This window comes from Oncorhynchus mykiss, chromosome 19 (genome assembly GCF_057628025.1).
Source record: "Oncorhynchus mykiss isolate SJ-2025 chromosome 19, ASM5762802v1, whole genome shotgun sequence".
Taxonomy (NCBI): Eukaryota; Metazoa; Chordata; class Actinopteri; order Salmoniformes; family Salmonidae; genus Oncorhynchus; species Oncorhynchus mykiss.
The window spans coordinates 3,637,501-3,702,500 of NC_143040.1; the positions used below are offsets into that span (position 1 = coordinate 3,637,501).

The 65,000-nt window shown below is 41.2% G+C and overlaps 1 protein-coding gene and 1 long non-coding RNA gene across 2 annotated transcripts; both read left to right on the forward strand.

Annotated features, from left to right (window-relative positions):
* Positions 1 to 11,957: 11,957 nt before the first annotated feature.
* Positions 11,958 to 16,850, forward strand: LOC118936938 (uncharacterized). The gene is made up of 3 exons (XR_016488665.1): positions 11,958 to 12,083; positions 15,663 to 15,772; positions 16,250 to 16,850. It is a non-coding gene; the product is annotated as an uncharacterized LOC118936938 (long non-coding RNA).
* A 12,105-nt stretch (positions 16,851 to 28,955) lies between these two features.
* Positions 28,956 to 32,145, forward strand: LOC118966667 (C-type lectin domain family 4 member E-like). The gene is made up of 3 exons (XM_090209526.1): positions 28,956 to 29,137; positions 31,253 to 31,342; positions 31,586 to 32,145. Exons 1-3 carry the CDS (start codon positions 29,056 to 29,058, stop codon positions 32,119 to 32,121), a joined length of 708 nt encoding a protein of 235 aa, XP_090065652.1. The 5' UTR covers positions 28,956 to 29,055; the 3' UTR covers positions 32,122 to 32,145.
* Positions 32,146 to 65,000: the final 32,855 nt, after the last annotated feature.

Consider the following 65,000-nt stretch of genomic DNA (forward strand, 5'->3'; position numbering starts at 1 on the left):
CGACCACAGAGGGCAAGACTCGGTCCTGGCAACCCCAAGAGGTGCACGTTTTAGTTTTTGACACAACACTACAAAGATAATGATTAAGTCATCCTCAAGCTTTGATTACTAGAATCTGGTCTGTGATGTGTGAATTCACAGGGTCCCATTTTACTCCATGTGAATATATTGTCACTTCAATGCTTTAATCACATGTTAAAATGTATAAACACTGTTGTAAACTAAACTAATATAAACTAAATATACAAACTAATCTATACTGTAGTAAACTAAACTAATATAAACTAAATATACAAACTATTCTATACTGTAGTAAACTAAACTAATATAAACTAAATATACAAACTAATCTATACTGTAGTAAACTAAACTAATATAAACTAAATATACAAACTAATCTATACTGTAGTAAACTAAACTAATATAAACTAAATATACAAACTATTCTATACTGTAGTAAACTAAACTAATATAAACTAAATATACAAACTATTCTATACTGTTGTAAACTAAACTAATATAAACTAAATATACAAACTAATCTATACTGTAGTAAACTAAACTAATATAAACTAAATATACAAACTATTCTATACTGTAGTAAACTAAACTAATATAAACTAAATATACAAACTAATCTATACTGTAGTAAACTAAACTAATATAAACTAAATATACAAACTAATCTATACTGTAGTAAACTAAACTAATATAAACTAAATATACAAACTATTCTATACTGTAGTAAACTAAACTAATATAAACTAAATATACAAACTATTCTATACTGTTGTAAACTAAACTAATATAAACTAAATATACAAACTATTCTATACTGTAGTAAACTAAACTAATATAAACTAAATATACAAACTATTCTATACTGTAGTAAACTAAACTAATATAAACTAAATATACAAACTAATCTATACTGTTGTAAACTAAACTAATATAAACTAAATATACAAACTAATCTACACTGTTGTAAACTAAACTAATATAAACTAAATATACAAACTAATCTACACTGTAGTAAACTAAACTAATATACAACTAAATATACAACTAATCTACACTGTAGTAAACTAAACTAATATAAACTAAATATACAAACTAATCTATACTGTAGTAAACTAAACTAATATAAACTAAATATACAAACTAATCTACACTGTGGTAAACAAACATGGTTCTCAGAAAATAAGTCTGTGGTCACATGGTGATGGTTAGTGTCGTACTATTGGTTAGAAGGTTTCCCCTTTAATGAGGTTGACTGTTAAAACTGTCTCTGACATTAGACTGAGTCACACAGAGACTCCAGCTGTGCAGCGAACAGACACAAACCTACAACAGAGATAACAGCAGACTTTACAACAGTAGAAGATACAACAGTAGAAGATACAACAGTAGAAGATACAACAGTAGAAGTTACAACAGTAGAAGATACAACAGTAGAAGATACAACAGTAGAAGATCAACAGTTTAATCATGCCCTGCAAGGATGGAGTTGGTGATCAACATTCAGGTAACAGTTTAACCTGGTGTAGTGCTAGACACTGACACACACACACACACACACACACACACACACACACACACACACACACACACACACACACACACACACACAGACACACAGACACACAGACATGTCTCATTTACATAAATATTCACACCCAAGTCAATACGTGTTAGAATCTCCTTTGGCAGCGATTACAGCTGTGAATCTCTGGGTAAGTCTCTAAGAGCTTTGTACACCTGGATTGTACAATATTTGCCCGTTATTCTTTTCAAAATTCTTCAAGCTCTGTCAAATTGGTTGTTGATCATTGTTTGGCAACCATTTTGAAGTCTTACCATAGGTTTGCAAGAAGATTTCAATCACAACTGTAACTTTGCAAACTCCAGTGTAGATGTGGCCTTGTGTTGTAGGTTGTCTGGTGGAAAGCAGACTGAAACAGGTTTTCTTCTAGGATATTGCCTGTGCTTAGCTCAATTCTATGATTTTATTTTATCCTGAAAAACTCCCCAGTCCTTTAAAATTACAAGCATACTGATAACATGATGCAGCCGCCACTATGATTGAAAATATTGAGAGAAGTACTCAGTAATGTGTTGGATTGCCGACCTGTATTCAGTACAAAAAGTGAATTGCCTTGACAATTTTATTTTTGCAGTATTACTTTAGTGCCTTGTTGCTAACAGTTTTGGAATCTCTTTTTTTCTGTGCAAGCCTGTACCTTTTCAGTCTGTCAGGTAGGTTAGTATTGTGGAGTAACTACAATGTTGATCCATCCTCAGATATCACCCTTCCGTATCTGTGGAGAAATTTGGCAGAGCTAGAGGGGTGTTTTTCATACCATGAGACATCCTGAAAATAGGTCTTCTCACAAAATCTTACGTAGCGTCCGAATGGTTTGACCTATAAACTATTATGACCTATAAACTATTATGACCTACAAACTATTATAGACTATAAACTATTTTGACCTACAAACTATTATGACCTACAAACTATTTTGACCTATAAACTATTATGACCTACAAACTATTTTGACCTATAAACTATAATGACCTATAAACTATTATGACCTATAAACTATTATGACCTATAAACTATAATGACCTATAAACTATTATGACCTATAAACTATAATGACCTATAAACTATTATGACCTATAAACTATAATGACCTATAAACTATAATGACCTATAAACTATTATGACCTATAAACTATTATGAGCTATAAACTATAATGACCTATAAACTATAATGACCTATAAACTATAATGACCTATAAACTATTATAGACTATAAACTATTATGACCTATAAACTATTATGAGCTATAAACTATAATGACCTATAAACTATAATGACCTATAAACTATTATAACCTATAAACTATTATGAGCTATAAACTATAATGACCTATAAACTATTATAACCTATAAACTATTATAACCTATAAACTATTATAACCTATAAACTATTATAACCTATAAACTATTATAACCTATAAACTATTATAACCTATAAACTATTATAACCTATAAACTATTATAACCTATATATTATTATAACCTACAAACTATAATGACCTATAAACTATTATGACCTATAAACTATTATGAGCTATAAACTATTATAACCTATAAACTATTATAACCTATATATTATTATAACCTACAAACTATAATGACCTATAAACTATTATGACCTATAAACTATTATGAGCTATAAACTATTATAACCTATAAACTATTATAACCTATAAACTATTATAACCTATAAACTATTATAACCTATAAACTATTATAACCTATATATTATTATAACCTACAAACTATAATGACCTATAAACTATTATAGACTATAAACTATTATAACCTATAAACTATTATAACCTATATATTATTATAACCTATAAACTATAATGACCTATAAACTATTATAGACTATAAACTATAATGACCTACAAACTATAATGACCTATAAACTATTCTGACCTTAAACTATTATGACCTATAAACTATTATAACCTATATATTATTATGGCCTATAAACTATTATAACCTATAAACTATTATAACCTATAAACTATTATAACCTATAAACTATTATAACCTATATATTATTATAACCTATAAACTATAATGACCTATAAACTATTATGACCTATTAACTATTATGACCTACAAACTATTATAGACTATAAACTATTAGGACCTATAAACTATTATGACCTATAAACTATTATAAACTTTAAACTATAATGACCTATAAACTATTATAACCAACAAACTATTATAGACTATAAACTATTATTTACTATAAACTATTATGGCCTATAAACTATTATGGCCTACAAACTATTATAACCTACAAACTCTTATAACCTATAAACTATTATAACCTATAAACTATAATGACCTATAAACTATAATGACCTATAAACTATTATGACCTATAAACTATTATAACCAACAAACTATTATAGACTATAAACTATTATAACCTATAAACTATTATAACCTATAAACTATTATGACCTACAAACTATTATAGACTATAAACTATTATGACCTATAAACTATTATGACCTATAAACTATAATGACCTATAAACTATTATGACCTACAAACTATTATGGCCTATAAACTATTATAACCTATATATTATTATAACCTATAAACTATTATAACCTATAAACTATTATAACCTATAAACTATAATGACCTATAAACTATTATGACCTATAAACTATTATAACCTATAAACTATTATGACCTATAAACTATTATGACCTATAAACTATTATAACCTATAAACTATTATGGCCTATAAACTATTATGACCTATAAACTATTATAACCTATAAACTATTATGACCTATAAACTATTATGACCTATAAACTATTATAACCTATAAACTATTATGGCCTATAAACTATTATAACCTATATATTATTATAACCTATAAACTATTATAACCTATAAACTATTATAACCTATAATTTATTATGACCTATAAACTATTATGACCTACAAACTAATATAACCTATAAACTATTATGACCTATAAACTATTATGACCTACAAACTATTATGACCTATAAACTATTATGACCTATAAACTATTATAACCTATAAACTATTATAACCTATATATTATTATAACCTATAAACTATTATAACCTATAAACTATTATGACCTATAAACTATTATAACCTATAAACTATTATGACCTATAAACTATTATGACCTATAAACTATTATAACCTATAAACTATTATGGCCTATAAACTATTATAACCTATATATTATTATAACCTATAAACTATTATAACCTATAAACTATTATAACCTATATATTATTATAACCTATAAACTATTATAACCTATAAACTATTATAACCTATAAACTATAATGACCTATAAACTATTATGACCTATAAACTATTATAACCTATAAACTATTATGGCCTACAAACTGTTATAACCTACAAACTTTTATAACCTATAAACTATAATGACCTATAAACTATTACAGACTACAAACTAATATAACCTATAAACTATTATGACCTATAAACTATTATGACCTACAAACTATTATAACCTATAATTTATTATGACCTATAAACTATTATGACCTACAAACTAATATAACCTATAAACTATTATGACCTATAAACTATTATAACCTACAAACTATTATATCCTACAAACTATTATAACCTAATAGTTTATAGACTACAAACTGTTATGACCTATAAACTATTGTGTTGTTCAATGTGTTTCTATTGGCTAATAGCAGTAATGACTACCTGTTATTCAATGTGTTTCTATTGGCTAATAGCGGAAATGCCAAATTCAATGCATCATGCAATCATTTTTTTCAATAATTTTTTTATACTTAAAATTATAAATCAAAAAGCTAAATAATCCTTGGTATCTTAAAACAATTCCATATGTCGGCTCAGACCCTCCCCCACCACCCCCGGCTTAGACTCTAGAGGGTTAATCACTATAATTGCACACAAAGGGATTCATTGCAACTTATTATGTGACATGTTAAGCAAATGATTCATGAGCTTATTTAGGTTGAAGTGGTTGAAGACTTATTGAATAAAGACATTTCAGATTTTCATTTTATATATATAGCAGAAATGCCAAATGCTAAATATATATAGATATATATACAGTTGAAGTCAGAAGTTTACATACACCATAGCCAAATACATTTAAACTCAGTTTTTCACAATTCCTGACATTTAATCCTTGTAAAAATTCCATGTTTTTGGTCAGTAACAGATCACCACTTTATTTTAAGAATGTGAAATGTCAGAATAATAGTAGAGAGAAGGATTTATTTCAGCTTTTATTTCTTTCATCACGTTCCCATTGGGTCAGAAGTTTACATACAGTCAATTAGTATTTGGTTGCATTGCATTTACGTTGTTTAATTTGGGTCAAACGTTTCGGGTAGCCTACAAGTTTCTCACAATAAGTTGGGTAAATTTTGGCCCATTCCTCCTGACAGATCTGGGGTAATTGAGCCAGGTTTGTAGGCCTCCTTGCTCGCACACGCTTTTTCAGTTCTGCCCACAACTTTTCTATGTTATTGAGTTCAGGGCTTTGTGATGGCCACTCCAATATCTTGACTTTGTTGTCCTTAAGCCGTTTTGCAACATTTTTGGATGTATGTTTGGGATCATTGTCCATTTGGAAGACCCATTTGTGACCAAGCTTTAACAAGACTGATGTCTTGAGATGTTGCTTCAATATATCCACATAATTTATTTTCCTCATGATGCCATCTATTTTGTGAAGTGCACCAGTTCCTCCTGCAGCAAAGCACCCCCACAACATGATGCTGCCACCCCGGTGCTTCACAGTTGGGATGGTCTTCTTTGGCTTGCAAGCTTCCCCTTTTTCTCGCCAAACAGTTCTATTTTTGTTTAATCGGACCAGAGGACATTTCTCCAAAAAGTACAATCTTTGTCACCATGTGCAGTTGCAAAACGTAGTCTGGCTTTTTATGGTGGTTTTGGAGCAGTTTCTTACTGAGCAGCCTTTCAGGTTATGTCGATATAGGACTCGTTTTACTGTGGACATAGATACTCTTGTACCTGTTTCCTCCAGCATCTACACATGGTCCTTTGCTGTTGTTCTGGGATTGATTTGCACTTTTCATACCAAAGTACGTTCATCTCTAGGAGACAGAACGTGTCTCCTTCCTGAGGGGTATGACCGCTGTGTGGTCCCATGGTGTTTATAGTTGCGTACTATTGTTTGTACAGATGAACGTGGTACCTTCAGTCGTTTGGAAATTGATTTCTTGGCTGATTTGTTTTGATTTTCCTATGATGTCAAGCAAAGAGGCACTGAGTTTGAAGGTAGGCCATGAAATACATCCACAGGTACACCTCCAATGGACTCAAATGATGTCAATTAGCCTATCAGAAGCTTCTAAAGCCATTGCATAATTTTCAGGATTTTTTTCTGGAATTTTCCAAGCTGTTTAAAGGCACAGTCAATTTAGTGTATGTGAACTTCTGGCCCACTGGAATTGTGATACAGTGAATTATAAGTGAAATAAACAATTGTAAGAAATTGTTGGAAAAATTACTTGTGTCATGCACCACATAGATGTCCTAACCGACTTGCCAAAACTATAGTTTGTTAACAAGACATTTGTGGAGTTGTTGAGAGTTTTAATGACTCCAGTTTTAAAAGAGTTTTAATGACTCCAACCTATGTGTATGTAAACTTCTGACTTCAACTGTATATATATATATATATATTAAACATAAATCCTCTTTGACATAATGAGGTATTGTGTGCAGGTCAGTGACAAAACATAATTTTTACACAGTGCATTCAGAAAGTATTCATACCCCTAGACTTTTTCCACATTTTGTTACGTTACAGCCTTACTCTCAAAATGTATTAAATCCACAAACAAAATCAATCCACACACAAAACCACAATTGACAAAGCAATAACAGGTTTTTAGACATTTTTGCAATGTATTGCAAAAACAAACACAGAAATACATTATTTACATAAGTAAACAGAACCTTTACTATGAGACTCAAAATTGAGCTCCGGTGCATCTTGTTTCCATTGATCATCCTTGAGATGTTTCTACAACTTCCCTGGAGTCCACCTGTGGTAAATTCAATTGATTCAACATGATTTAAAAAGGCACACACCTGTCTATATAAAAGTCCCACAGTTGACAGAGCAAAAACCAAATCATGCGATCGAAGGAATTGTGTTGAGGCACAGATCATTTTTTCAGCATTGGAGGTCCCAAAGAACACAGTGGGCTCCATTATTCTGAAATGGAAGAAGTTTGGAACCACCAAGACTATACCTAGAGCCACCAGGCCAAACTGAGCATCGGGGAAGAAGGGCCTTGGTCAGGGAGGTGACAAAGATCCCGATGGTCACTCTGATAGATCTCTATGAGTTCTCTATGGGGAGATGGGAGAACCTTCCAGAAGGACAACCATCTCTGCTGCATTCCACCAATCATGATTTTATGGTAGAGTGGCCAGACGGAAGCCACTTCTCAGTAAAAGGCACATGACAGCTCGCTTGGAGTTTGCCAAAAGGCACCTAAAGACTCTCAGACCATGAGAAAGAAGATTTCTCTGGTCTGAAGAAACCAAGATTGAGCTCAGTGACAAAGTCCAGAGCTATGTGTGACCAGAGGCGATGGGGTATAGGAAGAGGTTGAAGAAGACCATAAGTGGGTTTAGTGGAGGTTTTGTTCCGGGCACAGACCGAGCAGGTTGAGACAAACTCCCGGGCATCTCTCTCTATGAGAAAGCACTGACGCAGAAAGGCGAACCAGTGTTGTCGGCGGTGAACTGGCGGGAGAGGGCGCCAGGCTTGGTATTCCTAGAACCGGGGCGATAAAGTGTGAAATTGAATCAACCGAAGAAGAACGCCCAGCTGGCTTGTCGGGAGTTTATACGTTTGTCTGTCTGGATGTAGGACAGATTTTTATGGTCAGTCCACACGATGAAGGGTGTGGGGGGGGGGGGGTAACAGAGCCCTCCAGCCAGTGACACTAAACATCAAGAGGCAGCTTAACTGCCAGCAGTTCCCAATTACCGACGTCAAAATTCCTCTCTGCAGGTGAGAGCTTACGGGAAAAGAATGCACATGGGTGGACCTTCTGATCAGAGTGGGAACGTTGAGACAGAACAGTACCTCCCCCAGTGTCGGAGGCGTCCACCTCCATGATGAACTATAGTTCGGGGTCTGGCTGAGTGAGGAGTGGAGGGGGAGGTAAGAGTGGTGAGAGGTGCTGCCAGACGGCTGTAGTTGAGGATGAAACGTCTGTAAAAATTGGCAAACCCCAGGAAATGCTATATCTGCTTCGGGTTAGAGGGCGTAGGCAACTCTGTGACTGTCATGTCTTGGTGGGGTCCATACGTAACTCCCCCTGTGCAATAATACAACACAGGAAAGACACAGAGGAAGCATGGAACTCACATTTCTCAGCTTTGACAAAAAGCCGTTGGAGACCTTGGCGAAAGTGTTGCTGGTGAGACTCAGGGTCCTTAGAAAACAATCGGAACGTCATCCACAAAGACAAAAACGAAGCGTCCAATCACGTCCCTCAGCACATCATTGACCAGGTTCTGGAAAACAGCAGGGGCATTAGTAAGACCTAAAGGCATGTCCAAATACTCAGTGGCCAAGTGGTGTGTTAAAAGCAGTTACCACTCGTCCCCCTCTCCGATGCGCACAAGGTGGTAGCCATTCCGGAGGTCCAGTTTGGTGAACACAGTGGCACTATGGAAGGGAAAAGCAGAAGTGATGAGTGTGCAAGGATACTTGTTCTTCACTGTGATGTTATTCAGCCCACGGAAGTCTATGCACGGCCTCAGTGACCCATCCTTCTTCACAAAGAAAAACTCAGCACCCACCGGGGAGGAAAAAGGCCTGATAAGTCCTGCAACCAGGGAGTCCTGGATGTACCTCTCCATGGCCTCCTGCTCAGGGCGAGAGAGGTAATACAACTGGCTACAGGGGAGAGGAGCTCCAGGCTGGAGGTCGATGGTGCAGTTGTACGGCCGATGAGGCGGCAGCGACAGGGCGTGGTGCTTGCTGAACACAGGAGCTAGATCGTGATACTCTGAAGGAACTGATGACAGTTCAGGAGGTTCTGGAATGGCGGCACAGACAAGGCAGGGGCAAGGGCAGAATGTAGACAATTCTAGTGACAAAATTAATTCCAAGTGGTTACCCTTCCAGCGGTCCAGTCGATCTGAGGGTTGTGCATCTTTAACCATGGATGGCCAAGAACCAGGGGAGAGTGAGGACAGTTGATTATGTGGAAAGTGATCATTTCCTGGTGGTTTCCAGAGAGATGCAGGATGACAGGGACGGTCCTCTCCCAGACACGGGCGAGGACCTGTCCGTTGAGTGTTGGCTTCGAGGGGTGAATCGAGTGGAACAGAGTCCAGGCCCAACTGGGTAACGACACCAGGGTCCAGGAAACTCTCGTCGGCGCCTGAGTCGATAATAGCAGGCATGGGAAAAGGCCTGACTCTGCCACACGAGGGGCGCCATCAAGCAGGGGTCTGGGGAGTCTGGGGGAGAGATGGGCAGGCGATTTGGCTCAACGGTAGGTTCCCCACTACTGCCGAGCCACCACTTTTGCTGGACGCAGGGAACAAGTGGAGACAAAGTGACCAACCTGGCCACAGTATAGGCAGCTTCTATGGACACAAAAGTAGACACAAATACAACTCTGATAATAATTTGTTCTGCAGTGTTTTGTCAGTGGTGGAAGAGATACTCTGGAGCTGCTGCAGTGTGTCTGGGGCTGCTGTGGGTTCTCCTACTGGCTGGGATCATAAGCAGCTTCTAGTGCTGATTCACCACTGCCTCTCCTCTGGAGAGAGACGAGCTGCACGGAGGCAGACAGTCAGGAAGGAAATCTTGACCCGTTCACTAGCATAAGAGTTGGGCTGTTGCTCGAATACTGGTGAACATTGTACCAAAAAGGCTCTGTATGTAGATTGATGAAGACAATGTTTATGGATGATGAGGGAAAAAACAATTGAATCCATTTTAGAATAAGGCTGTAACGTAACAAAATGTATAGAAAGTCAAGAGGTCTGAAAACTTTCCAAATGCTCTGTAGCCATGTTATTTAGACTTGTTATTCTTCTTCGTTTATTCACTGTGTATTTATTTATTGTGTCACTATTTTAAATGTTGTATATTTAACTCTGCATTGTTGGAAAAGTCTGTTGTTTACGAAGCAAATTACAAATTAAGTATGATTTTGATTGAAATAGGTGCCGGCAATCATTTTGGGTGCCTGAACTCTGCACTATGTTTAAGCCAATATTCTGGAAGTAGTTCTGGAAGTCAAGCAGTAGAATATGTGAGGTTCTGGAACTCAGTTCTGGTGTTCTGTCCCTTGTCAATCTTGTGTATTTCCCTCAGTGATTCAAACAGCAAATGGACACAAAATTAGACACAAATACAGCAAGTTTTTATGGTAATAATTTGTGTTTCAGTGTCTTGTCAGTGGTGGAAGAGATACTCTGGAGCTGTCGCAGGATGTCTGGGGCTGCTGTGTGTTCTCCTACTGGCTGGGATCATAGGCCTGTTTCTCTACCGTGAGTTTGATATGTTCTCACTCAAACATTCTTCATCATCAGTGGTGTAATGATCAGGGATCAATTACATTTACATTCCAGTCAAATCAGAAAGTAAACCAAATTCCACTGTTACCTTGTTCATTGATCTTATTATTTCACAGAGAGAAACCAATTGACATGTTACAACACCCCGACCAAAGAGAGAGACCAGGTACAGACCAGCGGCAACAACCTGACCGAAGACAGAGACCAGCTACAGACCAGTTACAACACCCTGACCAAAGAGAGAGACCAGCTACAGAAAGAGATAGAACGTCTGAAAAATCCTTTAGTTGAGCAAGGTGAGTCAAAATGTCTAATGACTGTTCTGTTTGACTGTCTCTGTATCAGTACACAGGTCACTTACAAACAAGCAGATTAACTTATATTATATTAAAAATGTGAGAAACTAATGTTAGTACCTGTCTTCCTTGAGTGTTTGATTGATACTTAATTAAATGTTGTATTAAAGTGACTAAAGCAGGAAATGCTCAACTTATAGTGTGTCCGGAAGGATGGAAGAAGCTTGGTAGCAGTTGTTACTACGTCTCTACTGAGTACAAATCCTGGGAGGGTAGCAGACAGGACTGCAGAAATAGAGGAGCACACCTGGTGGTCATCAAGAGCCAAGAACAACAGGTGTGTGTGGTACAGAGAAATAAGAGAGGGAGATAGAGAGAGTGACAGAGAAAGAGTGATAGAGAGATTGACAGACAGACAGTGAGATTAACAAACAGTAAATCTCAGTAAAACCATGAATACAAATTCTGTCTAGACACCATTTCCCAAAACAATACTACATCCCTCGGTCTCTACTGAGAAAAAATCCTGGGAGGAGAGCAGACAGGACTGCAGAAATAGAGGAGCACACCTGGTGGTCATCAAGAGCCAAGAACAACAGGTGTGTGTGTGTGGTAGAGAGAGAGAGAGAGAGACAGGGATGCAGCTTAATACCCTCCCTCTTCATATATATCAAAGAATTGGTGAGGGCACTAGAGCAGTCTGCAGCCCCGGTCTTCACCATCCTAGAATCTGAAGTCAAATGTTTGCTGATGATCTGGTGCTTCTGTCACCAACCGAGGAGGGCCTACAGCAGCACCTAGATCTTCTGCACAGATTCTGTCAGACCTGGGCCCTGACAGTAAATGTCAGTAAGACAAAAATAATGGTGTTCCAAAAAAAGGTCCAGTCGCCAGGACAAATACAAATTCCATCTAGACACTGTTGCCCTAGAGCACACAAAAAAACTATACTTACCTCGGTCTAGACATCAGCGCCACAGGTAACTTGCACAAAGCTGTCAACGATCTGAGAGACAAGGTAAGAAGGGCCTTCTATGCCATCAAAAGGAACATAAAATTCACATACCAATTAGGATCTGGCAAAAAAAAAATGAATCAGTTATTCAGTTATTGCACTTTATGAGGTCTGGTTTGTCCTTCATGGTTGTAAGGTCTGTGGTCCGCTCACCAACCAAGAATTCACAAAATTGGACAAACATCAAATTGAGACTCTGCATGCATCATTCTTAAAGAAATATCCTCTGTGTACAACGTAAAACACCAAATAATGCACGCAGAGCAGAATTAGGCCGATACCCAGTAATTATCAAAATCCAGAAAAGAGTCGTTCAATTCTACAGTCACCTCAAAGGAAGTGATTCCCAAACCTTCCATAACAAAGCCATCACCTACAGAGAGATGAACCTTGAGAAGAGTCCCTAAGCAAGCTGGTCCTGTGGCTCTGTTCACAAACACAAACACACCCCACAGAACCCCAGAACCCCAGGACAGCAACACAATTACACCTTACCAAATCATAAGAAAACAAAAAATATGATTACTTGACACATTAGAAAGTAAGTAAATCTAGAATGCTTTTTGGCTCTAAACAGAGAGTACACAGGAGCAGAATACCTGACCACTGTGACTGACCAAAACTTAAGGAAAGACTCAGTGAGCATAGCCTTGCTATTGAGTGTCACGACTTCCGCCGAAGTTGGTGCATCTCCTTGTTCGGGCGTCACCGGCTTTCTAGCCTTCACCGATCTACATTTATTTTTCCATTTGTTTTGTCTGTATTGTACACACCTGTTTCCCATTACGTTTGAATTATTTCCCTATTTAACCCTCTGGAGCCATCATGGTTTTGTGTGTGTTTATTGTTGTCAGTTGACTCGTTTATGTGATTCTGGATTTTCGTTCTCCTTGTTGGAAGATTATTTTTGAGTAAAGTTACTATTATTACTCATCTCTGTGTCCTGCGCCTGACTCCGCCTTACCCACATCACCTAGACTCTGACATTGAGAAAGGCCGCCGTAGGCAGACATGGCTCTCAAGAGAAGACAGGCTATGTGCACACTGCCCACAAAACGAGGTGGAAACTGAGCTGCACTTCCTAACCTCCTGCCCAAATGTATGACCATATTAGAGACACATATTTCCCTCAGATGCACAAAGAATTTGAAAACAAATACATTTTGATAAACTCCCATATCTACTGGGTGAAATGCCAGTGTTCCATCACAGCAGCAAGATGTGTGACCTGTTGCCACGAGAAAAGGGCAACAAGTGAAGAACAAACAACATTATAAAAACAACCAAAAATTAAGTTTATTTCTTTTCCCATTTGTAGTTTACCTACAGTGCCTTGCGAAAGTATTCGGCCCCCTTGAACTTTGCGACATTTTGCCACATTTCAGGCTTCAAACATAAAGATATAAAACTGTATTTTTTTTTGAAGAATCAACAACAAGTGGGACACAATCATGAAGTGGAACGACGTTTATTGGATATTTCAAACTTTTTTAACAAATCAAAAACTGAAAAATTGGGCGTGCAAAAATATTCAGCCCCTTTACTTTCAGTGCAGCAAACTCTCTCCAGAAGTTCAGTGAGGATCTCTGAATGATCCAATGTTGACCTAAATGACTAATGATGATAAATACAATCCACCTGTGTGTAATCAAGTCTCCGTATAAATGCACCTGCACTGTGATAGTCTCAGAGGTCCGTCAAAAGCGCAGAGAGCATCATGAAGAACAAGGAACACACCAGGCAGGTCCGAGATACTGTTGTGAAGAAGTTTAAAGCCGGATTTGGATACAAAAAGATTTCCCAAGCTTTAAACATCCCAAGGAGCACTGCAAGCGATAATATTGAAATGGAAGGAGTATCAGACCACTGCAAATCTACCAAGACCTGGCTGTCCCTCTAAACTTTCAGCTCATACAAGGAGAAGACTGATCAGAGATGCAGCCAAGAGGCCCATGATCACTCTGGATGAACTGCAGAGATCTACAGCTGAGGTGGGAGACTCTGTCCATAGCACAACAATCAGTAGTATATTGCACAAATCTGGCCTTTATGGAAGAGTGGCAAGAAGAAAGCCATTTCTTAAAGATATCCATAAAAACTGTCGTTTAGAGTTTGCCACAAGCCACCTGGGAGACACACCAAACATGTGGAAGAAGGTGCTCTGGTCAGATGAAACCAAAATTGAACGTTTTGGCAACAATGCAAAATGTTATGTTTGGCGTAAAAGCAACACAGCTGAACACACCATCCCCACTGTCAAACATGGTGGTGGCAGCATCATGGTTTGGGCCTGCTTTTCTTCAGCAGGGACAGGGAAGATGGTTAAAATTGATGGGAAGATGGATGGAGCCAAATACAGGACCATTCTGGAAGAAAACCCGATGGAGTCTGCAAAAGACCTGAGACTGGGACGGAGATTTGTCTTCCAACAAGACAATGATCCAAAACATAAAGCAAAATCTACAATGGAATGGTTCAAAAATTAACATATCCAGGTGTTAGAATGGCCAAGTCAAAGTCCAGACCTGAATCCAATCGAGAATGTGTGGAAAGAACTGAAAACTGCTGTTCACAAATGCTCTCCATCCAACCTCACTGAGCTCGAGCTGTTTTGCAAGGAGGAATGGGAAAAAAATTCAGTCTCTCGATGTTCAAAACTGATAGAGACATACCCCAAGCGACTTACAGCTGTAATCGCAGCAAAAGGTGGCGCTACAAAGTATTAACTTAAGGGGGCTGAATAATTTTGCACGCCCAATTTTTCAGTTTTTGATTCGTTAAAAAAGTTTGAAATATCCAATAAATGTCGTTCCACTTCATGATTGTGTCCCACTTGTTGTTGATTCTTCACAAAAAAATACAGTTTTATATCTTTATGTTTGAAGCCTGAAATGTGGCAAAAGGTCGCAAAGTTCAAGGGGGCCGTATACTTTCGCAAGGCACTGTGTGTAACAGAACAATAACCCAAAATCTTAATTGTTTTGGAACTTTTGTAATGTTTAATGTTCCTTTTTTATGTTTGTGTATGATATCAATGTTCACATGCCAACAAAGTCCTTAAATTGATAGAGAGAGAGAGAGAGAGAGAGAGAGAGAGAGAGAGAGATAGAGAGAGAAGTAATGGCTATTTTTTAACAATGTTGTCTCTCTCCCACAACTACAGACATTAGTCAATTGGTTATGTGGAGTATATGACTATGTCTGGATTGGTCTGACTGACTCTGTTTCTGAGGGGACCTGGAAATGGGTGGACGACACACCACTGACCAGAAAGTAAGACATTAATGAATTCTGTGTCACTATGACATCACTGTCTGGAGTAGTATGTTCAGAATGGACAGTCTGATTCTGTGTTGTTTCTTCTACAGGTATTGGAACAGTGGACAGTCTGGTTCTATGTGTTGTTTCTTCTACAGGTATTGGAACAGTGGACAGTCTGGTTCTATGTGGTGTTTCTTCTACAGGTATTGGAACAGTGGACAGCCTGATTCTATGTGGTGTTTTTTCTACAGGTATTGGAACAGTGGACAGTCTGATTCTATGTGTTGTTTCTCCTACAGGTATTGGAGAAGTGGACAGCCTGATTCTGTGTTGTTTCTTCTACAGTTATTGGAACAGTGGAGAGCCTGATTCTATGTGTTGTTTCTTCTACAGTTATTGGAACAGTGGAGAGCCTGATTCTATGTGTTGTTTCTTCTACAGTTATTGGAACAGTGGAGAGCCTGATTCTATGTGTTGTTTCTTCTACAGTTATTGGAACAGTGGAGAGCCTAATGGTGGTGGAGCAGAGAACTGTGTGTATTTCTACTCTTGGTCAGCAGACACAGGAGAATGGTGGGACTATTACTGTTACTATAAATTCAGATGGATCTGTGAGAAATAGGATTCATCCTCGGTACTCTCTGAACTGCTTAATAGGATTATGCTCAGTGCTATATATCGTAATATATTTTCTGCTTATTCAATTTACCTTGTCAAGAACATACAATATATAACAAGACAAATGTATAACACATAATAAAAATATATGCAATAACAATACAATGACTTGATAAGAGAAGGACTGTTCGGTCTGTTGTTGAGGAAATTCACCACGAAGGACTCAAATTCAAAGGAAATTAATCAATCTTTATTATCACAGTCAGAGGTTCACTGACTCAATACAATCCTGATGTTAATGTTTATTATTATTACTTTTTACTTTAGTCTACTTGCTAAATATTTGTCTTAACTCTTCCCGAACTGCACTGTTTGTTAAGGGCTTGTAAATCAGCATGTCACAGTAAAGTCTACACTTGTTGTATTCGTGACATGTGACAAATAAAGTTTGATTTGATTTGAAGTCATTGAAGCACGGTTGGTTCCTGCATGAGACTGACTGATACCACACCAGGCTTCTTACCTTGACACTGAGATACTCCTTTTGGTTCCCAGAGCAATGTTCTGGGTGTACTGGGAAAATGCTTGTACAGTGAGTGTAAGGGATGTCGTCCTCCTCTTCTGAGGAGGAGTAGCGAGAAAGAATGGAGGACCAAAGCGCAGCTTGGTAAGTGTTTCATGATGATTTTAATTAAAGAAAGCACTGAACACTGAATCAAAACAATAAATTATGACGTGAATTTTGAGAACCGATTGAGAACCAAAAACCAACATAGAAAAACAAACAGACTGCCCACCCCAACTCACGCCTCTGACCATACTAAAACAAAGACAAAAACAAAGGAACAAAGGTCATAACGTGACAGTGAGAGTGTTGATTCCTCCCATGTACAGTCAATCAGTTACTCGCATGAATCCAACCAAGTTGGTTATTAGAAAAGCAGCATTATTTTAAACATACGAGTGGATAAACAGAGAGAAAATGTCACACTCTATTATATAATAGTAGATCTAACATGGAGTCTAGAAGGATTGTTCTCTACTGTATAATAGTTGATCTAAAATGGAGTCTAGAAGGACTGTTCTCTACTGTATAATAGTTGATCTAACATGGAGTCTAGAAGGACTGTTCTCTACTGTATAATAGTTGATCTAACATGGAGTCTAGAAGGACTGTTCTCTACTGTATAATAGTTGATCTAAAATGGAGTCTAGAAGGACTGTTCTCTACTGTATAATAGTTGAACCAACATGGAGTCTAGAAGAACTGTTCTCTACTGTATAATAGTTGATCCAACATGGAGTCTAGAAGGACTGTTCTCTACTGTATAATAGTAGATCTAACATGGAGTCTAGAAGGACTGTTCTCTACAATATAATAGTTGATCTAACATGGAGTCTAGAAGAACTGTTCTCTACTGTATAATAGTTGATCCAACATGGAGTCTAGATGGACTGTTCTCTACTGTATAATAGTTGATCTAACATGGAGTCTAGAAGAACTGTTCTCTACTGTATAATAGTTGATCCAACATGGAGTCTAGATGGACTGTTCATCTGTATCATATAATCTCTGACACTTTAAGACTGAAAATGTGAATGTATATCAGGTTTCTGTTAACTCTTTTTAACTCCGGATCTGGGAGAATTGTCATCAACTGACACTAATTAGCATAACGCAACGGACAATGAATATTACTAGAAAATATTCATATTCATGAAATCACAAGTGAAATATATTGAAACACAGCTTAGCCTTTTGTTAATCACGCTGTCATCTCAGATTTTGAAATTATGCAGTCAAAGCAAGACAAGCATTTGTGTAAGTTTATCGATAGCCTAGCATAGCATTATGCCTAGCTAGCAGCAGACAACCTGGTCACGAAAATCAGAAAAGCAATCATATTAAATAATTTACCTTTGATGAGCTTCGAATGTTTTCACTCATGAGACTCCCAGTTAGATAGCAAATGTTCCTTTCTTCCAAATATATTATTTTTGTAGCCGAAATAACTCTGTTAGTTCTTCAATGTAATATCGACAGAAACATGGCAAACATTGTTTATAATCAATCCTCAAGGTGTTTTTCAAATATCTATTCGATAATATATCAACCGGAACAGCTGTATTTTCTGTAAGACCGGGAGGAAAAATAGCTACCTCTGTCTATTACGCAAGAATTGAGAGCCCTCAGCCGTCCACTTACGCAATGTAGTCGTTTTGCCCCCTAGTTTCAAGAGGCTAGACCCATGTGCAGACTGTGTAGAGGTAACAATGTTTATTGTAACAAAAGGGGCAGGCAAACGACAGGTCAAGGCGGGCAGGGGTCGATAATCCAGAGTAGGGGCAAAGGTACAGGACGGCAGGCAGGCTCAGGCAGAGTGGTCAGGCAGGCAGGCTCGGAGTCAGGACAGGCAGGGGTCAAAACCAGGAGGGCGAGAAAAGAGAGACTGGAAAAAGCAGGCGCTGAGACACTAAACGCTGATAGTCTTGAACAAACAAGATGAACTGGCACAGACAGAAAACAGGTATAAATACCCAGGGGATAATTGGGGAAGATGGGCAACACCTGGAGGAGGGTGGAGAAAAGCACAAGGACAAGGTGAAACAGATCAGGGCGTGACACAATATTTGTTTTACAAACACACACACATACAAACATACATACACACACACACACATACACACACTAACAAACACACAAACACACATTAAAAAGCACCAATGCACATAACCCGCCCACCTGAGAATCTGCTTTTCAGCCATCTATTTCCTGTGTTTCAGATTTGCAAAATCCATGTCATGATTTTAGCATGTAAATCTTGGTGGGGAAAACTTAACAACTCACAAGTTCTCATTTGCAACTGCGACCTGTCCAAGATAAAGCATAGCAGTTCGACACATACAACAACACAGAGTTACACATGGAATGAACAAAACATGCAGTCAATAATACAATAGAAAAAAAGAAAACAAAGTCTTTATACAGTGAGTGCAAATTCGGTCAAATAAGGGAGTTAAGACAATAAATAGGCAATGGTGGCGAAGTAATTACAATATGGCAATTAAACACTGGAATGGTAGATGTGCAAAAGATGGATGTGCAAGTAGAGATACTGTGGTGCAAAAGGAGCAAAATAAATACGGTATGGGGATGAGGTATACAGATGGGCTATGAACAGGTGCAGTGATCTGTGAGCTGCTCTGACAGCTGGTTCTTAAAGCTAGTGAGGGAATCTCCCATCTCCTAGTTTGTCCATAAGGCCTATGTTTATTCCCTTTGCAATATATGATCATAGGAAGTCGGCTTCCGAAACCAAAAGTCAGTGAACCATGGCCAAATGGCATAAGAAATGTTCAAATGCCATACATACGTATTGAAAGTACCAAATCAAGATGATATGTCCATTTGCCATATATGATCATAGGAAGTCAGCTTCCGAACCCAAAAGTCAGTAAACCATGTCAAAATGACATAAGAAATGTCCAAATGGCATTTATACTGACCAAATGATATATATCCTTATGTTAAGCCCTGAATCAACCTAGAAGGTCTATTTGTCATGTTTGATCATACGAAGTCATAGGAAGTAAGAATTTGATGCAATGAGAGAGAAGTGGGAAGAAGATTTGTTTTAAATGTCCAAAATGACCAAGGGCACCCTCTATTGGTTGGGCACAGGTGGGGGTAAGAAGCATTTTAAAAATGCTTCTGGTTCAGGTAACCAGGCGCATGGCTGTCCATTAGCAATGTCTTACAATGAATGGGCTTTTACCATCACAAAATTGACATGCAGTAATATACTGCAGAAATTACCAATTGACTGGCCCGTTGAACTCGGGATGGCCAGGCAGTGCTAGTGGGTACCTCTCTCTCTCGCTCGTTGGTGTTGATTTCATCATGTCCATTTCCTGCGTTTAAACTTTTTGCAAATGGACAAAAGTGTCCAACAGTAAATTAGATATCATTCTGACACCAAAGTGATACAAACTGAAACCAAACACACTTTGTCCAACTCGTTTAGAAGCCAACTATCACATTTTTCAGAGCAGGCCCAAAATTCACAGCACCTTCTGTATAAATCATAATGAAAACTTAAAACACGTAGTTACATTCTAGCTGTGGGTCCAGTTCTGACATTATGTGTTTCAATGCACCCAATCGTGTGACTTTGGGACTTCTAAATGTTGTAATTTCGCAAATGTACGAGGCTGTTTCTGTCTGAGAACCTTCCCGAGCCACATAACTCACCACGCACTATAGTCTTGAGCTCTAGAAAAGGTTTTTAAGTTTTAGAGCTCTATGTCTGATGGTTCTTTGATAGTTTGAACGAAGGAAACTCTTTCAGGCTCTGTGTGTCTGTAAGCCCCACACTGTGTCACTCCCCGTTGACTGTGTGGGTGTTTGAGTTCAGAAAATCACAGAAGTCACGTAGAGCTCCAAAACCCACCTTAACAGATTTGTCTGAACACGCTGCAAGTGGATCTATATATTTTTAGAAATAAAAACACATTCCTTTATCCAATTTATCCACATTATCCTTTATCCTTTTTCCAATTTTCGTAAATTACGATAGATAAATGGCTGGTTATTTTTTTCCTTACAGCATAGGTTCATGTACTTTGATGTGAAGTGGTCAGATTAGCTCTATAACTACAATTTTTTTGCTTTAATCCCAGAAAATGGGCCTTAACTCAAAAAGTGTTGAGGCCTCAACGCTATCTTGTTTCTGGGCTAAAAGCCAATTTGGACAAACCTGTGCTCAACGAGTTTTGCCTTCGAAGTCTTTTCCGTTTAGGAGAAATCGCCATGTCCGTTTCGTGATGTTTTGTCCATTTGCAATAAGCAGCAAGTCACCATCTGGTGGACTTTTCCGTAACAGCAGAAGAATTACCAAAAATTAAAACTTTTATAAAGCGGAAACCAAATGACCGAGAGATTTTATTTGATGACTTCCCAGAAGATCTGAACCTGGGGCACAACCTGAGTCTGTCAGCCTACTTTAAAAATACTTGCAGACGTCTAGTAATGGACCGTACATTTGCAATATAAGGAGATCCTCATCAACCATACGGGTAATGCCATCGGCGTCCCTGTAGGGAAGAGACTGTCCCTTTCAACAATGGTTACAAGGAGAGGATACTATAATATAATGTTGTTGGGTCTGTAACTAACAGACACTATATAGTATCCCCTTTTCATGGTTCCAGACCCAACAACATTACATAGTATTCCCTCTTCATGGTTCCAGACCCAACAACATCATATAGTATATCCTCTTCATGGTTACATGTTGTGCTGTGCTCACTTGAACAGGAACGTGGTATGGCAGTCCTTCTTGTGTGATACATTTAGTCATCAAATGTGCTTTCGAGACAACTGGGAACTTGATAAAAAGAAGTTGAATCATGACGTCAGTGATCTTCAGGCCGGAGCTCAAGAAAGAGGCCCGAGTCCCCCGTTTGGAATTCCTAGTTGGAATATTTTCCCAGTCAGAGCAACATTTTTTCCAGAGTTCCCAGTTGTCTTTAGCTGAAGTCTAAGATTTCCCAATTCTGTTACGGTCTCTGACGAGGAGGTGTAGCAAGGATCGGACCAAAATGCAGCGTTGTAATTTTGATACATATTTAATAAACAAATAAACACAAACAATACAAAACGTAACGCGAAAACCGAAACAGCCTATACTGGTGCAAACTAACACAGAGACAGAAACAATCACCCACGAAACACTCAAAGAATATGGCTGCCTAAATATGGTTCCCAGTCAGAGACAACGATAAACACCTGCCTCTGATTGAGAACCACTCCAGACAGCCATAGACTATTCTAGATAACCCTACTATATCACAATCCCAATACCTACAAAAAAACAAGACAAAACACACCACCTAATAAACTCATGTCACACCCTGGCCTGACCAAAATAATAAAGAAAACACAAAATACTAAGACCAGGGCGTGACAAATTCAGAGTATCCCATTCTACAACCACTGTGATTATTATTATTTGACCCTGCTGGTCATCTATGAACGTTTGAACTTCTTGGCCGGGTTCTGTTATAATCTCCACCCGGCACAGCCAGAAGAGGACAGGCCACCCCTCAGAGCCTGATTCCTCTCTAGGTTTCTTCCTAGGTTCCTGCCTTTGCAGGTTTTTTTTCTGTATAGCACTTTGTGACATCGCTGATGTAAAAAGGGCTTTATAAATCCATTTGATGGATTGATTTTGAATGCTGCAGAAGTTATGCTGGATTGACAGCACGGCCAGTGTAGTCAACCTTTTCTTGCCTGTGTTGTTGCAAGTGAATGTTTATCTTTTAAAGCTTGGAAAAGACACCATTTCAGACAGATGGTTTCATTCCTCCTGTTTGTCATTATGGGGTATTGTGATGTCATTATGGGGTATTGTGATGTCATTATGGGGTATTGTGATGTCATTATGGGGTATTGTGATGTCATTATCCCAGAGTTGGACCAAACACTCTCTCCACCGAATCGCAGGAAAAGATAAATATTGACTGTTTTGCAACACTTGCAGTTAGTCTCTGATTGTTGAATTTGCAATTTTCCTGACTTGTTGTGTAATGTTTATGTCCAATGGTGATGAGTATCAATACCTTACATCTATAATCTATTTACATGACAAGGATTTAAAAGGATTTGCCAGTAGATTGTCGCTGTGATTCAAGATGCTTGTTTAGTTGCTAGCTAAGATTTTATAAGCAACATGATCAGTCCAATCCAAGCTACGGTAGATATAATGTGATTTGACGTAATTTTATCTGTGGCCAAAAGACCTTGAGCCTTCTTAGACGGGCAATTGAACTGTGTACTACCTCTCCCTCAAGATTCATGGTGTACCCATCCCTCTAGATTCATAGTGTACCCATCCCTCTAGATTCATAGTGTACCCATGAGTGTCAGAACACTGAGTCAATCACGGCTCAACTAGAGAAGATTCCATTGGATACGCTCTGTACATTCCGCTGGCTGCCCCTCCACCAGAGAAAGCACTGAGCTAGGCTGAAACACCTGCATTATGGAGCTGCCTTACTCAAGAAAGAGACCATGTTTGTGTGCGGCTTTGTTAACTCAATATATATATATATATACATTGTGTGAAAACTATGTGACATCAATTAATGGCAAAATACCATGCAAAACATTTTTATAAATGATTATAAAATTATTATTTTTTTTTGCTAAACTGGTGAGTCCCTGAATAACGAACGGGTCGTCACTATTGATCGATTTCATTTTAGTGCTGAGACTCTTTCATACTCTTGCTTGTGCCTGTCGTGTTTTTTTTCCGTTAACGTTACGACCATGAAAATATTTTGTAATGACCTGTCAAAGGCTACGTTTTAGTCTGGGACTTAACGTCTCGACACGTTCATCATGAGAAAGAGAAGGAAGATACATTTATTTTGATCATTTTTGGGGGAATTGAAAAAAAAAGTTATAATGTAATACGACTGAAGTGGTTACAAACTAGATGAGCTGAAATGAAAGCAACTTCTGGCAATGAACACTCAGATTATAGTCAAATTACATCTCATCTTGAAAACAATGTGTTAGATGGGTGTAATCTAGAGCCAGGCTTGTTGATTTGTAATCTGAGGATATCCTGCTATTGAGGGAGTTCTATTAAAACAATGTACAGTATGTTTAGATAGGTGTAATCTATAGCCAGGCTTGTTGATTTGTAATCTGAGGATATCCTGCTATTGAGGGAGTTCTATTAAAACAATGTACAGTATGTTTAGATAGGTGTAATCTAGAGCCAGGCTTGTTGATTTGTAATCTGAGGATGTCCTGCTATTGAGGGAGTTCTATTAAAACAATGTATAGTATGTTTAGATAGGTGTAATCTAGAGCCAGGCTTGTTGATTTGTAATCTGAGGATGTCCTGCTATTGAGGGAGTTCTATTAAAACAATGTACAGTATGTTTAGATAGGTGTAATCTAGAGCCAGGCTTGTTGATTTGTAATCTGAGGATGTCCTGCTATTGAGGGAGTTCTATTAAAACAATGTACAGTATGTTTAGATAGGTGTAATCTAGAGCCAGGCTTGTTGATTTGTAATCTGAGGATGTCCTGCTATTGAGGGAGTTCTATTAAAACAATGTACAGTATGTTTAGATAGGTGTAATCTAGAGCCAGGCTTGTTGATTTGTAATCTGAGGATATCCTGCTATTGAGGGAGTTCTATTAGAACAATATACAGTATGTTTAGATGGGTGTAATCTAGAGCCAGGCCTGTTGATTTGTAATCTGAGGATATCCTGCTATTGAGGGAGTTCTATTAGAACAATGTACAGTATGTTTAGATAGGTGTAATCTAGAGCCAGGCTTGTTGATTTGTAATCTGAGGATATCCTGCTATTGAGGGAGTTCTATTAAAACAATGTACAGTATGTTTAGATAGGTGTAATCTAGAGCCAGGCCTGTTGATTTGTAATCTGAGGATGTCCTGCTATTGAGGGAGTTCTATTAGAACAATATACAGTATGTTTAGATGGGTGTAATCTAGAGCCAGGCCTGTTGATTTGTAATCTGAGGATGTCCTGCTATTGAGGGAGTTCTATTAGAACAATATACAGTATGTTTAGATGGGTGTAATCTAGAGCCAGGCTTGTTGATTTGTAATCTGAGGATGTCCTGCTATTGAGGGAGTTCTATTAGAACAATATACAGTATGTTTAGATGGGTGTAATCTAGAGCCAGGCTTGTTGATTTGTAATCTGAGGATGTCCTGCTATTGAGGGAGTTCTATTACGCTGACCCGGGTTGAACTGGACAATGGGCCGTCACGTCATCTGGTGACAGCGGAGAGGGAGGAGAGCTTTATCTCAGATCAGACAGTAATCTGGAGGAGCGCTTTATCTCAAATCAGACAGTAATCTGGAGGAGCGCTTTATCTCTCAAATCAAACAGTAATCTGGAGGAGCGCTTTATCTCAAATCAAACTTTTGTTTTGAGTTCGCAGACGGCAAGAGCAGAACACCTGGCTCACGCCCAGGATGGAAACTCCTCCCACCTGGGTACCGTGGTAACCTGGCTCACGCCCAGGATGGAAACTCCTCCCACCGGGGTAACCTGGCTCACGCCTAGGAGGGAAACTCCTGCCACCGTGGTACCGTGGTAACCTGGCTCACACCCAGGATGGAAACTCCTCCCACCGGGGTAACCTGGCTCACGCCCAGGAGGGAAACTCCTCCCACCGTGGTACCGTGGTAACCTGGCTCACACCCAGGATGGAAACTCCTCCCACCGGGGTAACCTGGCTCACGCCCAGGAGGGAAACTCCTCCCACCGTGGTACCGTGGTAACCTGGCTCACACCCAGGATGGAAACTCCTCCCACCGGGGTATCGGGGTAACCCTGGCCAGATAAACAAAACCCCTCACTGACACACTTGTTGAATTAAGCAAGAGAACATGACAACAACGTCCTTAATGAAACAACACAGGTGACTGTAAAGAGGGAAGACAGAGCAAGTGTTTGATGGTTTGAGCCCTGGTCCAAACCTTTATGTTAAAACCTGTTGTGACTAGGGGGCAGTATTTTCATTTTTGAAAAAAAAAACTTTCCCGTAATAAACAGGATATTTTGTCAGGACAAGATGCTAGAATATGCATATAATTGACAGCTTAGGATAGAAAACACTCTAACATTTCCAAAACTGTAAAAATATTGTCTGTGAGTATAACAGAACTGATGTTGCAGGCGAAAGCCTGAGAAAAATCCAATCCGGAAGTGCCCCATGTTTTGAAAGCTCTGCGTTCCAATGACTCCCTATTGAACAGTGAATGGGCTATCAACCAGATTACTCTTTCTCCGTATTCCCGAAGGTGTCTACAGCGCTGTGACGTAGTTTTATGCATTCACGTTGAAGAATACCCGTAAGAAGCTACATTGCGCAACTGGTCACCTGATGCTGCCAGAGAGATTCTCGCGTAAAATACAGAGGTAGCCATTATTCCAATCGGTCCTACTGAAAAACCAATTGTCCCGGTGGATATATTATCGAATAGATATTTGAAAAACACCTTGAGGATTGATTATCAACAACGTTTGCCATGTTTCTGTCGATATTATGGAGCTAATTTGGAATATTTTTCACAGTTTCCGGGCAATTTCTCAGCTAAACGTGAAGAACAAACGGAGCTATTTCGCCTACAAAACTAATATTTTGGGAAAAAAGGAACATTTGCTATCTAACTGGGAGTCTCGTGAGTGAAAACATCCGAAGCTCATCAAAGGTAAACGATTTAATTTGATTGCTTTTCTGATTTCCGTGACCAAGTTACCTGCTGCTAGCTGGACAAAAATGCTATGCTAGGCTATCGATAAACTTACACAAATGCTTGTCTAGCTTTGGCTGTAAAGCATATTTTGAAAATCTGAGATGACAGGGTGATTAACAAAAGGCTAAGCTGTGTCTCAATATATTTCATTTGTGATTTTCATGAATAGGATTTTTTGGGGGGGATATTTATGTCCGTTGCGTTATGCTAATTGGTGTCAGGCGATGATTACGCTTCCGCATGCAGGATGGGGAGTCACTAGAGTATTCATATATGCAAATACACCAGGTGTATTTATGCAAATGAAGTATCTATTTTCTTTATTTAAAATAATACTACATACCTGATACAATAACAAAATGAATATATGAGTGTTATCATTCTTACAATAATTTTGGGGGAAATTGTCCAATAAATGTAAAACCTCAATTCACACCAAAATCTCAACTCCATTAATTATTTGTTTGTTCCAGTAAAATATTGTATGTGCTATAATTCAGTAAATATCTGATGGATTATAAAAATGATAAACGTTTGGAGTATCTTCAGCCACTGTGAGGAGGCCTGCGTCTTGTGACCGTAGAATTACACACAGGACTCCTCAGACACGCCCCTCGAGAAGTGAAGTGCTCTAAACCGAGCCAGGTCTTATGCAAATGATCAACATGTAATTTACAGTAAGTCATTTGCCTTTTTTCCAGTAAGAAGCATGTGACAAGCTGACTCTCACACAGAGCTGTTGTCACACACTTTCACACTTCTGTACTTAGTGACACCATACCATGTCCTCTGATAAACAGAAAGTTGGTAGAACAGTGTGCAATGCAGTTTGTGTCTCTCCACTTGTTTTGATGTAGATAGAGGATGAAGAAGAGGATATGAGAAGATGTGAGTGTAATTGTAGACCATAGGCTCTCTCTGAAAAAAGATAGAGACATCTGAGTAACTATTTTCTCCGGTTGATCATGTCATACAGGAGACAGTAAATTTAGATCTCAGGCCCTCTCTGAGAAAGACAGAGACATCTCTGAATAACCATTCTCTCTGGTGTCCATGTCACAAAGGAGACAACAGTTATTCTTTGTGAGTTCACCGTCTTGCATTGAGCAACTGTTCATCCTGCTGCTGGTGTCAACATCATATCAGAGTCTCAGTTTAAACCACTGCTTAAAGTTTAACAGGAAGTGGACCGACTGAGTTTCAAATGGTGTGAATGACATGACCACTGAAAACCCCTATGAGACAGATGCAGACATTTTGTACATTCTGATACATATCTCTGAGTAACTCTTCTCACTGAGACAGATGCAGACATATTGTACATTCTAATACATATCTCTGAGTAACTCTTCTCACTGAGACAGATGCAGACATATTGTACATTCTAATACATATCTCTGAGTAACTCTTCTCACTGAGACAGATGCAGACATATTGTACATTCTAATACATATCTCTGAGTAACTCTTCTCACTGAGACAGATGCAGACATATTGTACATTCTAATACATATCTCTGAGTAACTCACTGAGACAGATGCAGACATATTGTACATTCTAATACATATCTCTGAGTAACTCTTCTCACAGAGACAGATGCAGACATATTGTACATTCTGATACATATCTCTGAGTAACTCTTCTCACTGAGACAGATGCAGACATATTGTACATTCTAATACATATCTCTGAGTAACTCTTCTCACTGAGACAGATGCAGACATATTGTACATTCTGATACATATCTCTGAGTAACTCACTGAGATAGCAAAGATGAAAATAACTGTTCATGACCATCGATGGTGTGCAAGGTGAAATGTGTTAAACTACTAAGAGTATGAAGCATAAAAACTAAACTAATATAAACTAAATATACAAACTAATCTATACTGTAGTAAACTAAACTAATATAAACTAAATATACAAACTAATCTATACTGTAGTAAACTAAACTAATATAAACTAAATATACAAACTAATCTTCACTGTGATAAACAAACATGGTTCTCAGAAAATAAGTCTGTGGTCACATGGTGATGGTTAGTGTCGTACTATTGGTTAGACAGTTTCCCCTTTAATGAAGTTGACAGTTAAAACTGTCTCTGACATTAGACTGAGTCACACAGAGACTCCAGCTGTGCAGCGAACAGACACAAACCTACGACTGAGATAACAGCAGACTTTACAACAGTAGAAGTTACAACAGTCGAAGTTACAACAGTAGAAGATACAACAGTAGAAGATACAACAGTAGAAGATACAACAGTAGAAGTTACAACAGTAGAAGTTACAATAGTAGAAGTTACAAGAGTAGAAGTTACAAAAATTACGATTCGAAGACGAAGAACCTGATAAATAAATACCATGGATATTGATGATTGTATATATGCCAATCAAAGAACCATCATGTCCTGCAAGAAGGATGGAGTTGGTGATCAACGTTCAGGTAACAGCCGGTATTCATTTTGGGTTTCTGAACTCCACCATATGCTGAAAAAAACAGCGTAGACCAGCATCAATTTCAAGCTGGTCCATGCTGGTCCGATGATCTAGCATGTTATGCTGGCCGTCCAGGCTTCATTGTGTTTTTTTTTGTTGACCAGTCTTTGCTGTGTTTTGGACACTGGAGATCAGTTTCAAGTCGCAAAATTACGTTTTAATTCCTATTCCTAATCCACTCCAGACAGAGTCACAAAATCTATATTCAGAATGACAGCCAGTGTTAGAATTGATGAATGAATGAGACTATCTGAACCAGGCTTCCCCAACTGGTGGCCCATCGGCCGATTTTGGACCGGCGGTGGTTTTACTTGACCACTCAAGTTTTCTGAGCATTTTCATTTTCATGAAATCAGCTCCAAGTGAATTAAATTTTGGAAATCTGTTTATCAAGTATTCCCACGCATGATAGAGACAAGCAATCACATGTTGAATTGATTATGTTTTAGTGAAATATTATATATGTTTGGGCTTCTTGTGGTAAATTTTGAGGAGGGGCAGAGGGGGAGAGAGAGAACGAGAGAGGAGCATCCTGGAGTGCAGAACAGGAGGGAGGATGTAAATGATGAATGCACCATTTACCATGGCAGAGGTAAAAAGGGAAATAGGCTAACTTCACCTGGAAAAAATGAGGTGTGCTATGTTATGTTGGCCCGTCTTAGTAATGAGGCACTGGATAAGGTTTTGTTGTTGAACAACAGAGTGTAGAAGGCGGGGAAACTACCAGGCAGCTGGAAGGAGGCAATAGAGGTACCAATCAGGAAGACAGGCCAACAAGCTATCTGTCACGCCCTGACCTTAGAGATCCTTCATTCTCTATTTTGGGTCTGGGTGTGACTAGGGTGGGCATTCTAGTTTCTTTATTTCTAGGTTGGCCTGGTATGGTTCCCAATCAGAGGCAGCTGTCTATCGTTGTCTTTGATTGGGGATCATATTTAGGCAGCTTTTTCCCACACGTTGGTTGTGGGATCTTGTTTTTGTACTGTTGCCTTTGAGCATGACAAAGCTGCACGTTCGTTTCTTTGTCCTTTATTGTTTTTGTGTCGGTTCTCATAAATAAAGATGATGAACCCAAACTGCATTTTGGTCCGATTCTTCCGTATCGGCTTTAAGGATCCGCCCCTTTTGATACATTTTCACCTGAAATGACATACCGAAATCTAACTGCCTGTAGCTCAGGCCCTGCAGCAACTATATGCATATTCTTGGTACCATTTGAAAGGAAACACTTTGGAAATGTGAAAGGAATGTCATTCAATATAACATAAATATATAAATATAAATATATAAAATATAACACAATAGATCTGGTAAAAGATAATACAAAGAAACAACCAACTGCTCTTTTGTATTTTTTTTTGTGCCATCATCTTTGAAATGAAAAGCCATAATATGTTATTATTATTCCAGCCCAGGTGCAATTTAGATTTTGGCTTTTAGATCAGTGTATGTGCAACGTTTTAGACTGATCCAATGAACCATTGCATTTATGTTCAAAATTTTGTCAAGACTGCCCAAATGTGCCTAATTTGTTTATTATTAACTTTTCATGTTCAAAATTGTGCACTCTCCTCAAACATCAGCATGGTATTGTTTCACAGTAATAGCTAATGTAAATTGGACAGTGCAGTTAGATTAACAAGAATTTAAGCTTTCTGCCAGTATCAGATTTGTCTATGTCCCGGGAAATGTTCTTGTTATTTACAATCTCGTGCTATTTGCATTAGCCTACATTAGCTCAACCGTCCCGTGAAAGGGACACAGATGCCCCAAAAATGTCTTTAACCTCACACAACGAAGGCTGGTCACCTGCAAAAACACAACAAAGGCTGGTCACCAGTGAAAACACAACGAAGGCTGGTCACCTGCCTATGCTGGTCAATGCCGTTTTTTCCACAGGGGCTGCAACTCAAGCAACAGAACATTTGAGGTACCAGAACTCAGTTGTTGTGTTGTGGCCCAAGTCAAGCTTGTCTATTTTACTCAGTGCTTGACAGAGCTACTCTACACAAATAAACGCAAATACATGATACAGTTCTTATGACAATAATTTGTGCTTCAGTGTGGAAGAGACGTTTTCTAGCTGCTGCAGTGTGTCTGGGGCTGCTGTGTGTTCTCCTACTGGCTGGGATCATAGGCCTGTTTCTCTACCGTGAGTTTGATATGTTCTCACTCAAACATTCTTCATCATCAGTGGTGTAATGACCAGGGTTCAATTATATTTCAATACCAGTCAAATCAGAAAGTAAACCAAATTCCAAATGTTCCTCATTGAAAAGCATTGAAGATAATTGGAATTCCAGTGTACTTCCTGAATTGACTGGAATTTAAATTGAATTGACACCAACCATGGTAATGACTGATTAACTTGGTTGTTGATCGTATTATTTCACAGAGAGAAACCTATTGAACAGTTACAACAACCTGACTGCAGAGAGAGACCAGCTACAGACCAGTTACAGTTCCCTGTCTAAAGAGAGAGACCAGCTACAGACCAGCTACAACAACCTGACCAAAGAGAGAGACCAGCTACAGACCTGTAATAAATATGGCACATGTCCCCAAGACTGGATAAGGTCTTGCTGCAGTTGTTACTACATCTCCACTAATGAGAAAACGTGGGACGGGAGCAGAAACGACTGTCAGGCGAGAGGAGCAAACCTGGTGATCATCAACAGCAGAGAGGAACAGGCTTTAATCAAAGCGTTCAACAAAAAATCCTGGTTTGGTCTGACGGAAGTTGAGGGAACCTGGAGATGGGTGGACGGCACACCACTGACCACAAGTTACTGGAACAAAGGGGAGCCAAATGATTACGAAGGAGAAGACTGCGCTTTGGTTGATAACACTCTAAAGGACCCAGTAGTGGCTTGGAATGATGTGTCATGTAACCGCAAGAATGGTTGGATCTGTGAAAGGCAGCTGTGTTAAGTCTATCAATAACATGGAGTTGGGGAGGGTTGGGAAGAGCTTGGGGGAGCTGGGGTTGGGGAGGGTTGGAAAGAGATTGGGGGAAGGGGTTGGGGAGGGCTGGGGTTGGGGAGGGCTGGGGTTGAGGAGGGTTGGGAAGAGCCTGGGGGGGAGCTTGGGTTGGGGAGGGCTGGGGCAGAGAGGGTTGGGAAGAGCTTGGGGGGGGGGCTGGGGTGGGAGGGTTGGGGTTGGGAAGAGCTTGGGTAGGGCTGGAATTGGGGAGGGTTGGGAAGAGCTTGGGGAGGGGTTGGGAAGAGCTTGGGGAGGGGTGGGGTTGAGGAGGGTTGGGGTTGGGAAGAGCTTGGGGAGGGCTGGGGTTGGGAAGTGATTGGGGAGGGGTTGGGAAGAGCTTGGGGAGGGCTGGAATTGGTGAGGGTTGGGGTTGGGAAGAGTTTGGGGAAGGCTGGGGTTGGGGGGTGCTTGGGGAGGGCTAGTGTTGGGAAGAGCTTGGGCTGGGGTTGGGAAGAACTTGGGGAGGGCTGGGTCGGTGGATAAGGGATATAAAGGGACAGTGCAGCAAACCTGACCAACTGATCTAATTGATCAGTTCATTGATTGCTGGAAATCCAAAAAACATGATGTGACTGTGGCACTCCAGGACCAGGAATTCCTACCTCTGGGCTAGGGTGAAGGCTGGGTTGAGATCCATGGGGTTGAGTTGTGATGATGGCTGGGTGGAGGCCAATGGTTATGTGAAGGTTGGAGGGAAGGAGGGATCAATACCAGGGGTGATGGAGGGGTGGATGCTGGGGTTGTTGGGTTTGGTGGAGGCTGTGGTAAGACTGTGGAGGAGTAGGGGTGGATACTAAGCTACATTCAGCTACATTCAGCTACGTTCAGCTACATTCTACAGTAGGTTACTCTCCCATATTGCTAAGTTGATTGTTCAGCTACTGTAGGTTATTCCCCAATATGGCTGAGTTGACTGTTCAACTACTGTAGGTTACTCTCCCATGCTAGTGTAGGTTACTCTCCCATCCTACTGTAGGTTACTCTCCTATGCTACTGTAGGTGACTCTCCCATGCTACTGTAGGTTACTCGCCCATGATACAGTAGGTTACTCTCCCATGCTACTGTAGGTTACTCTCCCATGCTACTGTACGTTATTCTCCAATGCAACTGTAGGTTACTCTTCCATGCTACTGTAGGTTACTCTCCCATGTTACTGTAGGTTACTCTCCAATTCTACTTTAGGTTACTCTTCCATGCTACTGTATGTTACTCTCCCATGCTACTGTAGGTTACTCTCCCATGCTACTGTAGGTTACTCGCCCATGCTACTGTAGGTTACTCGCCCATGCTACTGTAGGTTACTCTCCCCTGCTACTGTAGGTTAATCTCCCATGCTACTGTAGGTTCCTATCCCATGCTACTGTAGGTTACTCTCCCATGCTACTGTAGGTTACTCTCCCATGATACTGTAGGTTAATCTCCCATGATACTGTAGGTTACTCTCCCATTATACTGTAGGTTACTCTCCCATGCTACTTACTGTAGGTTACCCTTACAAGCTACTGTAGGTTACTCTCCCGTGCTACTGTTGGTAATTATCCCATGCTACTGTAGGTTACTCTCCCATTCTACTGTAGGTTATTCTCTCATGAGACAGTAGGTTACTCTCTCGTGCTACTGTAGGTTACGCTCCCTTGTTATTGTAGGTTACTCGCCCATGCTACTGTAGGTTACTCCCCTATGCTACTGTGGGTTACTCTCACATGCTACTGTAGGTTACTCTCCCATGCTACTCTAGGTTACTCGCCCATGCTACTGTAGTTTACTCCCCTATGCTACTGTAGGTTACTCTCACATGCTACTGAAGGTTACTCTCCCATGATACTGTAGGTTAATCTCCCATGATACTGTAGGTTACTCTCCCATTATACTGTAGGTTACTCTCCCATGCTTCTTACTGTAGGTTACCCTTACAAGCTACTGTAGGTTACTCTCCCGTGCTACTGTTGGTTATTATCCCATGCTACTGTAGGTTACTCTCCCATTCTACTGTAGGTTATTCTCTCATGAGACAGTAGGTTACTCTCTCGTGCTACTGTAGGTTACGCTCCCTTGTTATTGTAGGTTACTCTCCCATGCTACTGTAGGTTCCTCTCCCATGCTACTGTAGGTTACTATCCCATGCTACTGTAGGTTACTCTCCCGTGCTACTGTAGGTTCCTCTCCCATGCTACTGTAGGTTACTCTCACATGCTACTGAAGGTTACTCTCCCATGATACTGTAGGTTAATCTCCCATGATACTGTAGGTTACTCTCCCATTATACTGTAGGTTACTCTCCCATGCTTCTTACTGTAGGTTACCCTTACAAGCTACTGTAGGTTACTCTCCCGTGCTACTGTTGGTTATTATCCCATGCTACTGTAGGTTACTCTCACATTCTACTGTAGGTTATTCTCTCATGAGACAGTAGGTTACTCTCTCGTGCTACTGTAGGTTACGCTCCCTTGTTATTGTAGGTTACTCTCCCATGCTACTGTAGGTTCCTCTCCCATGCTACTGTAGGTTACTATCCCATGCTACTGTAGGTTACTCTCCCGTGCTACTGTTGGTTATTATCCCATGATACAGTAGGTTACTCGCCCATGCTACTGTAGGTTACTCCCCTATGCTACTGTGGGTTACTCTCACATGCTACTGTAGGTTACTCTCCCATGCTACTCTAGGTTACTCGCCCATGCTACTGTAGTTTACTCCCCTATGCTACTGTAGGTTACTCTCACATGCTACTGAAGGTTACTCTCCCATGATACTGTAGGTTAATCTCCCATGATACTGTAGGTTACTCTCCCATTATACTGTAGGTTACTCTCCCATGCTTCTTACTGTAGGTTACCCTTACAAGCTACTGTAGGTTACTCTCCCGTGCTACTGTTGGTTATTATCCCATGCTACTGTAGGTTACTCTCCCATTCTACTGTAGGTTATTCTCTCATGAGACAGTAGGTTACTCTCTCGTGCTACTGTAGGTTACGCTCCCTTGTTATTGTAGGTTACTCTCCCATGCTACTGTAGGTTCCTCTCCCATGCTACTGTAGGTTACTATCCCATGCTACTGTAGGTTACTCTCCCGTGCTACTGTAGGTTCCTCTCCCATGCTACTGTAGGTTACTCTCACATGCTACTGAAGGTTACTCTCCCATGATACTGTAGGTTAATCTCCCATGATACTGTAGGTTACTCTCCCATTATACTGTAGGTTACTCTCCCATGCTTCTTACTGTAGGTTACCCTTACAAGCTACTGTAGGTTACTCTCCCGTGCTACTGTTGGTTATTATCCCATGCTACTGTAGGTTACTCTCCCATTCTACTGTAGGTTATTCTCTCATGAGACAGTAGGTTACTCTCTCGTGCTACTGTAGGTTACGCTCCCTTGTTATTGTAGGTTACTCTCCCATGCTACTGTAGGTTCCTCTCCCATGCTACTGTAGGTTACTATCCCATGCTACTGTAGGTTACTCTCCCGTGCTACTGTAGGTTCCTCTCCCATGCTACTGTAGGTTACTCTCACATGCTACTGAAGGTTACTCTCCCATGATACTGTAGGTTAATCTCCCATGATACTGTAGGTTACTCTCCCATTATACTGTAGGTTACTCTCCCATGCTTCTTACTGTAGGTTACCCTTACAAGCTACTGTAGGTTACTCTCCCGTGCTACTGTTGGTTATTATCCCATGCTACTGTAGGTTACTCTCCCATTCTACTGTAGGTTATTCTCTCATGAGACAGTAGGTTACTCTCTCGTGCTACTGTAGGTTACGCTCCCTTGTTATTGTAGGTTACTCTCCCATGCTACTGTAGGTTCCTCTCCCATGCTACTGTAGGTTACTATCCCATGCTACTGTAGGTTACTCTCCCGTGCTACTGTTGGTTATTATCCCATGATACAGTAGGTTACTCTCTCGTGCTACTGTAGGTTACGCTCCCTTGTTATTGTAGGTTACTCTCCCATGCTACTGTAGGTTCCTCTCCCATGCTACTGTAGATTACTCTCCTATGCTACTGTAGGTTACTCTCAAATGCTACCCATGCTGCTGTAGGTTACTCTACCATGCCACTGTAGGTTACTCTCCCATGCCACTGTAGATTACTCTCCCATGCTACTGTATGTTACTCTCCCATGCTACCGATGCTGCTGTAGGTTACTCTCCCATGATACTGTAGGTTAATCTCCCATTATACTGTAGGTTACTCCCCCATTCTACTGTAGGGTACTCTCCCATTATACTGTAGGTTACTCTCCCATGCTTCTTACTGTAGGTTACTCTCCCATGCTACTGTAGGTTACTCTCCCATTCTACTGTAGGTTACTCTCCCATGTTACTGTAGGTTACTCTTCCATGCTACTGTAGGTTACTCTCCCATGCTACTGTAGGTTACTCTCCCATGCTACTGTAGGTTAATATCTCGATTGTATCATAATAAATGTTGTCTGGTGTGGGATGTGCAGAGAATAACATGTACTGATGTAGATTGGAACAAACCATCTACGTAGTGGTGATGTGTACGTTTTTCATTATATTATTACTCTTATTTTATTAAGGTTGTGTATGTTTCTGCTGTCGTAAAGGAATATAACTTTCCAGGTGAAATGTATCTTTGGAGAAAGTGAAGTGTTTGTGGCTTTCACTTTTTTTTTTATTTTTTATATTTTGCTTGCTTGAACAAATGAATGGTGAATATAGCCTTTTGCTTCTCCGTGTGTTAATGTATTGTTATAAGTCACTGTGGGTGTGAGGTAGCAGTAATAAAATGCTGTTTTATAACATATACTTAGTTTGTGTTTCTTTTCACTGGAGTTTTTGTCGACTACCATTACCCATGTTTATTCTTTCACTTCCTGTCTTCTAAGACCGGTCCTCTTCACTTCCTGTCTTCTAAGACTGGTCCTGTTCACTTCCTGTCTTCTAAGCACGGGCCTCTTCACTTCCTGTCTTCAAAGCACGGTCCCCTTCACTTCTTGTCTTCTAAGCACGGTCCTCTTCACTTCCTGTCTTCTAAGCACGGTCCCCTTCACTTCCTGTCTTCTAAGCAGGGTCCTCTTCACTTCCTGTCTTCTAAGCACGGTCCTCTTCACTTCCTGTCTTCTAAGCACGGTCCTCTTCACTTCCTGTCTTCTAAGACCGGTCCTCTTCACTTCCTGTCTTCTAAGACCGGTCCTCTTCACTTCCTGTCTTCTAAGCACGGTCCTCTTCACTTCCTGTCTTCTAAGACCGGTCCTCTTCACTTCCTGTCATGATTCTTAATTCAAGGTGAGTGGTATTAAAGTGACAATGCTTTTTCCTATTATTGTATTATATATGTGTTACAGGTCCCAGGTGGTGGGGACTAATCAAATCAAATGATATTTGTCAACGTGCGCCGAATACGACAGGTATCGCTGACTTACAAGCCCTTAATCAACAATGCAGTTTTAAGAGAATAGGTCAGTCAAACGGGAACATTTCAAGAGCTTTGAAAGTTTCTTCAAGTGCAGTCGCAAAAACCATCAAGCGCTGTGATGAAACGGGCTCTCATGAGGACCACCACAGGACAGGAAGACCCAGAGTTACCTCTGCTGCAGAGGATACGTTCATTAGAGTTACCTGTCTCTCATGAGGACCGCCACAGGAAAGGAAGACCTAGAGTTACCTCTGCCGCAGAGGATAAGTTCATTAGAGTTAACTGCATGTGTGGTAACTCCTTCTGGACTGTTGGAAAAGCATTCCTCGTGAAGCTGGTTGAGAGAATGCCCGAGAATGTGTAAAGCTGTCATCAAGGCAAATGGTGGCTACTTTGAAGAATCTCAAATCTCAAATATATTTTGAGTTGTTTAACACTTTTTTGGTTACTACATGATTCCATATGTGTTATTTCATAGTCTTGATGTCTTCACTATTATTCTACAATGTAGAACATAGTAGAAATAAAGAAAAACCCTGGAATGAGTAGGTGTTCTGAACAAACTTTTGACTGGTACTGTATGATCTTACACAAGGAATGTGATCAATATACTGTCACGTTCTGACCTCTATTTCCGTTGTTTTTGTATTTATTTAGTATGGTCAGGGCGTGAGTTGGGTGGGTAGTCTATGTTTGTTTTTCTATGTTTTGGTCTAGTTCTATGTTCGGCCTGATATGGTTCTCAATCAGAGGCAGGTGTTCGTCATTGTCTCTGATTGGGAACCATATTTAGGTAGCCTGGGTTTCACTGTGTGTTTGTGGGTGATTGTTCCTGTCTTTGTGTAGTGTTCACCAGATAGGCTGTATTAGGTTTCACGTTCCGTTTGTTGTTTTCATATTCATTTAGTTATTTCATGTATCGTCTATTATTGATTAAAGAACATGAGTAATCACCACGCTGCATTTCGGCCCTCTCTCTCTACAAACGAAGAACGCCGTGACAGAATCACCCACCAACCAAGGACCAAGCGGCGTGGTAGAAAACAGCGACGACAGCAGCAGCAGCAGCAACAACAACAGCGGCCGGTATCACAGGACTCCTGGACATGGGAGGAGATACTGAACGGAGAGGGACCCTGGGCACAGGCTGGGGAATATCGCCGCCCCAAAGCAGAGCTGGAGGCAGCGAAAGCTGAGCGGCGGCGATATGAGGAGGCAGCACGGCAGTGCGACAGGTACGAGAGACAGCCCCAAATTTTTTTTGGGGGGGGGCACACGAGGGGTGGAGCTAGGCCAGGTAGCAGACCTGCGCTCACCCCTCGTGCTTATTATAAGCAGCGCGATACTGGGCAGGCACCGTGTTATGCGGTTAAGCGCACGGTGTCGCCAGTACGTGTCCATAGCCCGGTGCGCTATAGGACAGCCCCCCGAGAGTGTCATGCGAGTGCGGGCATCGAGCCAGGGCGTATGGTGCCTGCTCAGCGGGTCTGGTCGCCGGTACGCAGTTTTGGCCCAGGGTATCCTGCGCCGGCTCTGCGTGCTGTGTCTCCGGGGCGCTGGGAGGGTGCAGTGCGTCCTCTGCCCGCGCTCCGCTCGTACCGGGCGACTGTGGGAATGGAGCCGAAGGGAGAGGTGCGTGTAGTAAGCATTAGATCTCCCGTGCTTACCCACAGCCCGGTTCAACCTGTGCCTGCACTCTGGACGGTCCGGGCTAGAGTGGTTATCCAGCCTGGGGAAGTGGTGCCAAGGTTGCGCACCAGAGCTCCAGTGCTCCCCCACAGCCCGGTCTTTCAGGTGCCTCCTCTTAACCCCAAGCCTCCTGAAGGTCTTCCCAGCCTGGTGGTTCCTGTGGCAGCCCCACGCACCAGGCTGTCTCTCTGTCTCCTCCCTGCAGGTGGTCCTGTCTGTCCGGCGCTGCTGCCGGAGTCTCCTGCCTGTCCGGCGCCTCTGCCGGAGTCTCCCGCCTGTCCGGCGCCTCTGCCGGAGTCTCCTGTCTCTCCGGCCCATCCGTCCAGAGCCTTCCTCCTCTCCAGCGCTGCCGGAGTCTCCCGCCTCTCCGGCGCTACCAGAGCCTTCCTCCTCTCCAGCGCTGCCGGAGCCTCCCGCCTGTCCGGCGCCTCTGCCGGAGCCTCCCGCCTGTCCGGCGCCTCTGCCGGAGCCTCCCGCCTGTCCGGCGCCGCTGCCGGAGCCTCCCGTCTGTCCGGCGCATCTGCCGGAGCCTCCCGCCTGTCCGGCGCCTCTGCAGGAGCCTCCCGCCTGTCCGGCGCCTCTGCCGGAGCCTCCCGCCTGTCCGGCGCCTCTGCCGGAGCCTCCCGCCTGTCCGGCGCCGCTGCCGGAGCCTCCCGCCTGTCCGGCGCCGCTGCCGGAGCCTCCCGCCTGTCCGGCGCCGCTGCCGGAGCCTCCCGCCTGTCCGGCGCCGCTGCCGGAGCCTCCCGCCAATCCGGCGCCGCTGCCGGAGCCTCCCGCCTGTCCGGCGCCGCTGCCGGAGTCTCCCGCCTCTCCGGCGCTACCAGGGCCTTCCTTTTCTCCAGCGTTGCCGGAGCTTCCCGTCTGCCCAGCGCCAGCTGAGCTTCCCGTCTGCCCAGCGCCGCCAACGCCGCCCGTCTGCCCAGCGCCGCCAACGCCGCCCGTCTGCCCAGCGCCGCCAACGCCGCCCGTCTGCCCAGCGCCGCCAACGCCGCCCGTCTGCCCAGCGCCGCCAACGCCGCCCGTCTGCCCAGCGCCGCCAACGCCGCCCGTCTGCCCAGCGCCGCCAACGCCGCCCGTCTGCCCAGCGCCGCCAACGCCGCCCGTCTGCCCAGCGCCGCCAACGCCGCCCGTCTGCCCAGCGCCGCCAACGCCGCCCGTCTGCCCAGCGCCGCCCGTCTGCCCAGCGCCGCCAGTGCCGCCCGTCTGCCAGGAGCCGCCAGTGCCGCCCGTCAGCCAGGGGCCGCCAGTGCCGCCCGTCAGCCAGGGGCCGCCAGTGCCGCCAGTCAGCCAGGGGCCGCCAGTGCCGCCAGTCAGCCAGGGGCCGCCAGTGCCGCCAGTCAGCCAGGGGCCGCCAGTGCCGCCAGTCAGCCAGGGGCCGCCAGTGCCGCCAGTCAGCCAGGGGCCGCCAGTGCCGCCAGTCAGCCAGGGGCCGCCAGTGCCGCCAGTAAGCCAGGGGCCGCCAGTCAGCCAGGGGCCGCCAGTAAGCCAGGGGCCGCCAGTGCCGCCAGTAAGCCAGGGGCCGCCAGTGCCGTCAGTCAGCCAGGGGCCGCCCGAGCAGCTGCCCCTCTGTCCAGAGCAGCTGTCGCCCCTCTGTCCCAAGCTGCTGCCGCCCCTCTGTCCCGAGCTGCCATCCCTCTGTCCCGAGCAGCTGCCGTCCCTCTGTCCCGGGCAGCTGCCCCTCTGTCCCGAGCAGCTGCCCCTCTGTCCCGAGCAGCTGCCCCTCTGTCCCAAGCAGCCCCTCTGTCCAGTGGGGTCATTGAGAGGGGTGGGCAGGGTGAGTAAGCCACGGAGGCGGACAATAAGGCGGACTAGGACAATGGCGAAGTGGGGTCCGCGTCCCGCGCCAGAGCCGCCACCGCGGACAGACGCCCACCCAGACCCTCCCCTATAGGTCAAGGTTTTGCGGCCGGAGTCCGCACCTTTGGGGGGGGGTACTGTCACGTTCTGACCTCTATTTCCGTTGTTTTTGTATTTATTTAGTATGGTCAGGGCGTGAGTTGGGTGGGTAGTCTATGTTTGTTTTTCTATGTTTTGGTCTAGTTCTATGTTCGGCCTGATATGGTTCTCAATCAGAGGCAGGTGTTCGTCATTGTCTCTGATTGGGAACCATATTTAGGTAGCCTGGGTTTCACTGTGTGTTTGTGGGTGATTGTTCCTGTCTTTGTGTAGTGTTCACCAGATAGGCTGTATTAGGTTTCACGTTCCGTTTGTTGTTTTCATATTCATTTAGTTATTTCATGTATCGTCTATTATTGATTAAAGAACATGAGTAATCACCACGCTGCATTTCGGCCCTCTCTCTCTACAAACGAAGAACGCCGTTACATATACACTGTAATATATATATATAATTATAATTACAGTAATATATATATATATATAATTATAATTACAGTAATATATATATATATATATATAATTTTAATTACAGTAATATATATATATATAATTATAATTACAGTAATATATATATATAATTATAATTACAGTAATATATATATTACTGTAATTACACACAATATTCTATTAGGAGAAAAAAAACCTATCATTTGGACATTTTGAAACCCTAAAAGAGGAGACTGTGGATTCAGAAATATTCAATTTGAAGAAGTTTCCTCTCAACGTCCCCTCCCCTGCGTGACGTCATGACCATTTCTACTCCAATGTATCTCAGAGGTAAAATTGGAAAGTCCAACTTGTACAAAATGAACAGCAACTGTTTGTTTTTGTTGTCTCACCTGTCCATATATTGCTGCGGTTCTGATCCGGGTCTTAACTATGGGTTTATGAATGTCATATTACATTCAATGTTAATATTGTGAACCTATGTCATATACCTTTTTACCTCCTGTTTCAGGAAGTGATGTCAATGAGTACCCCCATCTGGTCCTATATTCAACCTAAGGGTTGAAACACTGTTATAATAAATCCCCTGGGATCATGAGGAGCAGTGTGCTGTGTTTTCCTTCCTGTTTTCCATGAGTTTTTGCCTACAACTCCAGCACCTGAGGAAAGTACCTGGATGTGCGTAATGATCTTCAGCTTTTGTTTAAGCGGTGGCGCCACCTACTGGCCTTTGTCATCAACACTTTTCTTCCAGTGGGTGAGGCGGTTCAGGGAGTGCCATTTATTTGCTGGAATGGAACCGTTTGTATTGCCTCAAATATATAGTATCGTACATGAAATCAAATGGTAAAATGTAGGCTATTTCGGAGCATAATCATTATATCATAAATCTACTTCAACTGTAAATTATTAGATGTTGGCCTATCACTTGTGTGTCATCGGCAAAAGATTGCATATGGATGTGGTTGTATTGTTTCTAAATGAGCAAATAAATCAAATTAAAATCCCAACAAATGTATGGAATTTATAGAAACAAGAAAAAACAGCTTGCGGCCTCTGTCTGGCTGTGGTTCGCTGGAAGGAGGTGGAGCCTAATTTGAGATTAGAGAAATTCCTGGCTGTTGTCTTTCAAATGGACTCATAGCTAAATGGCTTGTCTAGAGGCCTTACAGCTGTCCTCTGAGCGGAGGCTAAACGCCAGAGATGCAAAAGCGGTTCCCCGAGGGCCTATAGCAGTCCTCTGAATGGGGGTTACCCCCCCCCCCCACAAAACAAGATGGCGGCATGAATTCATAGCCTTTAACTAATACATTGACTTGTGTTTCAAAATATACTTTTTTACATTTTTCTAATTTAAAAGTTAACAAAAATAAATAAATACAAAAATAAGATAGCCTATTTTTAACCCTTAAATAGCTAAATGAACCGGCATGAACCGGATCAGCAATCTCAATACTGAGCGAGTATAGCTGCTGAGCTTTAAAGCTAATAGCAATCCATATAGGTTTAACAAGCAAGTGTTAGCGCCGTTAGCTTAGCATTAGCGTGTTTAGTCTTTCTCAAAAAATTTCATAAATCACACTTGGGTGGAGAGATGTCAGGGCCTTTCTAATATAAATGAGGTAGAAAATAAACCAAAATATTATATTAGATGAGCTATAAATCAAAAAGTTTAAAACACATTATTAGCCGATGCCATTTTGTCTGTTTTTCTACTGGTTAGCCTAGCCGCTAACCCATTCATCGCTAATGGTGAGATCACTAACAGTTTTCACTCGATCAATTTACACATTTAAACATTACAAGATAGATCATGTAATTGTGGACACTTCATACCTGGTAAACAGGGGAGATAGTAGGAGAAGTTAAAAGTTGTCACGGGCGTCTTCCTCTGGTGTTAGACGGGAGACGCAACCACCCCCTAACAGCGCCCCCTGCTGGCTGCAACAGGCATAAACAATTCCAAATGGAAACCTTTGGAGGACTCGCTCAAAATAAGTGGAGTGGATTGCAACAGACACTATGTATTATAGACACTATGACCTGGGATTTACTAAGATCTTATATGTAGATTTTTTTATTTATTTTATTTTACCTTTATTTAACCAGGTAGGCAAGTTGAGAACAAGTTCTCATTTACAATTGCGACCTGGCCAAGATAAAGCAAAGCAGTTCGACAGATACAACAACACAGAGTTACACATGGAGTAAAACAAACATACAGTCAATAATAAAGTATAAACAAGTCTATATACAATGTGAGCAAATGAGGTGAGAAGGGAGGTAAAGGCAAAAAAAGGCCTTGGTGGCAAGGTAAATACAATATAGCAAGTAAAACACTGGAATGGTAGTTTTGCAATGGAAGAATGTGCAAAGTAGAAATAAAAATAATGGGGTGCAAAGGAGCAAAATAAATAAATAAATTAAATACAGTTGGGAAAGAGGTAGTTGATAGGGCTAAATTATATGTGGGCTATGTACAGGTGCAGTAATCTGTGAGCTGCTCTGACAGTTGGTGCTTAAAGCTAGTGAGGGAGATAAGAGTTTCCAGTTTCAGAGATTTTTGTAGTTCGTTCCAGTCATTGGCAGCAGAGAACTGGAAAGAGAGGCGGCCAAAGAAAGAATTGGTTTTGGGGGTGACTAGAGAGATATACCTGCTGGAGCGTGTGCTACAGGTGGGAGATGCTATGGTGACCAGCGAGCTGAGATAAGGGGGGACTTTACCTAGCAGGGTCTTGTAGATGACATGGAGCCAGTGGGTTTGGCGACGAGTATGAAGCGAGGGCCAGCCAACGAGAGCGTACAGGTCGCAATGGTGGGTAGTGTATGGGGCTTTGGTGACAAAACGGATTGCACTGTGATAGACTGCATCCAGTTTGTTGAGTAGGGTATTGGAGGCTATTTTGTAAATTACATCGCCAAAGTCGAGGATTGGTAGGATGGTCAGTTTTACAAGGGTATGTTTGGCAGCATGAGTGAAGGATGCTTTGTTGCGAAATAGGAAGCCAATTCTAGATTTAACTTTGGATTGGAGATGTTTGATATGGGTCTGGAAGGAGAGTTTACAGTCTAACCAGACACCTAAGTATTTGTAGTTGTCCACGTATTCTAAGTCAGAGCCGTCCAGAGTAGTGATGTTGGACAGGCGGGTAGGTGCAGGTAGTGATCGGTTGAAGAGCATGCATTTAGTTTTACTTGTATTTAAGAGCAGTTGGAGGCCACGGAAGGAGAGTTGTATGGCATTGAAGCTTGCCTGGAGGGTTGTTAACACAGTGTCCAAAGAAGGGCCGGAAGTATACAGAATGGTGTCGTCTGCGTAGAGGTGGATCAGAGACTCACCAGCAGCAAGAGCGACCTCATTGATGTATACAGAGAAGAGAGTCGGTCCAAGAATTGAACCCTGTGGCACCCCCATAGAGACTGCCAGAGGTCCGGACAACAGACCCTCAGATTTGACACACTGAACTCTATCAGAGAAGTAGTTGGTGAACCAGGCGAGGCAATCATTTGAGAAACCAAGGCTGTTGAGTCTGCCGATGAGGATGTGGTGATTGACAGAGTCGAAAGCCTTGGCCAGATCAATGAATACGGCTGCACAGTAATGTTTCTTATCGATGGCGGTTAAGATATCGTTTAGGACCTTGAGCGTGGCTGAGGTGCACCCATGACCAGCTCTGAAACCAGATTGCATAGCAGAGAAGGTATGGTGAGATTCAAAATGGTCGGTAATCTGTTTGTTGACTTGGCTTTCGAAGACCTTAGAAAGGCATGGTAGGATAGATATAGGTCTGTAGCAGTTTGGGTCAAGAGTGTCCCCCCCTTTGAAGAGGGGGATGACCGCAGCTGCTTTCCAATCTTTGGGAATCTCAGACGACACGAAAGAGAGGTTGAACAGGCTAGTAATAGGGGTGGCAACAATTTCGGCAGATAATTTTAGAAAGAAAGGGTCCAGATTGTCTAGCCCGGCTGATTTGTAGGGGTCCAGATTTTGCAGCTCTTTCAGAACATCAGCTGAATGGATTTGGGAGAAGGAGAAATGGGGAAGGCTTGGGCGAGTTGCTGTTGGGGGTGCAGTGCTGTTGACAGGGGTAGGAGTAGCCAGGTGGAAAGCATGGCCAGCAGTAGAAAAATGCTTATTGAAATTTTCAATTATGGTGGATTTATCAGTGGTGACAGTGTTTCCTATCTTCAGTGCAGTGGGCAGCTGGGAGGAGGTGTTCTTATTCTCCATGGACTTTACAGTGTCCCAGAACTTTTTTGAGTTAGTGTTGCAAGAAGCAAATTTCTGCTTGAAAAAGCTAGCCTTGGCTTTTCTAACTGCCTGTGTATAATGGTTTCTAGCTTCCCTGAACAGCTGCATATCACGGGGGCTGTTCGATGCTAATGCAGAACGCCATAGGACGTTTTTGTGTTGATTAAGGGCAGTCAGGTCTGGGGAGAACCAAGGGCTATATCTGTTCCTGGTTCTAAATTTCTTGAATGGGGCATGTTTATTTAAGATGGTTAGGAAGGCATTTTTAAAAAAATATCCAGGCATCCTCTACTGACGGGATGAGGTCAATATCCTTCCAGGATACCCCGGCCAGGTCGATTAGAAAGGCCTGCTCGCTGAAGTGTTTCAGGGAGCGTTTTACAGTGATGAGAGGAGGTCGTTTGACCGCTGACCCATTACGGATGCAGGCAATGAGGCAGTGATCGCTGAGATCTTGGTTGAAGACAGCAGAGGTGTATTTAGAGGGGAAGTTGGTTAGGATGATATCTATGAGGGTGCCCGTGTTTAAGGCTTTGGGGAGGTACCTGGTAGGTTCATTGATAATTTGTGTGAGATTGAGGGCATCAAGTTTAGATTGTAGGATGGCTGGGGTGTTAAGCATGTTCCAGTTTAGGTCGCCTAGCAGCACGAGCTCTGAAGATAGATGGGGGGCAATCAGTTCACATATGGTGTCCAGAGCACAGCTGGGGGCAGAGGGTGGTCTATAGCAGGCGGCAACGGTGAGAGACTTGTTTTTAGAAAGGTGGATTTTTAAAAGTAGAAGTTCAAATTGTTTGGGTACAGACCTGGATAGTAGGACAGAACTCTGCAGGCTATCTTTGCAGTAAATTGCAACACCGCCCCCTTTGGCAGTTCTATCTTGTCTGAAAATGTTGTAGTTTGGAATTAAAATGTCTGAATTTTTGGTGGTCTTCCTAAGCCAGGATTCAGACACAGCTAGAACATCCGGGTTGGCAGAGTGTGCTAAAGCAGTGAAAAGAACAAACTTAGGGAGGAGGCTTCTAATGTTAACATGCATGAAACCAAGGCTATTACGGTTACAGAAGTCGTCAAAAGAGAGCGCCTGGGGAATAGGAGTGGAGCTAGGCACTGCAGGGCCTGGATTCACCTCTACATCGCCAGAGGAACATAGGAGGAGTAGAATAAGGGTGCGACTGAAAGCAATAAGAATTGGTCGTCTAGAACGTCTGGAACAGAGAGTAAATGGAGGTTTCTGGGGGCGATAAAATAGCATCAAGGTATAATGTACAGACAAAGGTAAGGTAGGATGTGAATACAGTGGAGGTAAACCTAGGTATTGAGTGATGAAGAGAGAGATATTGTCTCTAGAAACATCATTGAAACCAGGAGATGTCATTGCATATGTGGGTGGTGGAACTAATAGGTTGGATAAGGTATAGTGAGCAGGACTAGAGGCTCTACAGTGAAATAAGCCAATAAACACTAACCAGAACAGCAATGGACAAGACATATTGACATTAAGGAGAGGCATGCTTAGTCGAGTGATCAAAAGGGTCCAGTGAGTGGAGAGGTTGGTTTAGGGTCACGGCGATTTAGACAGCTAGCCAAGCCAACCGGTAGCAAGCTAGCATAGGATGGAGTCTGTTGTTAGCCACCTCTTGCGTTCGGTCAGTAGATTAGTGGGGTTCCGTGTGGTAGAGGGGATTAATCCAAATCACACAACAACAAAAATAAGAACAATAGATATAGTTATAGAGGCCCGAGAAGAAAACATAATAATTCAAATAAATAAATTGTCCGATTGTCTATTCAGATAGCAGCCGGAAAGACAGCTAACGGTTAGCGGGCCGCAGATGGGCGTTCCGGTAACGTCGCGACAGAGGAGCCAGCCGGATCTCCTTCAGGTAGATAACGTCGGCAGTCCGGTTGTGAAGGCCCGGTGGGGCTCCGCGTAGGCAGTGAAACGGGTCCGGATAGGTGACTGCAGCCCAGGAGTGAATGATGGAACTCAGGCGTGATTGACGGAGCTGGCTAGCACCGGAACAATCGATGTTTGCTCCGGAATCGACGAAAGCCGACTGTCACACGGATAGCAGCTAGCTAGCTGTGAGATCCGGGTATGAACGTCCAGAGAGCAGTTGAAATTCAGGGACATGGAGAGAAAAAAAATGGTCCGGTATGTTCCGTTTCCCGAGCCGCGCTGCGCCGTACAAAACTGGCGATAGATTTTCGATAGATTTTCGAACTAAAGGACAGCCGATGACCACAAACCGTGGTTAGCTTCTGATTAGCTTCTGGGCTAGCTCCTGGCTAGCTTCTGGCTAGTTTCTGGCCAGCCTCCTGGAGTTTCTGGCTAGCTTCCTGAAGGATTGCAGATCTGAGGTAAATAATACTTTTTTATAAATATAAATTGGTGAGGCTGGTTGCAGGAGAGTGTTTAGAAGATGAGTTGATGGAAAATAAAAATAAAATGTATGTGAAAAAAAGTTGTAAATATATATATATACAGGACACGACAAGACGAGGACAAAAGACGTCTGAACTGCTATGCGATCTTGGAGAAAAAAAGGTGAACAAGAAAAAAAAAAAAGATGAACACCTTACAGTATTATAGACACTATGTCCTGGGATTTCCTATGATCTTCTATGTAGAATAACCCCTTACAGTATTACAGACACTATGACCTGGGATTTACTAAGATCTTCTATGTAGAATAACCCCTTAGAGTATTATAGACACTATGACCTGGGATTACCTATGATCTAGGTAGAATAAACCCTTACAGTATTACAGACACTCTGACCTGGGGTTTACTAAGATCTTCTATGTAGATGAACACCCTACAGTATTATAGACACTATGACCTGGGATTTACTATGATCTAGGTAGAAGAACCCCTTACAGTATTATAGACACTATGTCCTGGGATTTACTAAGGTCTTCTAGGTAGAATAACCCCTTACAGTATTATAGACACTATGTCTTGGGATTTACCATGATCTTCTAGGTAGAATAACCCCTTACAGTATTATAGACACTATGACCTGGGATTTCCTATGATCTACTAGGTAGAATAACCCCTTACAGTATTATAGACACTATGTCTTGGAATTTCCTAAGGCCTTCTATGTAGAAGAACCCCTTTCCTTCTAATGACTCTTTTGTGGCTTGTGAGGTCATAGAGCAAAACATGTTACATGTTCGTGAGTCTCAGATTATCCTCGTTCACTGTTAATAGTTTGTTGCTCAAACCTTTCGGATTCTACAGGTTTTTTGTTGTTGTGTAAAAGACCCAATTAATCACACAGACTAATGGTTTTGTGTAAAGGACCCCATCAATCACACAGGCTAATGGTTTTGTGTAAAGGACCCCATCAATCACACAGGCTAATGGTTTTGTGTAAAATACCATGTTTATCACACAGACTAATGGCTATGTGTAAAAGACCCCATTAATCACATAGCTTAACTTCTTATGACTGGGGGGGGGGGGGGGGGGGGGCAGTATTGAGTAGCTTGGATGAATAAGTTGTCCAAACTAAACGGCCTACTCCCCAGTCTCAGTTGCTAATATATGCATATTATTATATTATATTATTAGTTTTGGATAGAAAACACTCTAAAGTTTCCAAAACTGTCAAAATATTGTCTGTGAGTATAACAGAAGTGATATTGCAGGCGAAACCCTGAGGAAAATCAAACCAGGAAGAGGCTTCTATTTTGAAAACTTCATGTTCCATAGCCTGTCTTTGCTCCATTTGACAGGGATATCAACCAGATTCATTTTCCTATCGCTTTCTCAAGGTGTTAACAGTATTTAGACATAGTTTCAGGCTTTTATTTTGAAAAATGAGCGAGAAAGATAACATCGCGTCATTGTATGGCCGGGTGCCAGTAGTGTTTTGAATGCGCAACAGAGCTTGGGCAGTCATTGCCTTTCCCTCTCCTACTGAAAAAGAGAGTTGGGGTTGATATATTATCAATTATGTATTTTAAAAACAACCTGAGGCTTGATTATAAAAAACTTATGACGTGTTTCTGTGGACAGTACGGATACTATTTGGAATGTGTCTGTGTTGTCGTGACTGCTCTTTCCTGTGGATTTCTGAACATAACGCCAAACAAACGGAGGTATTTTGGATATAAAAATAATCTTTATGGAACAAAAGGAACATTTATTGTGTAACTGGGAGTCTCGTGAGTGAACACATCTGAAGATCATAAAAGGTAAACGATTAATTTGATTGCTTTTCTGATTTTCGTGACCAATCTACTGTGATGCTAGGTGTTCATAATGTTTTGTCTAGTGATCGATAAACTCACGCAGACGCTTGGATTGCTTTCGCTGTAAAGCATATTTTCAAAATCTGACACGACAGGTGGATTAACAAAAGGCTAAGGTGTGTTTTGTTATATTACACTTGTGATTTCGTGAATATAAATGTTTTTAGAAATATTATTTGAATGTGGCGCTGTGCAATTCAGCGGTTGTTGATGAAAATTATCCCGTTAACTTCTTATGGCTGCAGGGGCAGTATTGAGTAGCTTGGCTGAAAGGTGCCCCTATCAAACGGCCTGCTCCTCAGTCATAGTTGCTAATATTTGCATATTATTGTTAGCATTGTTAGTATTGGATAGAAAACACTGAAATTTCTAAAAACCAGCTACAGACCAGTTAAAGACTAGATACAGATGAGTTATATACCAGTTACAGACCAGTTAAAGACCAGTTATAGACCAGCTACAGACCAGTTATAGACCAGCTACAGACCAGTTAAAGACCAGCTACAGACCAGTTAAAGACTAGATACAGATCAGTTATATACCAGTTACAGACCAGTTAAAGACCAGTTATAGACCAGCTACAGACCAGTTAAAGACTAGATACAGATCAGTTACAAACCATTTACAGAACAAATACAGCGGAGTAAAACATAGTGTAGGGGTGGGCAATGCAACTAGTCTGTGTAGCCATTTGATTAAAGGTTCATGAGTCTTATTGCTTTGGGGTTGAAGCTGTTTATACGACTCTTGGACCTAGAACTGGCGCTCCGGCACCGCCTGCCGTGTGATAGCAGAAATGACAGTCTATGACTCTTTGACCATTTTTAGGGCCTTCCTCTGACACCGCCTGGTGTAGAGGTCCTGGATCGCAGAAAGCTTGGCTCCAGTGATGTACTGGGCCGTTCGTACTACCCTCTGTAGTGCCTTGTGGTCGGAGGCCGAACAGTAGCCATACCAGGCAGTGATGCAATCAGTCAGGATGCTCTCGATGGTGCAGCTGTAGAACCTTTTGAGGATCTGAGGACCCATGCCAAATCTTTTCAGTCTCCTGAGGGGGAATATATTTTGACATGTCCTCTTCACGACTGTCTTGGTACGTTTGGACCATGATAGTTTGTTGTTGATGTGGACACCAAGGAACTTGAAGAACAGACACATCCCTTTAATGAGGTAATTCTGTAGATATAGAACCCTATAGAACAGACACATCCCTTTAATGAGGTAATTCTGTAGATATGGAACCCTATAGAACAGACACATCCCTTTAATGAGGTAATGGAACCCTATAGAACAGACACATCCCTTTAATGAGGCAATGGAACCCTATAGAACAGACACATCCCTTTAATGAGGTAACAGAACCCTACAGAACAGACACATCCCTTTGATGAGGTCATTCTGTCGATATGGAACCCTATAGAAGAGACACATCCCTTTAATGAGGTCATACTGTTGAAATGGAAGGCTATAGAACAGACACATCCCTTTAATGAGGTCATACTGTAGAAATGGAACCCTATAGAACAGACACATCCCTTTAATGAGGTAATTATGTAGATATAGAACCCTATAGAACAGACACATCCCTTTAATGAGGTCATTCTGTAGATATAGAACCCTATAGAACAGACACATCCCTTTAATGAGGTCATTCTGTAGATATAGAACCCTATAGAACAGACACATCCCTTTAATGAGGTAATGGAACCCTATAGAACAGACACATCCCTTTAATGAGGCAATGGAACCCTATAGAACAGACACATCCCTTTAATGAGGTCATTCTGTAGATATAGAACCCTATAGAACAGACACATCCCTTTAATGAGGTAATGGAACCCTATAGAACAGACAAATCCCTTTAATGAGGTAATTCTGTAGATATGGAACCCTATAGAACAGACACATCCCTTTAATGAGGTCATTCTGTAGATATAGAACCCTATAGAACAGACACATCCCTTTAATGAGGTAATGGAACCCTATAGAACAGACACATCCCTTTAATGAGGCAATGGAACCCTACAGAACAGACACATCCCTTTAATGAGGTCATTCTGTAGATATAGAACCCTATAGAACAGACACATCCCTTTAATGAGGTAATGGAACCCTATAGAACAGACACATCCCTTTAATGAGGTAACAGAACCCTACAGAACAGACACATCCCTTTAATGAGGTAATTCTGTAGATATGGAACCCTATAGAACAGACACATCCCTTTAATGAGGTAATGGAACCCTATAGAACAGACACATCCCTTTAATGAGGCAATTGAACCCTATAGAACAGACACATCCCTTTAATGAGGTAACAGAACCCTACAGAACAGAAACATCCCTTTGATGAGGTCATTCTGTCGATATGGAACCCTATAGAACAGACACATCCCTTAAATGAGGTCATACTGTAGAAATGGAAGGCTATAGAACAGACACATTCCTTTAATGAGGTCATACTGTAGAAATGGAACCCTATAGAACAGACACATCCCTTTAATGAGGTCATTCTGTAGATATAGAACCCTATAGAACAGACACATCCCTTTAATGAGGTAATGGAACCCTATAGAACAGACACATCCCTTTAATGAGGTAACAGAACCCTACAGAACAGACACATCCCTTTAATGAGGTAATTCTGTAGATATGGAACCCTATAGAACAGACACATCCCTTTAATGAGGTAATGGAACCCTATAGAACAGACACATCCCTTTAATGAGGCAATTGAACCCTATAGAACAGACACATCCCTTTAATGAGGTAACAGAACAATACAGAACAGACACATCCCTTTAATGAGGTCATTCTGTCGATATGGAACCCTATAGAACAGACACATCCCTTAAATGAGGTCATACTGTAGAAATGGAAGGCTATAGAACAGACACATTCCTTTAATGAGGTCATACTGTAGAAATGGAACCCTATAGAACAGACACATCCCTTTAATGAGGCAATGGAACCCTATAGAACAGACACATCCCTTTAATTCGGTAACAGAACCCTACAGAACAGACACATCCCTTTAATGAGGTCATTCTGTCGATATGGAACCCTATAGAACAGACACATCCCTTTAATGAGGTAATTATGTAGATATAGAACCCTATAGAACAGACACATCCCTTTAATGAGGTCATTCTGTAGATATAGAACCCTATAGAACAGACACATCCCTTTAATGAGGCAATGGAACCCTATAGAACAGACACATCCCTTTAATTCGGTAACAGAACCCTACAGAACAGACACATCCCTTTAATGAGGTCATTCTGTCGATATGGAACCCTATAGAACAGACACATCCCTTTAATGAGGTCATACTGTAGAAATGGAACCCTATAGAACAGACACATCCCTTTAATGAGGTCATTATGTAGATATAGAACCCTATAGAACAGACACATCCCTTTAATGAGGTCATTCTGTAGATATAGAACCCTATAGAACAGACACATCCCTTTAATGAGGTAATGGAACCCTATAGAACAGACACATCCCTTTAATGAGGCAATGGAACCCTATAGAACAGACACATCCCTTTAATGAGGTAACAGAACCCTACAGAACAGACACATCCCTTTAATGAGGTCATTCTGTAGATATAGAACCCTATAGAACAGACACATCCCTTTAATGAGGTTACAGAACCCTACAGAACAGACACATCCCTTTAATGAGGTCATACTGTAGAAATGGAACCCTATAGAACAGACACATCCATTTAATGAGGTAATTCTGTAGATATGGAACCCTATAGAACAGACACATCCCTTTAATGAGGTCATTCTGTAGATATGGAACCCTATAGAAACAGACACATCCCTTTAATGAGGTAATGGAACCCTATAGAACAGACACATCCCTTTAATGAGGCAATGGAACCCTATAGAACAGACACATCCCTTTAATGAGGTAACAGAACCCTACAGAACAGACACATCCCTTTAATGAGGTACCAGAACCCTACAGAACAGACAATATCCCTTTAATGAGGTCATTCTGTAGATATAGAACCCTATAGAACAGACACATCCCTTTAATGAGGTAACAGAACCCTACAGAACAGACACATCCCTTTAATGAGGTCATACTGTAGAAATGGAACCCTATAGAACAGACACATCCATTTAATGAGGTAATTCTGTAGATATGGAACCCTATAGAACAGACACATCCCTTTAATGAGGTCATTCTGTAGATATGGAACCCTATAGAACAGACACATCCCTTTAATGAGGTAATGGAACCCTATAGAACAGACACATCCCTTTAATGAGGTAATTCTGTAGATATGGAACCCTATAGAACAGACACATCCATTTAATGAGGTAATTCTGTAGATATGGAAGGCTATAGAACAGACACATCCCTTTAATGAGGTAATTATGTAGATATAGAACCCTATAGAACAGACACATCCCTTTAATGAGGTCATTCTGTAGATATGGAACCCTATAGAACAGACACATCCCTTTAATGAGGTAATTCTGTAGATATAGAACCCTATAGAACAGACACATCCCTTTAATGAGGTCATTCTGTAGAAATGGAACCCTATAGAACAGACACATCCCTTTAATGAGGTAATGGAACCCTATAGAACAGACACATCCCTTTAATGAGGTAATTCTGTAGAAATGGAACCCTATAGAACGGACACATCCCTTTAATGAGGTAATGGAACCCTACAGAACAGACACATCCCTTTAATGAGGTAATGGAACCCTATAGAACAGACACATCCCTTTAATGAGGTAATGGAACCCTATAGAACAGACACATCCCTTTAATGAGGTAATTATGTAGATATAGAACCCTATAGAACAGACACATCCCTTTAATGAGGTAATTCTGTAGATATGGAACCCTATAGAACAGACACATTCCTTTAATGAGGTCATTCTGTAGATATGGAACCCTATAGAACAGACACATCCCTTTAATGAGGTAATGGAACCCTATAGAACAGACACATCCCTTTAATGAGGCAATGGAACCCTATAGAACAGACACATCCCTTTAATGAGGTAACAGAACCCTACAGAACAGACACATCCCTTTAATGAGGTAACAGAACCCTACAGAACAGACACATCCCTTTAATGAGGTCATTCTGTAGATATAGAACCCTATAGAACAGACACATCCCTTTAATGAGGTAACAGAACCCTACAGAACAGACACATCCCTTTAATGAGGTCATACAGTAGAAATGGAACCCTATAGAACAGACACATCCATTTAATGAGGTAATTCTGTAGATATGGAACCCTATAGAACAGACACATCCCTTTAATGAGGTCATTCTGTAGATATGGAACCCTATAGAACAGACACATCCCTTTAATGAGGTAATGGAACCCTATAGAACAGACACATCCCTTTAATGAGGTAATTCTGTAGATATGGAACCCTATAGAACAGACACATCCATTTAATGAGGTAATTCTGTAGATATGGAAGGCTATAGAACAGACACATCCCTTTAATGAGGTAATTATGTAGATATAGAACCCTATAGAACAGACACATCCCTTTAATGAGGTCATTCTGTAGATATGGAACCCTATAGAACAGACACATCCCTTTAATGAGGTAATTCTGTAGATATAGAACCCTATAGAACAGACACATCCCTTTAATGAGGTAATGGAACCCTATAGAACAGACACATCCCTTTAATGAGGCAATTGAACCCTATAGAACAGACACATCCCTTTAATGAGGTAACAGAACCCTACAGAACAGACACATCCCTTTAATGAGGTCATTCTGTCGATATGGAACCCTATAGAACAGACACATCCCTTAAATGAGGTCATACTGTAGAAATGGAAGGCTATAGAACAGACACATTCCTTTAATGAGGTCATACTGTAGAAATGGAACCCTATAGAACAGACACATCCCTTTAATGAGGTCATTCTGTAGATATAGAACCCTATAGAACAGACACATCCCTTTAATGAGGTAATGGAACCCTATAGAACAGACACATCCCTTTAATGAGGTAACAGAACCCTACAGAACAGACACATCCCTTTAATGAGGTAATTCTGTAGATATGGAACCCTATAGAACAGACACATCCCTTTAATGAGGCAATTGAACCCTATAGAACAGACACATCCCTTTAATGAGGTAACAGAACCCTACAGAACAGACACATCCCTTTAATGAGGTCATTCTGTCGATATGGAACCCTATAGAACAGACACATCCCTTAAATGAGGTCATACTGTAGAAATGGAAGGCTATAGAACAGACACATTCCTTTAATGAGGTCATACTGTAGAAATGGAACCCTATAGAACAGACACATCCCTTTAATGAGGCAATGGAACCCTATAGAACAGACACATCCCTTTAATTCGGTAACAGAACCCTACAGAACAGACACATCCCTTTAATGAGGTCATTCTGTCGATATGGAACCCTATAGAACAGACACATCCCTTTAATGAGGTAATTATGTAGATATAGAACCCTATAGAACAGACACATCCCTTTAATGAGGTCATTCTGTAGATATAGAACCCTATAGAACAGACACATCCCTTTAATGAGGCAATGGAACCCTATAGAACAGACACATCCCTTTAATTCGGTAACAGAACCCTACAGAGCAGACACATCCCTTTAATGAGGTCATTCTGTCGATATGGAACCCTATAGAACAGACACATCCCTTTAATGAGGTCATACTGTAGAAATGGAAGGCTATAGAACAGACACATCCCTTTAATGAGGTCATACTGTAGAAATGGAACCCTATAGAACAGACACATCCCTTTAATGAGGTCATTATGTAGATATAGAACCCTATAGAACAGACACATCCCTTTAATGAGGTCATTCTGTAGATATAGAACCCTATAGAACAGACACATCCCTTTAATGAGGTAATGGAACCCTATAGAACAGACACATCCCTTTAATGAGGCAATGGAACCCTATAGAACAGACACATCCCTTTAATGAGGTAACAGAACCCTACAGAACAGACACATCCCTTTAATGAGGTCATTCTGTAGATATAGAACCCTATAGAACAGACACATCCCTTTAATGAGGTAACAGAACCCTACAGAACAGACACATCCCTTTAATGAGGTCATACTGTAGAAATGGAACCCTATAGAACAGACACATCCATTTAATGAGGTAATTCTGTAGATATGGAACCCTATAGAACAGACACATCCCTTTAATGAGGTCATTCTGTAGATATGGAACCCTATAGAAACAGACACATCCCTTTAATGAGGTAATGGAACCCTATAGAACAGACACATCCCTTTAATGAGGCAATGGAACCCTATAGAACAGACACATCCCTTTAATGAGGTAACAGAACCCTACAGAACAGACACATCCCTTTAATGAGGTAACAGAACCATACAGAACAGACACATCCCTTTAATGAGGTCATTCTGTAGATATAGAACCCTATAGAACAGACACATCCCTTTAATGAGGTAACAGAACCCTACAGAACAGACACATCCCTTTAATGAGGTCATACTGTAGAAATGGAACCCTATAGAACAGACACATCCATTTAATGAGGTAATTCTGTAGATATGGAACCCTATAGAACAGACACATCCCTTTAATGAGGTCATTCTGTAGATATGGAACCCTATAGAACAGACACATCCCTTTAATGAGGTAATGGAACCCTATATAACAGACACATCCCTTTAATGAGGTAATTCTGTAGATATGGAACCCTATAGAACAGACACATCCATTTAATGAGGTAATTCTGTAGATATGGAAGGCTATAGAACAGACACATCCCTTTAATGAGGTAATTATGTAGATATAGAACCCTATAGAACAGACACATCCCTTTAATGAGGTCATTCTGTAGATATGGAACCCTATAGAACAGACACATCCCTTTAATGAGGTAATTCTGTAGATATAGAACCCTATAGAACAGACACATCCCTTTAATGAGGTCATTCTGTAGAAATGGAACCCTATAGAACAGACACATCCCTTTAATGAGGTAATGGAACCCTATAGAACAGACACATCCCTTTAATGAGGTAATTCTGTAGAAATGGAACCCTATAGAACGGACACATCCCTTTAATGAGGTAATGGAACCCTACAGAACAGACACATCCCTTTAATGAGGTAATGGAACCCTATAGAACAGACACATCCCTTTAATGAGGTAATGGAACCCTATAGAACAGACACATCCCTTTAATGAGGTAATTATGTAGATATAGAACCCTATAGAACAGACACATCCCTTTAATGAGGTAATTCTGTAGATATGGAACCCTATAGAACAGACACATCCCTTTAATGAGGTCATTCTGTAGATATGGAACCCTATAGAACAGACACATCCCTTTAATGAGGTAATGGAACCCTATAGAACAGACACATCCCTTTAATGAGGCAATGGAACCCTATAGAACAGACACATCCCTTTAATGAGGTAACAGAACCCTACAGAACAGACACATCCCTTTAATGAGGTAACAGAACCCTACAGAACAGACACATCCCTTTAATGAGGTCATTCTGTAGATATAGAACCCTATAGAACAGACACATCCCTTTAATGAGGTAACAGAACCCTACAGAACAGACACATCCCTTTAATGAGGTCATACAGTAGAAATGGAACCCTATAGAACAGACACATCCATTTAATGAGGTAATTCTGTAGATATGGAACCCTATAGAACAGACACATCCCTTTAATGAGGTCATTCTGTAGATATGGAACCCTATAGAACAGACACATCCATTTAATGAGGTAATTCTGTAGATATGGAAGGCTATAGAACAGACACATCCCTTTAATGAGGTAATTATGTAGATATAGAACCCTATAGAACAGACACATCCCTTTAATGAGGTCATTCTGTAGATATGGAACCCTATAGAACAGACACATCCCTTTAATGAGGTCATTCTGTAGATATAGAACCCTATAGAACAGACACATCCCTTTAATGAGGTAATGGAACCCTATAGAACAGACACATCCCTTTAATGAGGCAATTGAACCCTATAGAACAGACACATCCCTTTAATGAGGTAACAGAACCCTACAGAACAGACACATCCCTTTAATGAGGTCATTCTGTCGATATGGAACCCTATAGAACAGACACATCCCTTAAATGAGGTCATACTGTAGAAATGGAAGGCTATAGAACAGACACATTCCTTTAATGAGGTCATACTGTAGAAATGGAACCCTATAGAACAGACACATCCCTTTAATGAGGTCATTCTGTAGATATAGAACCCTATAGAACAGACACATCCCTTTAATGAGGTAATGGAACCCTATAGAACAGACACATCCCTTTAATGAGGTAACAGAACCCTACAGAACAGACACATCCCTTTAATGAGGTAATTCTGTAGATATGGAACCCTATAGAACAGACACATCCCTTTAATGAGGCAATTGAACCCTATAGAACAGACACATCCCTTTAATGAGGTAACAGAACCCTACAGAACAGACACATCCCTTTAATGAGGTCATTCTGTCGATATGGAACCCTATAGAACAGACACATCCCTTAAATGAGGTCATACTGTAGAAATGGAAGGCTATAGAACAGACACATTCCTTTAATGAGGTCATACTGTAGAAATGGAACCCTATAGAACAGACACATCCCTTTAATGAGGCAATGGAACCCTATAGAACAGACACATCCCTTTAATTCGGTAACAGAACCCTACAGAACAGACACATCCCTTTAATGAGGTCATTCTGTCGATATGGAACCCTATAGAACAGACACATCCCTTTAATGAGGTAATTATGTAGATATAGAACCCTATAGAACAGACACATCCCTTTAATGAGGTCATTCTGTAGATATAGAACCCTATAGAACAGACACATCCCTTTAATGAGGCAATGGAACCCTATAGAACAGACACATCCCTTTAATTCGGTAACAGAACCCTACAGAACAGACACATCCCTTTAATGAGGTCATTCTGTCGATATGGAACCCTATAGAACAGACACATCCCTTTAATGAGGTCATACTGTAGAAATGGAAGGCTATAGAACAGACACATCCCTTTAATGAGGTCATACTGTAGAAATGGAACCCTATAGAACAGACACATCCCTTTAATGAGGTCATTATGTAGATATAGAACCCTATAGAACAGACACATCCCTTTAATGAGGTCATTCTGTAGATATAGAACCCTATAGAACAGACACATCCCTTTAATGAGGTAATGGAACCCTATAGAACAGACACATCCCTTTAATGAGGCAATGGAACCCTATAGAACAGACACATCCCTTTAATGAGGTAACAGAACCCTACAGAACAGACACATCCCTTTAATGAGGTCATACTGTAGAAATGGAACCCTATAGAACAGACACATCCATTTAATGAGGTAATTCTGTAGATATGGAACCCTATAGAACAGACACATCCCTTTAATGAGGTCATTCTGTAGATATGGAACCCTATAGAAACAGACACATCCCTTTAATGAGGTAATGGAACCCTATAGAACAGACACATCCCTTTAATGAGGCAATGGAACCCTATAGAACAGACACATCCCTTTAATGAGGTAACAGAACCCTACAGAACAGACACATCCCTTTAATGAGGTAACAGAACCCTACAGAACAGACACATCCCTTTAATGAGGTCATTCTGTAGATATAGAACCCTATAGAACAGACACATCCCTTTAATGAGGTAACAGAACCCTACAGAACAGACACATCCCTTTAATGAGGTCATACTGTAGAAATGGAACCCTATAGAACAGACACATCCATTTAATGAGGTAATTCTGTAGATATGGAACCCTATAGAACAGACACATCCCTTTAATGAGGTCATTCTGTAGATATGGAACCCTATAGAACAGACACATCCCTTTAATGAGGTAATGGAACCCTATATAACAGACACATCCCTTTAATGAGGTAATTCTGTAGATATGGAACCCTATAGAACAGACACATCCATTTAATGAGGTAATTCTGTAGATATGGAAGGCTATAGAACAGACACATCCCTTTAATGAGGTAATTATGTAGATATAGAACCCTATAGAACAGACACATCCCTTTAATGAGGTCATTCTGTAGATATGGAACCCTATAGAACAGACACATCCCTTTAATGAGGTAATTCTGTAGATATAGAACCCTATAGAACAGACACATCCCTTTAATGAGGTCATTCTGTAGAAATGGAACCCTATAGAACAGACACATCCCTTTAATGAGGTAATGGAACCCTATAGAACAGACACATCCCTTTAATGAGGTAATTCTGTAGAAATGGAACCCTATAGAACGGACACATCCCTTTAATGAGGTAATGGAACCCTACAGAACAGACACATCCCTTTAATGAGGTAATGGAACCCTATAGAACAGACACATCCCTTTAATGAGGTAATGGAACCCTATAGAACAGACACATCCCTTTAATGAGGTAATTATGTAGATATAGAACCCTATAGAACAGACACATCCCTTTAATGAGGTAATTCTGTAGATATGGAACCCTATAGAACAGACACATCCCTTTAATGAGGTCATTCTGTAGATATGGAACCCTATAGAACAGACACATCCCTTTAATGAGGTAATGGAACCCTATAGAACAGACACATCCCTTTAATGAGGCAATGGAACCCTATAGAACAGACACATCCCTTTAATGAGGTAACAGAACCCTACAGAACAGACACATCCCTTTAATGAGGTAACAGAACCCTACAGAACAGACACATCCCTTTAATGAGGTCATTCTGTAGATATAGAACCCTATAGAACAGACACATCCCTTTAATGAGGTCATACAGTAGAAATGGAACCCTATAGAACAGACACATCCATTTAATGAGGTAATTCTGTAGATATGGAACCCTATAGAACAGACACATCCCTTTAATGAGGTAATGGAACCCTATAGAACAGACACATCCCTTTAATGAGGTAATTCTGTAGATATGGAACCCTATAGAACAGACACATCCATTTAATGAGGTAATTCTGTAGATATGGAAGGCTATAGAACAGACACATCCCTTTAATGAGGTAATTATGTAGATATAGAACCCTATAGAACAGACACATCCCTTTAATGAGGTCATTCTGTAGATATGGAACCCTATAGAACAGACACATCCCTTTAATGAGGTAATTCTGTAGATATAGAACCCTATAGAACAGACACATCCCTTTAATGAGGTAATGGAACCCTATAGAACAGACACATCCCTTTAATGAGGTCATTCTGTAGATATAGAACCCTATAGAACAGACACATCCCTTTAATGAGGTCATTCTGTAGAAATGGAACCCTATAGAACAGACACATCCCTTTAATGAGGTCATTCTGTAGAAATGGAACCCTATAGAACAGACACATCCCTTTAATGAGGTAATGGAACCCTATAGAACAGACACATCCCTTTAATGAGGTCATTCTGTAGATATAGAACCCTATAGAACAGACACATCCCTTTAATGAGGTCATTCTGTAGATATAGAACCCTATAGAACAGACACATCCCTTTAATGAGGTCATTCTGTAGATATAGAACCCTATAGAACAGACACATCCCTTTAATGAGGTCATTCTGTAGATATAGAACCCTATAGAACAGACGCATCCCTTTAATGAGGTCATTCTGTAGATATAGAACCCTATAGAACAGACACATCCCTTTAATGAGGTCATTCTGTAGATATAGAACCCTATAGAACAGACACATCCCTTTAATGAGGTCATTCTGTAGATATAGAACCCTATAGAACAGACACATCCCTTTAATGAGGTCATTCTGTAGATATAGAACCCTATAGAACAGACACATCCCTTTAATGAGGTCATTCTGTAGATATAGAACCCTATAGAACAGACACATCCCTTTAATGAGGTCATTCTGTAGATATAGAACCCTATAGAACAGACACATCCCTTTAATGAGGTCATTCTGTAGATATAGAACCCTATAGAACAGACACATCCCTTTAATGAGGTCATTCTGTAGATATAGAACCCTATAGAACAGACACATTTTATTTATTTATTTATTTTATTTATTTTACCTTTATTTAACCAGGTAGGCAAGTTGAGAACAAGTTCTCATTTACAATTGCGACCTGGCCAAGATAAAGCAAAGCAGTTCGACAGATACAACAACACAGAGTTACACATGGAGTAAAACAAACATACAGTCAATAATAAAGTATAAACAAGTCTATATACAATGTGAGCAAATGAGGTGAGAAGGGAGGTAAAGGCAAAAAAAGGCCTTGGTGGCAAGGTAAATACAATATAGCAAGTAAAACACTGGAATGGTAGTTTTGCAATGGAAGAATGTGCAAAGTAGAAATAAAAATAATGGGGTGCAAAGGAGCAAAATAAATAAATAAATTAAATACAGTTGGGAAAGAGGTAGTTGATAGGGCTAAATTATATGTGGGCTATGTACAGGTGCAGTAATCTGTGAGCTGCTCTGACAGTTGGTGCTTAAAGCTAGTGAGGGAGATAAGAGTTTCCAGTTTCAGAGATTTTTGTAGTTCGTTCCAGTCATTGGCAGCAGAGAACTGGAAAGAGAGGCGGCCAAAGAAAGAATTGGTTTTGGGGGTGACTAGAGAGATATACCTGCTGGAGCGTGTGCTACAGGTGGGAGATGCTATGGTGACCAGCGAGCTGAGATAAGGGGGGACTTTACCTAGCAGGGTCTTGTAGATGACAAATCCCTGACACATGACACATGACACATCCCTTTAATGAGGTCATTCTGTAGAAACACACGTATTCCCGTTAAACACAAGTAACATTTCATGACGTGTACATTAATGTGTGTGTGTGTGTGTGTGTGTGTGTGTGTGTGTGTGTGTGTGTGTGTGTGTGTGTGTGTGTGTGTGTGTGTGTGTGTGTGTGTGTGTGTGTGTGTGTGTGTGTGTAATATAACCTTGTAACTGGAGATTTCTTTCATAGCCGTTCTGTCGTGACTGGGGAAACCATTGTAGTGTGGTTGCTATGACTGTATGTTTTTTTAACAGGGCTTTATGTGGTGTGGTTGCTATGACTATGTTTTTACCAGGGCTTTATGTGGTGTGGTTGCTATGACTGTGTGTGTTTAACAGGGCTTTATGTGGTGTGGTTGCTATGACTGCGTGTGTTTAACAGGGCTTTATTTGGTGTGGTTGCTATGACTGTGTGTGTTTAACAGGGCTTTATGTGGTGTGGTTGCTATGACTGTGTGTTTAACAGGGCTTTATGTAGTGTGGTTGCTATGACTGTGTGTCTTTAACAGGGCTCTATGTGGTGTGGTTACTATGACTGTGTGTCTTTAACAGGGCTTTATGTGGTGTGGTTGCTATGACTGTGTGTGTTTAACAGGGCTTTATGTAGTGTGGTTGCTATGACTGTGTTTGTTTAACAGGGCTTTATGTAGTGTGGTTGCTATGACTGTGTGTGTGTAACAGGGCTTTATGTGGTGTGGTTGCTATGACTGTGTGTGTTTAACAGGGCTTTATGTGGTGTGGTTGCTATGACTGTGTGTGTTTAACAGGGCTTTATGTAGTGTGGTTGCTATGACTGTGTGTCTTTAACAGGGCTTTATGTGGTGTGGTTGCTATGACTGCGTGTGTTTAACAGGGCTTTGTGTAGTGTGGTTGCTATGACTGTGTGTGTGTAACAGGGCTTTATGTGGTGTGGTTGCTATGACTGTGTGTGTTTAACAGGGCTTTATGTAGTGTGGTTGCTATGACTGTGTGTGTTTAACAGGGCTTTATGTAGTGTGGTTGCTATGCCTGTGTGTGTTTAACAGAGCTTTATGTGGTGTGGTTGCTATGACTGTGTGTTTAA

Bases quoted from the DNA above. Each gene is read 5' to 3' on its own strand.
- LOC118966667 (XM_090209526.1), top strand. From the start codon at position 29,056: ATGGATATTGATGATTGTATATATGCCAATCAAAGAACCATCATGTCC. The intron at 29,138-31,252 runs GTAACAGCCGGT...TTTGTGCTTCAG, and splicing joins AGTTGGTGATCAACGTTCAG to TGTGGAAGAGACGTTTTCTA. The intron at 31,343-31,585 runs GTGAGTTTGATA...ATTATTTCACAG, and splicing joins CATAGGCCTGTTTCTCTACC to AGAGAAACCTATTGAACAGT.